This window comes from Balaenoptera musculus, chromosome 11 (assembly GCF_009873245.2).
Source record: "Balaenoptera musculus isolate JJ_BM4_2016_0621 chromosome 11, mBalMus1.pri.v3, whole genome shotgun sequence".
In the NCBI taxonomy this organism is placed as follows: Eukaryota; Metazoa; Chordata; class Mammalia; order Artiodactyla; family Balaenopteridae; genus Balaenoptera; species Balaenoptera musculus.
The window spans coordinates 21,364,118-21,436,206 of NC_045795.1; the positions used below are offsets into that span (position 1 = coordinate 21,364,118).

General features: G+C 39.3%; 2 protein-coding genes, 1 long non-coding RNA gene and 4 other non-coding genes across 12 annotated transcripts; 5 read left to right on the top strand and 2 right to left on the bottom strand.

Moving 5' to 3' along the window:
• Positions 1 to 174: 174 nt before the first annotated feature.
• Positions 175 to 4,311, bottom strand: LOC118904012. Its single transcript, XR_005021916.1, has 3 exons — positions 3,885 to 4,311; positions 2,883 to 2,955; positions 175 to 925 (listed from the first exon to the last, which is right to left on the bottom strand). It is a non-coding gene; the product is annotated as an uncharacterized LOC118904012 (long non-coding RNA).
• Positions 4,312 to 17,324: 13,013 nt separating this feature from the next.
• ZNF391 (zinc finger protein 391) lies at positions 17,325 to 25,552 on the top strand. 2 transcript variants are annotated; one of them, XM_036869567.1, is made up of 3 exons: positions 17,325 to 17,425; positions 23,499 to 23,610; positions 24,398 to 25,552. In XM_036869567.1, exon 3 carries the CDS (start codon positions 24,476 to 24,478, stop codon positions 25,550 to 25,552), a length of 1,077 nt encoding a protein of 358 aa, XP_036725462.1. In that variant the 5' UTR covers positions 17,325 to 17,425; positions 23,499 to 23,610; positions 24,398 to 24,475. The 2 variants fall into 2 exon arrangements, with proteins under 2 accessions (XP_036725462.1, XP_036725463.1); XM_036869568.1 differs by lacking the exon at positions 17,325 to 17,425 and adding an exon at positions 17,538 to 17,561 and having other exon boundaries at positions 23,502 to 23,610.
• A 7,731-nt stretch (positions 25,553 to 33,283) lies between these two features.
• On the bottom strand, positions 33,284 to 51,813 carry ZNF184 (zinc finger protein 184). 5 transcript variants are annotated; one of them, XM_036869511.1, is made up of 7 exons: positions 51,706 to 51,813; positions 51,384 to 51,448; positions 50,945 to 51,088; positions 43,778 to 43,845; positions 40,230 to 40,356; positions 39,775 to 39,870; positions 33,284 to 36,253 (listed from the first exon to the last, which is right to left on the bottom strand). In XM_036869511.1, exons 3-7 carry the CDS (start codon positions 50,949 to 50,951, stop codon positions 34,293 to 34,295), a joined length of 2,259 nt encoding a protein of 752 aa, XP_036725406.1. In that variant the 5' UTR covers positions 50,952 to 51,088; positions 51,384 to 51,448; positions 51,706 to 51,813; the 3' UTR covers positions 33,284 to 34,292. The 5 variants fall into 5 exon arrangements, with proteins under 5 accessions (XP_036725406.1, XP_036725405.1, XP_036725407.1 ...); XM_036869510.1 differs by having other exon boundaries at positions 51,384 to 51,794; XM_036869512.1 differs by having other exon boundaries at positions 50,945 to 51,083; positions 51,384 to 51,783.
• Positions 51,814 to 56,102: 4,289 nt separating this feature from the next.
• Positions 56,103 to 56,184, top strand: TRNAS-AGA. Its single transcript has one exon. It is a non-coding gene; the product is annotated as a tRNA-Ser (tRNA).
• A 10,472-nt stretch (positions 56,185 to 66,656) lies between these two features.
• Positions 66,657 to 66,738, top strand: TRNAS-AGA. The gene has a single exon. It is a non-coding gene; the product is annotated as a tRNA-Ser (tRNA).
• A 3,843-nt stretch (positions 66,739 to 70,581) lies between these two features.
• TRNAS-AGA lies at positions 70,582 to 70,663 on the top strand. The gene has a single exon. It is a non-coding gene; the product is annotated as a tRNA-Ser (tRNA).
• Positions 70,664 to 71,379: 716 nt separating this feature from the next.
• Positions 71,380 to 71,451, top strand: TRNAD-GUC. The gene has a single exon. It is a non-coding gene; the product is annotated as a tRNA-Asp (tRNA).
• Positions 71,452 to 72,089: the final 638 nt, after the last annotated feature.

Genomic DNA, 72,089 nt, shown 5'->3' on the forward strand with positions numbered 1-72,089 from the left:
GGGATCTTTCGTTGCAGTGCGTGGGCTTCTCCTTAGTTGTGGTGTACGGGTTTTCTCTTCTCTAGTTGTGGCACGCAGGCTCCAGGGCACAAGGGCTCTGTAGTTGTGGCACGCGGGTTCCAGAGCGCATGGGCTCAGTAGTTTGCGGCATGTGGAACCTAGTTGAGGCGCGTGAGCTCAGTAGTTGTGGCACACAGGCTTAGTTGCCCCGGGGCATGTGGGATCTTAGTTCCCTGACCAGGGATGGAACCTGCATCCCCTGCATTGTAAGGCAGATTCTTCGCCACTGGCCCACCAGAGGAGTCACTCTGTGATGTTTAATAAGAGAACTCCTGCTGAAAGTTTTCACACAGTCATTGCATTTGAAGGGTTTCTCTCCACTGTGGATTTTCTCATGCTGAATAAAGGTTACATTCTCACTGAAGATTTTCCAACTATTACATTCAGAAGATTTCTCTCCAAAATGAGAAGATAAGGGTGACTCTTTGGATGATTACTAAGAAAAGAATAGTAACTGAAAGTTTTCCCACATTCCTTACATTTGTATTGTTTCCCTACACTGCACATTTTATGTTTCATTAGTTCCGTATTCTGTTTGAAAATATCTTCAGTCATATCACACTTATATGGTCTCTTTCCTATAGGAATTTTTGTTGTATAATAAGATATATTCTTGCAAATTTTCTTTTTGCCTGGCCCCTCTCTTTGTTGAGTATTTTCTTGCTGGCAACTGACATTTGATCCCATACTCTGCTGGTCTCCCTCTTGGCTCTCCAACCTATTCTTTACATTCTCCATCTTTTCTCAAGTTTAGGTTTCAGGGACCATCTTTGGTAGGTCTTTTCATTATTGCTCCCAAAGTGGTCTTATTCAGAAACATCCTGGTTTTCAATAGACTTTTTGGTCTCCAGATTATTTTCTCAGCCTGAAAGAAAATTTTTTAAATGCACGTGTCTTGTGCTGAGTGACAGGAAACTGGTGAAGATGAAGTGATATCATGAAAATATGTCCACAGATATATATGGCTCTTACACTCTGAAATATGTCTTTGCATTTAACATCACAGAGGGATGAGGAAGGAAAAAACATACATAGGACAAGAATGGTATGAAAGGGGGCCACATCAATCTATATACATAATTCAAAATGTGAGAGAAGGAAGGGAGGTGATCTGGTGGGAAGCATCATCAGAAGTTAGACAGATGGACCAGAAAAAAGGAAAATGGTCATGCCATTTGCAGGGAAATGACTGGGGTTGGGGGTAGGGGGGTGGGGGAGAGAATACTGGAAAGCTGGAGGCAAAGCAATTACTCAGAGATGTTTGGGCACTTATTTCACTTTTTACAGTCGAGTGAGAATATCACCTCCTGCTGGTGTTTTCAATACCAGAATCAGGACAGCCCAATCTGAGTAAACTTTCTTTAAATGAAAGTAGCAAGCTTCCTGAAGAGTGACAAATGCCCCTAGTATAAAATTATGTGGTACACCATGTGCAAAACAATGTCACCTTCAGGTACCTGGCTTTTGTTGGGGGATTCTGGGGAATGTGGTGAGGCACAGTGAGATATGCTGCATCTGTTCCTGCTCTGTAGGACCACCTAAGTTTCAAGCTTGAAGACAGTTGGCTAATTAGTTTAGAAATTTTCAGGGTTTCTTTTTATTTGGTAAGGAGGCTCTCTTTCCCCCAATCCCTAGCCCATTTGAAACATGCATATGTATAATAACTGTGGGAAGGCATCTGAGCTTAAAATCTAGGTCTTCGTGCCTAAATTATGTGAGTCTCCTGACTAATTTCATGGCTGGCAGTCTCTCCTCATCACAGCCATCTACATTCTCCCAATCTGTTCTCTACAATCTCAAGGTGACACTGTTTTGCACACAGTGGGGTTTTATAACCATGGACCACACAAGAGTCTAGGTAGGTGGTGAGGGCAATCATGGCATTCCAAAGTGTCAGGGACCCAGGCTCTTCTATCTTGTTTGTCCGTCATGTATAAACTTGACCTCATACTCCAAGATTATAAGGAGAACAGAAGGGATAAAGAAGGGCAAAGATCAGCCATTTCTTCAGAAAGTTTCCCAGAAGCTGCCACCTGACACTTCTGCATATATTCCATTGAGTAGAATTCTAAGATAGCTCCAAGATTCCCACTCCTGTGGTATTAACTCTGTATAATCTCCTCCCTTTGGGTGTGCGTAGCTCCTGTGACTATGGTGGGGTAGTCATTCCCTTGATTAGGTTACATTATATGACTCTATGGTAGCAGACTGGACAGATTCTCCTTCTGGCTGTGAAGAAGCAAGCTGCCTCACTGTGATAGGGCCATGTGGCTAGGACCAAAGGACAGCCTCTAGTTGCTGAGAACAATGCCCAGCCAACAGCCAACAAGAAAATGGGTCCTACACATAAGGAACTGAATTCTGCTAACAAACTAAATGAGCTTAGAAGAGGATCTCAAGCCTCAGATGAGACTGTGGTTCCAGCTGGCATCTTGATTTCAGCCTGTATTAAACCCTGAACAGAGAACCCAGTTGAGCCTTGCTCTGACTTCTGACCTACAAAAATGTGAGATAATAAATGGGTGTTGTTTTCAGCTGCCAAATGTGTGGTAATTTGTTATGCAGCAACAGGAACCTAACACAAAATGTTTAATGGATGGATAAATAAACCAATGACTTAAAGAGGTGATTACTAGAGAATGGTACTGTTGAGAGGGAGCTTTTTCTACAGAACCTACCATTTACCACAGTAAGTCAAATAACTTTAGATCTGATTTCAGAAGTACATATATGGGAACATAAATTTTAAGGTGAGAGGATAAAATGTGTTAATGCTCTGAACACTGGAATGGCATTTCTGATGGGAATAAACTCATATTTACCTGGTGTCCTGCAGTTAGATGCATGGTAGCCAGCCTCTCTCCTTTGGGCTCCATTTTGAGGGAAGGAAGAATCCTGGGAAGACAGAGATGTCAAAAGAACATGGAGTCCTGAAGACAAACTACTGACCAGCAAGTCCCTCAGAACAACAGATGTGGCCCCTACCTTCTCTCCAAAGAAAGCTATCAAAGGAAGCAAAAGGACAGATATAACTCCTAATTCCTAAGTTTCAGAGAAAGGAATTCCTATCTCTGTTATTAGAGTGGGTTGCAGGTAACAGTTATCTGGATGCTATCAGGGGCAGGAACAGAGAGGGAAGCATGAGGACATAGGATGCCTGGGCAGGGAACACTAGGAGGTGACAATCAGATACAAAAAGGAAGATGAAAATATTAAGGAGAAACTTTACCTCAGTCAGGTGTTCATGTAGTATAAAGTGTTATATCCTTTTTGGAAAGTAATTTGGCCCCACATACCACAGAATCATGCATTTTGTTGCAGTAATAGTACTCTTAACAACTAGTTATAAGAGAATCATTTTTTACAAAACAGAATCTTTTAAAAACAAAAACAAATCGCAGGTTAAAAGATGATCCCTGCAGAAAGCACTAAAATATCAAAAATTCCAAACAATCTAAATATGCCATAAAAAGAAATAAAATTTACAAAGTATTAAAATGGCTTCTTGAGGGAACAGCCCACCTCTATCAAAATAATTATGAAAACTACACAGCCAACATATAAAATGCTTGTGATAGAATGAAAATGTCTGAAACAATTATTGTGACTATTCTACAATTATAATTGAGTAAAAAGTATGCATTTATCTAGGCAGGGAGTGGAAAGAAACATGGAAAATACACTTGATATGTTATAAGATTCTGGCTGATTTTTGCCCTTTTCACTCTTGTTGGAAAGTTTGTGCAGTAATAGAAAATAAAATTACTTAGGATTGACTCTGTGCCTAAAGAAGGGTAAGGAAAACTTATGTTTCCTACTTTTACCTTGTAGACTGCCTTCTTCTAAGCTTATTCCATTAGTACATTTTTTCTATAAGCCATACTTATTTCTTCCTCATTTGGGTTAAATCCTCCAGAGACACAATCTTCATTATTTTCAGAGTTCTGAGACAAATTTTAAACTCCTTGTTCAGGAGGATCTGAAACTGCTTCAGCACAAGTAATTTCACCATTTCTTTGATCTTGCCAGTGCCAATGCTCTAAAGACCTCTTGGTCAAGTTTGTCTGTTGATTGATCCTGCACAACTAGCTTTTCCTCCACACAGGGGTTCAGAAGATGTCTGAAAGCAGCTGGAAGCTAAAGCTTCTCTTCAGACTGCAAATTCTCTTCAAAGATGTAATTTCTTTGGAGGCTCACCTCCATCTCAGGCATTTGAGCTGTACTTTCAACCTCTGAAGTTCCAAGCTGAGGCCTCTATCCAGAAAACCTGTGGGCAGAAACACAACTGCAAACATTTACTGAACAGTACTCTGTAGAGGACACCAGGATTCCAAATTTTTAAAAGATGTTAAACTGTTAGGGGGAAGGTTGACGGGAACATTTATTATATATAAATCAGATTGACAAGCAAAACAGTGAGACATCAAGCCATCATATGCCTCCTGGTGTGATGCAAAATGAAGGACAAAGCCACAGGTATCAGTATTCTTGTCAGAAAATTGAATCTAAATCTAAATATAGTCTTTAGATATAACCACCAGCTTGCAGAGATTACAGAAGATAGAACTGTTTAAAAAAGAATTGTTAATTGATACCACTAATATGTAATTATCCAAATCCAAAACGTGGGAAATTCTACATGATGAATGACCCTGTTTCTTCAACAACAACAACAACAACAACAAACAAACAGAATGGCAAGGGGAAAAAAAGAAAGGAGATTGTGAGAAAATGGCAGAGTAAAGAAATCCAAAAGTCTGTCCCTCCACAAAAGCAACAATCGCAATTCTGGAAAAAACTGTCAGAATCAACTGTTTCAAAATTCTAGAAATTAACCAAAACTTGCAGCAGCCATCGGAATGCTTAATAATCAAGGAAAATCATCTGAATCTTAGTAAGAACAGTGAGCTTTATGGCATTTTAACTGGTCCCATTCTACACTCCCTAGTTTGGCAGTAGCCTTGAAGATAATAGCCCCCATTTTCAGCACGGGTACTAGTACCAGAGGGAATAGAATAGACCTCATCCACAAAGAATTGTGATTTTTTTGTTTTTGCCTGTCAGGTGGCTTCGTGGAGAAATGACTCAAAGAAAATATAAGAAGACTGAACACTTACTAATTCATTGTATGAGGCCAATATTACCCTAATACTAAAGACAGAAAAAGACATCACAAAAAAAATCAAAACTACCTAACAATATCCCTTATGAATCCAGATGTCAAAATCTTCAACAAAATACTAGTAACTTGAATTCAGTAGCATATTTAAAATATTCTATACCACAGCCAAGTGAAATTTATCCCAGGAATGCAGGATGATTCAACATAAAAAATCAGTGTAATATACCTTATTAACAGAATGAAGGGGGAAAACCACTAGTTCATCTTAATAGATGTAGAAAAAGCATTTGACAAAAATCCAACACCCTTTCATGAATAAATATATATATATATAACACACACAACAAACTAGGAAAAGAAGGGAACTTCCTCAGCCTAATTAAGGGCATCTATGAAAAAAACCACAACTAACAACATGCTTAACAGTGAAAGACTCAAAGCTTTCCCCCTAAGATCAGGAACAAGACAAGAATGTCCATTCTTGCCACTTCTATTCAACACTGTACTGGAAGCTCTAGCCAAGGCAATTCAGAAAGAAAGGGAAAAAAAAAATGCATCCAGATTGGAAAGGAGCAAGCAAAATTATCTCTATTCACAGATGACACAATCTTATATCTAAAACCCTAAAGAATCCACACACACAACACACACACACACACACACACACACACACACACACACACACACACTATTCCAACAAACGAGTTCAACAAAATTGCAGGATAAGATAAAACTGAAAGATCAATTTGCAAAAGTCAGTTGTATTTCTATATACTAACAATGAATAATCCAAAAATAATATTGAGAAAACAATTCTATTTATAATAGTATGAAAAAGAAAAAATACTTAGGAATAAATTTAACCAGAGAAGTGCACAAATTTTACAATGAAAGCTATAAAACACTGTTGAAAGAAATTAAAGAAGATCAAAGTAGGGCTTCCCTGGTGGTGCAGTGGTTAAGAATCCGCCTGCCAATGCAGGAGACACGGGTTCGAGCCCTAGTCAGGGAAGATCCCACATGCCATGGAGCAACTAAGCCCGTGTGCCGCAACTACTCAGCCTGCACTGTAAAGCCCACGAGCCACAACTACTGAGCCCGTGTGCCACAACTACTGAAGCCTGTGTGCACTGAAGCCTGTGTGCCTAGAGCCTGTGGTCTGCAACAAGAGAAGCCACTGCAAGGAGAAGACCGTGCACCGCAACGAAGAGTAGCCCCTGCTTGCCGCAACTAGAGAAAAGCCCCTGCACAGCAACAAAGACCCAATGCGGCCAAAAATAAATAAAGAAAAGAAAAGAAAAAAAAAGATCAAAGTAAATGGGAAAATATCTGGTGCTTATGCATTGGAACACTTAATATTGTTTTAAAGGCAATAGTCCCTGAGTGATTTACAGACTCAGTGATACAAAATCTTAGCTGCGTTCTTTGCAGATATGGACAAGCTGATCCTAAAATTCACATGGAATTGCAAGGGACACCAAATAGGGAAAGCAATCTTGAAAAGAACAAAATAAGACTCACATTTCCCTATTTCAAAACTTACTACACAGCTACATTAATCAAAATAGTGTGGTATGAGCACAAGTCAGTGGAACAGAAGTGAGAGTCAATAAACCTGTGTGACTATGGTCAATTGATTTTCGACAAGGGCGTCAAGACCATTCAATGGGGAGTCACTTTGGGGAATCACTTTTTCAACAAATCCACATCCAAAAGAATGAATTTGGACCCCTATGCCCACATATTCAAAAATTAACTCAAAATTGATCAAAGATCTAAATGTAAGAACTAAAACTCTTGAAAGGAAATGTAACTATAAATCTTTGGGACACTGGATCAGGCAATTATCTTAAATATGGCACCAAAAGCACAAGTAACAAAAGAAAAAAAATAGATAAGTTGGACTTCATCAAAATTAAAAACTTTTGTGGATCAAAGGACACTATGAAAAGTGTGAAAACAACCCACATAATGGGTGAAAATATCTGCAAATAATATATCTGACAAGGGTCTAGTATATAGAATATACAAAGAACTCTTATAACCCAGCAACAAAAACACAACCCAATTTTTAAAACAGGCAATGGATCTGAATAGTCATATTGCCAAGGAAGACATGCAGATAGCCAATAAGCATATAAAATAACGCTCAATACCATTAGTCACTAGGCAAATGTGAATAAAAACCACAAAATACCATTTCACACCCACTAGGACAACTATACTCAAAACAATTTGATTTTCAACAAATATTGATAAGGATGTTGAGAAATGGAACTCTTATACATTGCTGGTGGAAATGTAAAATGGTGCAGGTGCTGTGGAAAAGTTTGACACTTCCTTGAAAATTTAAATATAGAGGTACCATATGATCCAGCAGTTCTACTCCTAGGCATAAACCCAAGAAAACTGAAAAACAAAAAAGCAAGCAAACAAACAAACAAAAACACATTCACACAAAGTCTTATACATGAATTTCCATAGCAGCATTATTCATAATAGGAAAAAGTGGGAAAAATTCAAATGCCCATCAACAGATTAATGGATAAACAAAATGTGGTATATACACACAATGGAATATTATTCAGCCTTAAAAAGAAGTGAAGTGCTAATAAATGTTACATGTGTGAACCTTGAAAGTGAAAGAAGGCAAACACAAACAGCCACATATTGTATGACTCTATTTATGTGAAATGTTCAGAATAGGCAAATTCATAGACAAAAGAGAACAGTGTTTGTCAGGGGCTAGGGAAAGGGTGGAATGAGGAGTGACTGCTCAGTGTGTACAAAGCTTCTTTTGGGGTGATGAAAATGTTCTGGAATTAGATAGCTGTGATGGTTGCACAACATTGTGAATATACTAAAAACTACTGAATTATACACTTAAATGGTTAAATTTTATGTTATGTGAATTTTACCCCAATAAAACAAGAGAGGCATAACCCACACAAAAACTTGCATGCAAATGTTTATAACTGCTTTATGCATAATCTTCAAAAATTCAAAGCAATCAAGATGTCCTTCAACAGGTAAATGAATAAACAAATGGTGTACATCCAACTACTGTGGATCCAATACTATCCAACAATAAAAAGGAATGAGTGATTAATTCACACAATATGGATGAATCTTAAATCCTTTTTGCTAAGTGAAAAAAGCAAACCGAAAAGGCTACATACTACATGATTCCATTCATGACGTTCTATTAGAAAGGCAAAACTAGAGGGATGGAAAACAGATCAGTGGTTGCCAGTAGTTTGGGGAGAGGAAGGTATTTGACTAGGGGAAGCACAGAAGATTTTTTAGGGAGATGGAACTAACCTGTATCATATTGTAGTTTGGATATACAAAACTATGCAGTTTTTAAAACCAACAACTTTACAACTTTACAACATAAAGAATGAACTTTAATAAGTTAGAATTTTAAAAAACCCAACCAGGAGATTGGGGGATCTTAGAATAGATTGTAAGATGTGAAAAAAAGATTCTAATTGTGTTACAAATGTATGACATGACCTCACTAAGGAGGATGGAGAATAAAGGGAATGATTTAAGTATATTTGGAAATGATCGGAAACTGTAAGACTCAGACAAAAGGAACTAACTTCACACAGCACTCTAGTTGGTATATCTGTTTCTCTTGGGAATATGAGACACAAATTCTGAAACAGCTGTACATGTACACTGGAGTTGAACAGATAAGTAAATGGATGGTAGACTGTGAGTGCCAGGTTTCTCATATTGGGCAGGGAAGTTACAAATAAGCTAGAGGGAAGGTTAAAATGATACACGTGGTATTGGATTAGAGTCAGAGACATCAGCATGTATTCACCTTTAGCTTAATATAGATATGGATGGATACAGAAATAAATATAGATATGTATGGATATATTGGTTAGTATACATATATAGTATAGTTTAACACTGGCAGCTGAGAGAGCCCAGAAGCAGTGACACCTCAGTGACAATGAGCACACCCTATATTGTTGACTCCAGGACTGGGACAGAGAAAATACAATATGAACCTGGAGCATCTTGCATTGACAGAAAGTAAGAAAATGCTTAAAAAAAAAAAAAGGGGAAATGGGTAGGGGGAATGTCAAAGGGACATAGGACCCAACCTAACAGCACCCAATGGCCAAAGCTGAAATAATTTGAGCAATAAAATAGTGTGTTATTGTATTACAACACAAAATATAAAATAAATATCAATGGATCCATATTGATATAAATAATTGAATAAATAACTAGTGGATAAAAAACTAATCTCCCTTACAGAGAATTCCAAATAATTTCTATAGCTACTCTCCCCTGCAGGATGGGGAGGTAAATTTCCCCTCCTCCCACTCCTTCTATGGGCTATGCTTAGTGACTTGCTTCAAAGAATAGAATATGGAAGGAGAGGTAACTTTACAGTGGGGAAACCTGGTAAGTAATACCTCAGTCAGGTGATCAAGAATAATATCATCAGTGATAAGTCATGTTAATAGCATGTATCCTTGATATGAGATGTATCCTTGAGGTGATGAGATTGGGACTTCTCTTCTGTGGTCTTTCGTACCCAAACCTATAACCCCAGTCTAATCATGAGAAAAAAAAAAAAAAATTAGAAAAATCCCAATTGAGGGGCATTCCACAAAATACCTGACCAGGTCAAGGTCATCAAAAACAAGGAAAGCCTGAGGAAAATGCATAGATCAAAGGACACTAAGGAAACATGACATGTAAATGTAACATGGTATCCTGGAAAGAATCTTGGAACAGAAAAAGAACATGAGGGGAAAACAGTGAAATCCTAATAAAGTGTAGTGTTTAGTTAATAGTAATGTACCAGTGTTGGTTTCTTAATTGCGATAAACATACCATAGTAGTATAAGATGTTAACAATAGGGGAAACTAGGTCAGGGGTATTCAGGAACTCTCTATACTATCTTTACAAATTTTCTGTAGATTTAAATTTAAATAGATCTAAAAATATTTAAAATTAAAAGTTTATCTTTTAGGGCTTCCCTGGTGGCGCAGTGGTTGAGAATCTGCCTGCCAATGTAGGGGACACGGGTTCAAGCCCTAGTCTGGGAAGATCCCACATGTCGCGGAGCAACTAGGCCCGTGAGCCACAACGACTGAGCCTGCGCGGCTGGAGCCTGTGCTCCGCAACAAGAGAGGCCGCGATAGTGAGAGGCCCGCGCACAGCGATGAAGAGTGGCCCCCGCTTGCCACAACTAGAGAAAGCCCTCGCACAGAAACGAACACATATAACACAACCAAAAAAAAAAAAAAAGTGTATCTTTTAAAAAGAGAAAGACTTAAGCACAATGTGTGCACCTCATTTGGGACTAATTCAAACAAACAAACTGAAAAAAAGTGGAGGGGCCTCCCTGAAGAAGTAGTTGATCCAAGTCTCAGGTGGGGAATACATAGTGAGCAGAAAGGCAGTTATGCCAGGAAACAAGGAAGGTCTCTGAAAATACAGCAAAAAGACACAGAAGCTGACTTAAAGGTCTTCCCATTAGCAAAATTTTGGATAATTCGAGAATCAAAAGAATGATGACAGTAATGCATATAACATGTTGAATTTTTAAAAGAATGCTTGAGGACATAAAAATATTGATAAAAGGGGAGAAATGTACCTTAACATTATGTAGATACCGCCTTAACCTAAGTGATCAAACTTAACCAATAGTGGGACAAAGTGACATAATGTACCTTCTGATGTGATGCCATGGGAGATACATATGTGGTACTCATGCCAACAATGCTTAATCATAATCTAATCATAAGAAAATAACTAGCCAAATCTTAATTGTGAACATTCTACAAAGCAACTGACCTTCACTCTTTAAAAATGTCGATGTTAAAAAACACAAAACGGTGGATGTAGTATTCAATACCACAGTTTATTTATCCATTGTACCTTTTTTTTGGATATTTGAGTTATTTTCAGTTTTTGGCTACTATAAATTATTCAGCTATGAACATTCGTGTACATGATTTAGGACACTTGTGTATGTATCACTGTTGAGAATTTACCTGGGAAGGGAATTATGGGCTCATAACATATATATCTTCAGTTTAGTTAACACCAAACTTATTTCCAAAGTCATCATACCAACTTAAATTAAGGGGTTAATTGCACAAAGTTCTATACTTTTGTGTGTTGGATCTTTCCATAATTTTTTAAAAATATAAGGTTAATAAGGAGGATAATTTCCTTCTCCTAAGACATACTACCAAAGGGGGCAAAAAGAGAAAGAAGGGAGGGGGGAGGAAGAAGGAAAATAATCCTAAAAATTATATATGATCATCTCTAACATTCTTCTAAGTTTTTTTTCCCTTTCCTGGCTTAGTGGCTGAGTGACTGACACAGAAGAGTTGAAAAAGAAATAAAGTATGATACATTCTTACCGGCACAAGCCAACAGTATCTATCTTCAATCCCTAAGGATAGAGTTACTTTTCTTTCCTTGAATCTCAGTTTCAGAGTCCCTCACTTCTACCACAATCCTTGAAATGGCTGTGTTTTACTCATTCTGAGAATACCAGCATCTTTCCCTTTATTCTCATCTATAACCCTCAAGCATTTCAGTTTAATCATCTACTAGTGAAGTACTTTCTTTCCATTCAGAAATACATTTTACTTTGCAACTACTACAAACTTGCCTCTATGTGTGTCTGAGCCAAAATTTCACAAAACAATAATTATTCTTACTATACATGTTTGCTGTTACTCTTATTGTGTGTATAAGCTACTCTGGTATACACATTTGCTATTCTATTTCTTTCTTTCTTTTTTAAAACGCTGTTTGCAAGCCACTGAATCGATTTCATAACTCACAATGGTCCCAAAGTTTGAAAAACACTAGTCACTACAGCTTCTCTGATCCTCAGATACTGTGCCACCATCTAAATGCTAATCTTTCCCGGCAGGCATTCAGAGCATTCTTTAGCACCAGAGGACTTTGTCCATCTGAAAATCTCGAGTCAAAGGTTATCTCCTGACAAAGGGAGTTCTCTGTGTCTCACGTGTCTCCTCTGTCCTCCTATATGGCATATAGTTCGTTGTAAGTCAGTGTCTACGTTTGACCACACAGTAATACGTTTTATAACCCGTTACACACACTTGAATACACAAAAGCTTCACGAAACAAATACTTGCCCTTTCTATATGTGTTGCTCTCTGATAATTTCTATTCCATTTGGGGGGAAAAAATGCTTTCACTCTGGAGAAGCACTTTATTTCCATGGCTCTGGGACCTGGAGATTAAAAGAAACAATGAGAAGTGTCCAACACAAAAAATGAATCTCTGTGGAGAGGACCTTCACTCTGCAGCTCGAGAAAGGATATTGCAGCCTTCATCCCCAAGTCCTACTTACTCCGGGAGGTAACAAGAATGGCCAAATGATTTTTATAAAGCCCATTTTAAGGATGTAAGGTAGGTGCATGACGTTGTTATTAAAGAAAAAGCATGAGTCCCCAAAACCACTCTGGCAGAAACAGTCATCCTGAGTGTGTCCCAACCGATCTCTTGAACAGGGAGCAACACAGATCCCACAATGGGGAAACCTACGAGGAAAAAGAGAACGGAAAAGGTAGACAAGTGCTAAAGAAAGGCCTTGATGTGCACACTTGCCTGGAACAAACCCCAGCATTGGCGATAGGACTCGAGACTTCACCTGGAGGCCAGGCGGTTGCCAGGATGTCCATCCAGACACTCCCACGACTCTTGTCCCGAGCGTTGTGGTGCCGCACGCAGCCTCACAACTGACAGTGGGGCATCTCCATAGAAAGCTTTTCCGAAAGGGCAAAGCGTACTGTCAGCCAATACTCCGGAACACACTATTCAGACTCCCACTAGACACTCACCCTCCCAAATAACGCGGGTTTGGGCGACGGAGCCAAAGGGCTGGCGGTGGGAAATGACGCAACAGAGGCGCCGGGAATCCTGTGCAACCAGCCACTCCCGCCGTCTCCATGACAACAGTCAGATTGGTCCCAGCGCTCAAGGCAGCGGTTTTTGATCTGGACCTAGGAAACAAGGGTCAAGCTTGGCACTCTAAGTCCTCCTGTCTTCCTGCTAGCAATCCAGTTTTGTTTATCCTCCCATGTCTTCGTCTTCTTGGCAGAGAATAACGCCTGCGTAAAACCAGAGTCTCAGGTTCCATTTATGTTGTTTAGGAATATAACCTGGGTACACTTACCAAGGCATATTTAACATCCAGAGCAGATAATTTTTTTTTAACACTTCTCTCCTCTGTACAAGAAAAATTATTTTCAGTAATAATCCTGAAATGGAATGAATAATAGTAATGGTCAGTGAAATAGTTTTTATTTCACTTCACATATAATTATGCAAGTTTTTAAAAAGTTTTTAATATAGGCCAAAAAGTTTTAAAATAATGGATTGGTATTTTTAATTACATGAATGTATTTCTGGGAAAAGATGAAAAAAACTCACCTACATATAGTGTTTTGCAGTAATGAATAATAACTTCATAGTTTCTGTTTTTGAGTCTTCTGCAAATTTCTCAATGACTGACAAAATTTAACCTGTTTGTATAGTCACCTTCAATAGACAGTATAGCCAGATTTGTCAATTTATCATCCCTTGTAGCTGATTGAAGAACGCTTTATTTATTTATTTTAACATCTTTATTGGAGTATAATTGCTTTACAGTGGTATGTTAGTTTCTGCTTTGTAAGAAAGTGAAGCAGCTATACATATACATATATCCCCATATCTCCTCCCTCTTGCATCTCCCTCCCACCTTCCCTATCCCACCCCTCTAGGTGATCACAAAGCACTGAGCTGATCTCCCTGTGCTATGCGGCTGCTTCCCACTAGCTATCTATTTTACATTTGGTAGTATATATAAGTCCATGCCACTCTCTCACTTCGTCCCAGCTTACCCTTCCCCCTCCCCGTGTCCTCAAGTCCATTATCTACGTCTGTGTCTTTATTCCTGTCCTGCCCCTAGGTTCTTCATACCCTTTTTTTTTTTTTTAGATTCCATATATATGTGTTAGCATACGGTATTTGTTTTTCTCTTTCTGACTTACTTCACTGTGTATGACAGACTCTAGGTCCATCCACCTCACTACAAATAACTCAATTTTGTTTCTTTTTATGGCTGAGTAATATTCCATTGTATATATGTGCCACATCTTCTTTATCCATTCATCTGTTGATGGACACTTAGGTTGCTTCCATGTCCTGGCTATTGTAAATAGTGCTGCAATGAACATTGTGGTACATGACTCTTTTTGAATTATGGCTTTCTCAGGGTTTATGCCCAGTAGTGGGATTGCTGGGTCGTATGGTAGGAAGAACGCTTTATTTTATTAAATTCATTTTAAGAAGTTTCTTTCACATGAAGCAACAGATATACAAATTGGGAAAATCTTAAAGGTAAGTTTGGTAGAAGTTCATAAAAGTCCCATTTCAAAATTCACAGCAATTGTTTACAAATGGATTTTAAGTTTCTCTGCAGTACAAAAATTGTAAATACACGAAGTCCAAGAAGTCACATAGAAAGGTGGATGTTAAGTATGCTCAGCATTTCTTCTGTTTTTAAGATTAAATTTTTTTTCTTGTCCCTCTTCTTCCAACCAATTTCTCTCCTTATATCTCTTAAACTCCTTATATTCAGGAGACCCTTTCCCCCTTAAAGAACACAAGATTTAATTCTAGCCTTGTATCTGTCTGTGTCATTTCACTCTTCATTCCATGATTTGTAAAAGGAAATGACAGTTATGTCACGGAAGAGGGATGAGTAGGAATGTCCAGGAATCAGTCCCTCCATAGAAACAACTATTGAGCTCGCAGGACTGTGTGAAGCAACTCTTTTGGAAATCTGGGGTCTAGTCAAACATTTGCAGAGTCCAGAGGAGAGATTGAAGAAGAGATTGATAAATTTTGGTGAATCTCACTGTTTCATGCAGTGGCTACCATCCCCCATCTCCTAGCACTATGGCAGGCAGCCAGTGGGAACTATTGGCCTTGCTCCTGGTGTAGCTTGCTGGTGCTGTGGTGGGCAATAAAGACCTTGCACTCTAAAAATTGGGGTTTAATGTTTTGATTGCTGATCACTGCTTTTGATTGCTGAGGAGCCAGTACAGAGGCCAGCCATAGTTTTAACTCCAAAGAGCTGAAATGGCTTCCCAACCCCTAGGGGATTTGAAAAAACAGTGCTTCACCCCATAAGCTTTGGTGTGTTGTGCTTTTGTTTTCATTCTTCTCAAGTTATTTTCTAATTTCCTTTGTGATTTCTTTTATGATCCATTGGTTGTTTAAGACTATGTTATTTAATTTCCACATAGTTATGAATTTTCTAATTTTCCTTTGTTATTTTTTTATTATTATTTATTTATTTATTTATTTATTTTTGGCTGTGTTGGGTCTTCGTTTCTGTGCGAGGGCTTTCTCTAGTTGCGGCGAGTGGGGGCCACTCTTCATCGCGGTGCGCGGGCCTCTCACTGTCGCGGCCTCTTTTGTCGTGGAGTACAGGCTCCAGACGCGCAGGCTCAGTCGTTGTGGCTCACGGGCCTAGTTGCTCCGTGGCATGTGGGATCTTCCCAGACCAGGGCTCGAACCCGTGTCCCCTGCATTGGCAGGCAGATTCTCAACCACTGCGCCACCAGGGAAGCCCCTCCTTTTGTTATTGATTTCTAGTTTCATTCCATTTTGATCAGAAAATATTCTTTGTATGATATTAATCTTTTAAAAATTATTAATGCTTTTATTGTGGTCTAACATATGCTCTATCCTGGAGAATGTTCCATGTTCACTTGAGAAGAATGTGTGTTCTGCTGTTGTTGGGTGAAATGTTCTATATATATATTTTGTTAGGTCTAACTGGTTTATATTGTTGCTCAAATCCTCTATTTTTTTTAAACTAATCTGTCTGGTTGCTCTATTCATTAAAGAATTCCATCTGCAATAGCATCAAAAATAATAAAATACCTAAGAAGAAATTTAGCCAAGGAGGCAAAAGATTTGTACTTCAAAAAGTACAAAACATTGCTGAAAGAAATTAAAGAAGACCTAAGTAAATGGAAAGACATACCATGTTCATGAATTGGAAGACACTATTAAGATGGCAATACTACTCAAAGCAGATTTGATGTATTCCCTGTCAAAATCCCAACAATGTTTTTTACAGAAATAGAAAAACCCATCCTAAAATTCATATGGAATCTCAAGGGACCCTCAAAACCAAAACAAATTTTGAAAAGGAACAAGTTGGAAGATTCATACTTCCTAATTTCAAAACTTACCACAAAGCTACACAGTGGTAATCTCAACAGTGTGGTGCCGGAATAGGGATATACGTCTAGACCAATGGAATAGAAAAGAAAGTCCAGAAAAAACAAATTCCACATATATATCAACTGATTTTCAACCAGTGCTAAGACCACATAATTGGGAAGTAACAGTCTTTTCCAACAAATGGTACTGGGAAAACTGGATATACACATACAAAATAATGAAGTTGTATGCTTACTTTACACCAAATACAAAAAATAATTCAAAATGTATCAAAGATCTAAATTTAAGAGTAAAACTATAAAACTCTGAGTATAAAACATAGGTAAAAATCTTCATGACCAGAATAGGATCCTGATTTTATTTACCTTTACTTCTCTTGATGGAATTTGGGAAGTGTCCTGCATTTAATTGCATCTAAGCATCTAGACTGTGCAAAAAAGCCTGTTTCTCCAGAGATGGTCTGAGGACCACCTGCATTAGAATTATCTGGGATGCCCCCTGAAAATGCAGTGTTTCTGGGACTTTCCTCTGACCAACGAGTGCGAAGCCTGGGAATCTGTATTTTAACCAGCTCTCCAGGTATGCTGTTTAAAACTAAATCACTGGTTTGGACTATACTGCATAGAATGTATTAAGATCTTCAGGACCTTTCTAGGGTCTCCAGCATCAACTTTCTCAGGCCTCTAGCATCAACTTCTCAATCTCGGCGTCACACACACCAGGGAAAGTGCTTTGCAAAAATCTCCAGGAAAATGAGTCTGAACACAACCTGGCGGTCCCGGAGTCTGCAGCGCAGGCGCACAGCCACGGCCTCTGGTATGCTGCCCATTCTCCCCATCGTCTCTGTTCTCTAACAGATCATCCGCTCCAGGAGAATTAGGTCGGGGCCGTTGATCAGGCAATGACTGGCCCCACATACTGACAAGGACACGACCAGGGGTCTGAGTGGAAGAGTGTCTGTGACCTCGGGAACCTTGGTGAGCGCGGGAGCAGTGGGTCGACGCAAGGGTTTCCCATTAATCCTTCCGGCTTCCTCAAGCCCCGCGCACTAAGGTTCTGTCTACGCGTGGGTCCGGCCCAGGGTGTGTCCCGGCGCTCGCCCCGAGGCGGCCGGTGAGTGGGGCACGCCGGGCTCCGGGGCCCGGGGCCTGGACGGGTGGGCCTGGAGGCTCTAGGAAGTGGTCGTGCCGAAACACTCAACTCTCTCGGGGGTAGACCGGCGAGAGGTCCAAGGGTGGTCTGGCCGCAGATCCGGCCGAGAGGTGCCTCCGCGGCTGGGACGCGGCACGGTGTCTCTGAGCGGCGCCCAGCGCTCACCTTGCGGGTGGGCACAACCTAGTCCCTCAGCTGCGCTGACAGCAGGTGGTGTTCTCCGGTGAACCCCTGGGAGATGGAAAAGCTCAGAGTTTCATTCCGCTCCGCTCTAGCTGGGCGAGGAAGGGCTTCTGTACTCGGGGTGTTTCCCAGATGCTTACCGTGTGCCAGGCACTGTTCTAAGAGTTTTTACCAGCGTTAACTCATTTAATCCTCGCGTTAACCCCATGAGATGTACGATTATTATCCTCATGTTACAGATTTTAAAATTGAGGCACACAGAGATGAAGTACCTTACTTAAAGTTACAGAGCTTGAGAGTAGTAGTATTTATTTTATGGTTCTGATGATGACGGTTGTACTTCAGTATAGTAGGTGTTGTTAGGGGTATTGACAAATGCTGTATATCAAATTCTGTGAATTTGTTGTGACTTTGAACCAATCTTCAAGGACACTGTTGTCTGAAGACCATCTTTTGGTAGGCCTGGAGACTTGACTGTCTCTGTTTTAGAGTTGAACAGAGGCTGCCTAGGCCCTCCTGCTGACTCCTGTGCATTCGCAAAGGCTCCAGGAAGTAGTCAGCCCGATACCAGAAAGCAAAGCACCAGAAGAAGAGCTATTCCAGAACCCTCAGAACCTGCTTCCTTCGGAATGAGATAATTTCTTAATATTCAAGGGAGTATATACAAGGGAAAATTATTCCAAGATCAGCAATTGATTATAAGGGAAAGTGGCATGGTCAAAAGAATTTCAGATGGTTAAGGTAACAGGAGGGGGTCAGGGCTGTGAGGGCTGGAAACTTAGTCATATAAAGAGGAGAATGGGGTTTGCTGGTGCTGCAGCACTTTGTGACCACTGTACTTTCGAGAATAATGATTTAGTAAGGATACGATATCTATAGACCAGAAAGGTGATCCAGGTAAAACTAAAGTATGAGGAAGAAAGGAGAAAAAGAGAAAAAGAGAGGCAACATTCCACATCATGGTGGAGGAACCCCTTGTATGAAACCTAGATAAGGGTATGGTCCTAACCTTGTGGAGACAGAGACCTCCTAGCCTCTCTGAAATATATCTGGGGGCTCCGCCTGAGACCTTTGTCATATCCACCGGCTCTGCCTTCCCCATTTCATGTGCATCCTCCAAAGCCAGGAAAAAGAATGCATCTGTCCACTCTCTAGAACAGCAGCACAAATCCTCTGAGAGCATCTTTCCCTAAATGTATACTATCACAATTTAAAAACTAATTCATTTGAGGTAAGCACAGCAGCAATATCTCCTTATGTCATAGATGATATTCTTTATAGTAAGCTTTGCCATTTATAATGTGTAGCATTCACAGAAGCTTTGTGAGAAAAGACAAGGGAGTACTAGTAATGCCATTTTATAGTGTGGGACCAGCTTTTCAAAAAGGTGAGTGGCTTGCCCAGAGATGCACAGCCCTGTGGTGGAGCAATATCATCTGCCTTCTGTTTTGACTCTCAGGAAGAAGCGACTACTGCCTACTCCCTTTGAACTCATATCCCATGTGAGGAAATCGATAAGCAGACTGGATTATATGCCTCGGAACGCCTAGAGAGTTTAGAGAGAGTTTGGACTCAGCCCAGACCAATTCCCTTTACCTTTTCTCATTAAAGAACTAGGGACTTAAGCCCAGACATAAATGTCTACTGTCATTTTCTTTGCGTCTGGGAGGAGGTGGGGTTACTTTAGGACATTTGTTTTACCTCTTAATACCTAGGGTTGCATTCACCTGGCCCAATGTGGACATTACTAGACCAGTGACTCTGGACACCTTAGGGTAAGACCTGTTATCCCCAGATTTGCCCTTTACCAGAAAGAAAATGAAGAGGAGGTGGAAGAGGGAAAGGCAACTTTCTATCTCACTATAGGATCGTATACCATGTATGTTAAGGATTCTTCCTTCTTTTCTGGAAGTTTGTGCCATCTCGCCAAGTGGAGACACATGTATTTCTCTTTTCAGAGAATGTCCCTTCTTAGGTGAGTGTGGCAAATTTTGCCCAGTATGGGATTAGTCCCTGGTTGCCTGCTGACTGCTTTTGATGTCTTCCTCAGCACTCCCTTGCTCTATTTCAGCATTAGGCGATTGACCTCTTTCTCAAACAGTTTCCTCTGAAACATGGACCTTAGGCTCTCACATGTCTCTGGGGATTTGAAAAAGAGTCTGTTCATTCTAGTCTTATCCCCTTAGTCTAGGCAGATGGGTCTGTGCCTCAGAGTTTGGAATCTAAAATTAAATTCCAGGAATCAGACAGCTCTGGACTAATCAAGTCCAACATCTTCCTTTTACAGATGAGGATACATAAAACCAGACTAGTTATTTTTCCTTGGTTTTTATTTAGCTACCAACAGAGCTATGATCAAAATCCAGATTACTTGGTAAATGTAATACCAAGTAATTATTTATACCACGGGGCCTCTATCTGGTGTTTCACTGATTTATGCCAAGGATGTCACTTGCTTTGTGGTGGCACTTTAGTGGAAGCCAGGAAATTTAATCCTTAGTTTACACAGATAGGGCTTTTAGTGTGGTTGGGACTTATTGCAGCCTCTCAGGATAGTCATCTCTCAGAGGTAGTCACTCTTGTGTCAAGGTCATGCTGGTGTCCTTGGATCAGTGGAGTTTAGTTCCTTGGCCCTTTAGAGGCCATATGAATGGAAAGCATGACTCAAGTGTTCTTTCCCTGCCTGTTGAGAAGCAGTAAGTATGATGTAGTGTAGTGAGTTTGAGTCCAGGATTTATCACTTGGCCTTGGGCCAAATTACTTATCGTTTCTGTACCTCAAATTCTTCATTTGTATTTTGGAAATAATAATAGTAACCCTCTCATTGTTGTGAGACAAAAATGAGTCTGTATTCATAAAATGCTTAGAATAGGCAGACCCAAGAGAAAAGACCAAAAAAGGGCCTTTCCAGAGGCTGCACCTCCAAGTCAGGTTCCTTTCACAGTTGGGTTCTTCTTTTTTTTTTTTTTAATGTAGAAACTTTCCCCAATGTGGTTTCTGTGTGTCTGTCATAGGTGTCACATATACAAACACATAATGCATAATACAGTTATACATGTCATGAGCTTATTTGAAATGCAAAAACAACTACGTCTTGGGACTCTTGTACTGCACTCTATATACACATTAAATTATAATTATCTTATATCAAATTGGCATATTTTACCAATCATCAAGGTATTAATAAGCATGAGAGTAAACCCTCAACTTCAAATTGGCTCTCTCCTTTGAACTCTGTCCTAGTTCTCTCTCTGTTCAGGAGATCCTGCCTACTTTTAGATGTCCTGTTTTAATGGTTCTAGTGAGTCAGTTTATAAAGCTCTTCACATTTCAGATCTTCCTGGTTTCCCTTTGTCTCCAAAAACCTGAACAAAATCTCTTCTCAACAATATCTCTTCTCCAAGATGGAATGTAATATGTAATAATGTAATAATATTCCACTATGTACAAAATTCCCACTGTTCCTACGTCACCTTTATGGCAGTGTGGGTGTTCTCAGATCTTCAAGGACTTCTGCTGGGGACAAGGACTTTTGCTTTAAGGCTTTAGAGGCTTTGCAATTTACCGCCTGAGAGAGTCACTATTTATCTATTGTGTAACTGTTAATACTTTAGTTCCATTGCACTAGAGAAGTAATTCTCTACCTTTCAAACCTACCATCCCCTTTACTATCTTGAAATAAAATTTATAGATAATATTAACTACCTATAGATAAAATTTCCAGAATATCACTATGTTACCTTAACTGTAATATAAAGGAGAAAGAAAAGGAAAGTAATTTATAATAGAATAATAGTTTTTCAGCATGTAAATGATTGGATGAAATAGACACTTGTACCTATTCATAGAATCATGTGAATACAACAGCTACAAATGCAGACTGATACGTGAATGTTGTATTTGTGAATCTAATGTCATGAGTGGCTTGATTTTCCTAAAATGGCGAACAATTCCAAATATCATTCAAAGAAAAAGAAGTATATTTCCTTGATTTTCCAATACATAGCAAAGTTGTGCAAAATACTTTGTATTTATTTGTAAAGTAGTTCCAGTCTCAGGTAACCATTAACAACTCTTTTGAAAGTCTGGCAGGATAAGGGACATTCTTTGTTTTACAGGAATCCCTGACCCCCACTAAATTCTAATAGCCCCATTCAATCAATATGACAACCAAAACCAAAACCAAAACAAAAAAAACCACACACACAAACCCTCACAAATTCCCAAAACTCTCCTTAGGAGGTGATATTGCTGCCTTGAGGATTACTGTAATAGAGGAGAGAAGTAACAGTGAACTGCCAATAGAATAATGATGGAGTAGCTTAAGGATCTGGGCTGCAAGAATGTAGGCCAGCCAACCTAAGCAGTAAGACAAATGCCTACTAAGGAATGTTAGCGCCAAAAAGTGTGCAACTGGATTTTATTGCAAGGTTCTAAATAAATTAGAAAATCTGACTTCTCAGCCAACCCAGTGGTAGAGTTTTGTGTTCCATGCTTTCAGTTGAAAGGCATGTTCTTCGCAAAGCTGGACACAGACAGCATCGTCATGTTGCTCTTGAGGTTCTCCATGGATGGCTTCTTCGTGAACATCCTCCAAGATTCATTTCCACATATGGGAGGTTCCCAGTCTCTGAGAAAGGCAAGACTTTTGAAACCAGATCAACTCTTAACCTAGTGGATCTTAAATTGTGCTGTGAGCAGAAACATTAGGGGAACTATTATACAATTTGTTGCCTACTGTCATGCCCAAGGGCTCTGAATGAATTTACAAGAGAATGGGTTAAAGAAAAAACTTCAGTGGGGAAACAGAGTCCAGAGAAGGGCTGGAAGAGTAGGCACAGATTCCCATATCCTCCCCATTTTACCAACAGAGCCAGGATGCTCTGCTAGACACTCAGTGTAGGTCAGTATTCTAGGAGAGGGCCTTGCTGCTCTTCCTTATTGTAAGGCAAGTGTTAGGACAACCTTGTGAGTGGGGAGATGAACAGACTGCTTGGTACAGTCTGAATGTGGGGTGCCAGCTTTTTACAGGAATCATCTGGGAAAGCTAGCTGCCTAATACCTGGAAACCTTGAGATCCTTGGGAAGTGTTGGCCCTTCTAGCAGAAGGAAGAAGTCACCTGTCCTAAGGGAAGCTGAGTTTATGTTTTAGACCCTCTGGCTGTGAGAAGAATGTTTGGTAGAAAGGCTGGTCCCAGTGAACACATTTTTCAGGCAACCTAGAGAGTGTTTCTAAGGTTCATTTTGGACAATTCAACTTGTCGAGTCATATAAACTTAATAAATACAAATGCCTGGGCCTCATTGTACTTAACTAGGTCTGAGGTAACACCCAGTATCTAGAGTAACAAGTTCCATAAGTGATTCTGATGGGTATGTGTATAACCTTTCTTTTGGAACCAGTTTTAGCCCAGAACTTTCAGATACCCATTTTCTCCAGCCCCTCCTGCCACAGCCTCTAAAAATGCACACTATGGTTTTTGTTTGTTTGTTTGTGGGGGTTTTTTTGGCTGCACTGTGAGGCTTGTGGCATCTTAGTTCCCCAACCAGGGATTGAACCTAGGCCCTCGGCAGTGAAAGCACGGAGTCCTAACCACTGGACCGCCAGGGAATTCCCACACACTATCTTTTCTATAGATCAAAGCATTAATGTTGAGCTCTCAATAGCCCTGTGTCTCCAGCACCAATAGCCTTGTGTTAAATCATTTCCAATCAGCAGGAATCCCAGCATGTGAATTGGACATGATCACCCAGTTGGAGAAAGAACAACTGTAGACACTGGATCTTCAGGGAGCTGAAGAGGGGAGTGACCAAAAATATCTGTCTAGGTGAGTAGTATCATGAAAAGGCCACCAATCTGAAATTTCGGAGACATGAGTTCTAGTCTAAGCTCTTGCAATTTGCTGGGTGACTTAAGTTACTCACTCTGTTTTCTATCTGTCAAATAAGCAAGTTGGCCTTGATGAACTCTAAGTTAAGATCTGTCATGATGAGCTCTGTTAATCCTCTGAATTCTGTGGTTGTAGACTTGTTTAGAAGAATACCTAAACTAGCTGGAAGAAGGGTTGGGGGATCAAAGGGAGATCAAATGGGGATAGCAGGGTAATAGTTATCATTTCTGAAATTCTGTTTTCTCTCTTTGCCAAGAGAATGGTTACATCCAAGCTTGATACAGTCTTCCTCACTTTTTGTATTTTGGCAGGGGGGTGGTGGTTATGTTTTCTACATTTGAGAGTCTTTACTTTTCTCATCCCTTTCCTTTCTCTCATTTACCATAACTAATTGGCTACAATAGTTAATAGCTCATTTTACTTTCTAATCCCCTATTCTCTGCTCATCAATTGGTATATCTGCTCATGTCCATTTTGGGGGCTCAGCATATTACCCACGCCCCTACCTGTATTTCTTGATGTCTCTGTGCACCCACTGTGAAAACTCTGTTATCACTTCTGGCCTTGTTCACTTCTCTTTCATTGTCCCTTTTAAGTTTCTGCCCATATAAAGTTGCCAGTGTGCATGAATTGCAAATTAGTTGTCTTTTTTTTTTCTGCTGGTTTATTTTCCTTGCTCTCCACACTAGACACAGGTGACATTTGCACTTTAAATGTCTTTCAGATAGGGAGATTTGAACTGAACCAAAGCATCAACACCAATCAGGCTATTTCTGAAGAACTAGAGTTTTCAGGGTCAGCAATGGAAAGTCTCCGAAGGAATACTGCCCAACATCCTATGAATGAAGAAGTCTGTAAAAGTGAGGGCCAGTTGTCAAGGCAGACAAAATGTCCTACACAGAAGAAATCTTCTTTTGAGAAAACAGCAATCAGAAAAGTGTCAATGACCCTCAAGGAAATTTTCACTAGGGAGAGAGGCCCTGAATCCAGTGAATTTAGTCTAAGCTCAAAACTTAATACACGGCAGAAAATTCCAAAGGGAGCTATGTCCCCCATATCTAGGAAAAACTCCAAAGATAATTCAGGCTTAATTAAACACCAAAAACTCTTTCTGCAAAGGAAACCTTGTAAATGCAATGAATGTGGTAAAGCCTTTAGTTACCAATCAGACCTTATTGTTCACAGTAGAATTCATGGTGGAGAAAAGCCTTTTGCATGCAATGAATGTGGGAAAACTTTTAGCCGAAGTACACACCTTATTGAACATCAAAGAACTCACACCGGAGAGAAACCTTATGAATGCAGTGAATGTGGAAAAGCTTTTAGCCGGAGTACACACCTTAATCTACATCAGAGGATCCATACTGGAGAAAAACCATATGAATGTAGTGAATGTGGAAAAGCCTTTAGCCGAAGCACTAACCTTAGTCAGCATCAGCGAACTCATAGTCAAGAAAAACCTTACAAATGTAATGAATGTGGGAAAGCCTTCAGTGACCGTTCAACCATAATTCAGCATCAACGAATACACACTGGAGAGAATCCCTATGAATGCAGTCAATGTGGAAAAGCTTTCAGTTGGATCTCATCTCTTACTGAACATCAGAGAACACACACTGGGGAGAACCCCTATGAGTGCAGTAACTGTGGGAAAGTATTCAGTCGGAGCTCATCCCTTGTTGAACATCAGAGAATACACACTGGAGAAAAGCCCCACGAGTGTAGAGAGTGTGGAAAGGGCTTCAGTCGGAGCTCCTCCCTTATTATTCACCAGAGAACTCATACGGGAGAGAAGCCTTACAAGTGTAATAACTGTGGGAAAACCTTCAGTCAGAGTTCATCTCTCATCAGACATCAGCAACTTCACACTAAAGAGTAATATCTGTGCTTTCCTTAATGTTAGCACAAGAGCACACAGCATAACCTCCCACAGCTGAAAAGAAACATATATACTTGTTTGAATTTTCCTTCCTACTAGCTAGCTCTAAGCCAGTTTCAAGCTAGCCTTCCTTCCTTTTTGTAAACTAAATGCTCAAATGAGTGATCGATCCAACAAGGGGATGACTTTTAAAACCTAACGTATTCACCCTAATATTCTGGAGGGCTCCAACTTAGAATATACAGCTACCTAACACCTTGCAGTTCCTCACCTTATCTATTCCATGGAGCTTGGGTCCCTGAACAACCAGTGAACCCTCTCTTTCCCAACCACATCAGCTCCTTCACTTAAAAGAGGAAATCCCATGTGTGTGCATTTTCATGCTTGCTGGCTCCAGTAGCAGAAGAGAAGGAGCTGGCTTCAGATTAGGACAAAAAATTCCCACCAGTTTGGGGATAAAAAATTCAGTCTCAAATTAATATGGACAAATTTTTCTCTTCATTCCTCCCTTACCTTTTTTGCTATAGCATAGTTTCCTCAAAGTATAGCCCATAGCTCTAATGTGCCTAACTAATCCCAGTGTTATCTTATCTTATCCTTATCAAGAAGGTCCTAAAAATCTTAGCTCCTCCATTATCTTTTTAAAAATTGCTGCCCTATTTTAAAAACTTTTCTTTTGTTTACAGACTTCATGAAACATATACCATCTGATTCTGACTCTCACCAGCCTTGTTAAGCTGATCTGTCAAAGACAAACTCCATGCCTCTTTCTCAGTCCTCTTCCTACTTGACATTTGCAGAATTGGCACTTTTGGCCACTCTTATGCCTTAAAACGTGAGCTTCTGGGATCCATTGTTCTGTGCTGATCCACACTTTTCCTACCTTACAGCACTTCTTTGATTAACAATGATCAGCTCTGTGACTTTGGGCAAGAGTTGGACCAGAATAATTTCATTTTATTGGCTTATAGTACTTCATGTTATTCAATTAGATTGTAAGCTTCTTGAAAACAGAAATCTTGCTTTAGATCCCTATAAAACATCACACAGTGCTGAGTAGTCACTAAATGCCCCATAATTATTGCTTACTGATTCCTCTTTATCTATCCTGGGTAATCAGTCTGCTAGGATTTATTTGAAATGTCTTGATAGTTGATTTCTTTCTCTCTATTCCTACTGCTGCTGCCAAGTCCTCAGTAGTTTGGGTCTAGATTACCAGAGTAAACACATTGTTGCTGCTCTTGTCTCCCTGTCTTTATATAGCTGCCTGACTAAACTATCACTTGGTTCAGAAAGAATCCACAGTTTCCCGTTGTCCCAAGGAAAAAGTTCAAAGTGCTTTAACTTGAAGACCTTGCACAGTTGGATCTATTTACTTATTTTCCATTACTCCCCAGTACAACTGGGCAGCCCTGTCCTTTGTCTCTACGACACCCTTTCTCTTCACACTTGGCTCCTCTTCAAACTATTCCGTGGCACCCTTTTACATACCCTGCTTTCCTCCCTGTATCTCCAGAAATCTATCCATACTTTATAAAAGGCCCTGGTCAGGTCCTGCCTCCTCTGTGATAATTTCAGTCCCCCCCCCCACCCCGCTTCTTAGAAGTCCTTTACAGTGATGGTTTGCCTTATTCTCCTGTATTACATACTTTCTTTTTCTGTTCTCTGGTTCTGTCAGGTGCTTTTTTCCATGAACTTTTTTGAAGTTAGAAATTGTCTTAAGTCTCTTAGAAGCCCCATCTAATGCTTAGGACAATACAGGCCTGGATTGTAGTTTTACTCTAAATCAGGAGGGTTTAATTTAATAATGCAGTCACTTTACTCTTTTGAATGGAGAGATTACCTCATAAATATTTTGGTCCTTTTTGTCCTACCTTGAATTATATACATTAAGCCTTGGGACTGACTCTCCTTCAGAGCTCCTGGGATGCTGGCCTCTTGGCTTTCCACTTCATGAGACTGTTTTAAGGAGTAGGTGGGTTTATTCATATAAAGTGATGAAAACAGTGCCTAACATATAGTAAGTGTTCAATAAATGCTAATTGTTATGATTCTATTCCTTCATATCTGCCTGTAGTCTTTTATTTCATCCCTAAAGGGTCTGTAACTCCACAGAATGGAAAACTAGGATCACAATCAAATAAGTAAGAAGATATTTCTTCTAACTGCCATCACAGACAATTGTCATCTATTTTATTATAACTCTATTGTGTGTCAAAAATGACTCAAGGCAGCTTACACGATATGATAAAATACAAAACTGAAAAAAATACAAATCAGTATTAAAGAAGAAAATGCCTAGAAGATCAAGATTATGACAAATTATGGTATGCCAGATAGTTATTCAGGTATGAAAGTGAGATAGTCATTTGCTTACATTGTATTTGGAAGGGGAGAAAATGTCCATTCTTCAAGGAAAGCCTAATAGAGTTAAGATGAATTTCTCCACTGGCCTTCATGTAATTATACAATGTGCTTGATAACAAAAAATTAATATTAAATTATGTGTTCTCTACAACACCTAGCATATAGTATGTTTTCCAGTGAATAAATATTTAGTTCACAGGAGAAGTCTCAGAAAGGCAAATATAAAGATTCTTCTTGGGGTGGAGTGGGGTTAGAAGGAGCAGAGGGTAGAGATAATCAAGTAATTACTGGGTGCCAGAAGAAAAGCTCTTTTTACACATTTGAGTCTCTTAATTTACCACATTATGGGATGAAGAAACTGAAATTTACAGATGTTAAATAGCTTACCCAAGGATCAGGATTTGACCCCACTACTGGATCTCTTAAGCTGGGCCCTGGCAAGATCTGGAAAAGAAAGGACTGTGTAAGTAAAGGCATAGAGGTGGGAAAATGCTCTGTTTGTTCCAATAGACGAACTGGACTGTCTATGGCAGGGAGTTCAGTGAAATAAAAATGAAAAAGTTTATTTGGAATTGGATAACTAGACAGTGGCTGCCCTGAGTACTAGCTTGTGTGTGGATTTAATCATTTAGGCAATGAGGGAATTACAGGAGGTTTTTGATCATGGTAATAAAAATTTGGTTTCGGGGAGAAGATTAATTTGGTAGAGGAGACAAGGTGGTTTGGAAATGAGAGAGACAGCACGCAGAAACTAGGTGAGGAGCTGAAGTATTAGAATAGTGGTATTGTGGAACAGAGCAGTGGTCAGATGAAGAGACAGTATAAAGGAAGGATCCTATGAAACTGGTGACTAGATACGGGCAAGGTAGAAGAGAGACCAGCACTTCCTTAGTTGCTGTTGTTAACTTTCCTGTAAGCTACCTAGTGTATGGAGGGAGGAATTTCTGATACACACTCAGCAGTTAGCCATGAATACAAAACATTAAAAAGCTGAACGCCTGATATGATTAACTTGCATCTTTAAAGTCGATTTGGAACCAAAAACTTTTGGGATTTCTGGTGGGGAAATCGGGTCAGAAGATAAGACTGATCTGGTGTGGGGAGCTTTATTCTAAGGAGAAACAGAGGGTTTTCCAATGCAGCCAAAAGCACTGTGACTAGGCTCACACTGAACAATGTCTTCAAAATAATCTCCGTCTTTGCACGGAGCCCACATCCAGGCGCTCGGCGTGGGCCCTCTTCTGCGAGCCCTGCAGGGGCTCCCGCGGAGGCCAGCTGCCTTCCCAGTCCTCGCTCGTCCGGACGCCTAGGCCATTCCTCGGGAACCCGGGTCGGGAAGGAGGCGCGTGAGTGCGAAGACCACCGCGGGGGTAAGAGCCTCAGAGCTCTGCGCTTTGGCTGTGCTCCCGGACTTTCATGGTGACCGTTGTGTGCTCCAGTTCCCCCCATCAAGGCTGCGATGGCCACTCCTAGAACCACCGGATGGGGGCCAGCGACCACCCCAGACGCCATCTTCTCGCTTCCCCAGGGGCGCTCTGAAGCAAGATCGGCCAAAGAGCTGATACTACATCTGAGAACTACAATTCCCAGAAACCTCGGAGACTCGGAGTCGTCACAGCGCCCAGACTCCATTTCCAAGAAGTCTTAGGACCAGCTCCCATCCTTACTGAAAACCTGATGTGACGTCATCGACTTTCTGCTGAAGATTCTAAAGGCTGTCGGGGTGGGCGGTGCCACGCCACGTTTCTGGATGGTATCCTAGCTTGAATCTCTGTCACTTCTTTTTCTAAAAAATTGATAAATCAGAGTGAAGCTTCCACTCTTTTCCGTTAGATTTTATTCATTTAACATGTGTTTTCCGTGCCTACTCTGTATTAATCCGCTTTTCTGATTTGTGGACTGTGAGATTGAAGATGAGTCACTTTCTTCGCTAAATATTAATTCAGCTCCTTTAAAGAGGCCACGATCCTTCCTCAACATTCTCCCTGCCACCCAACCCCTCACCCTGACACACACACACACGCACACACCCTGAAAAGCATAAAGGGATGAAAAGCAAAAAATAAACACTGGTCCCATCACTCATATAATCCCTGGACATATTAGTAAATGTTCTTTCAGACTTTTTTTTTTCTTCTTATATCTGTGTATCTGCATATGCTAGATATGGAGATGGATTGTGTGTACACGTTTATACATAACAAAAAAGTTATAGTTTATACGTAACAAAGGATTTACTATATACATACATCTTGAACTTTCCCCATGTTAATATTTTCCAAAATAATTTTTAATGGTACCATCAAAGAACTAATCCTGTCCCTGTATTAGCATTTCTTTTCAGGCTTCCTAAACACCAGTGTTTTTATTTAGAACCCCTAGCAAATGCTTCAGTCTGCTGTTGTCAAAACAACTTTAAAAATTACTGTTAATTTTATTAGTTGTGATAATGATATTATGGTTATGTTTAAAAGGAAGAATAAGTCCTTATTGGTTAAAAGATAAATACTGACCAGACAAATGATGTCTGGGTCTAACTTTAAAATATTACAGGAATAAATAAAAGTGGGGAGTCAGGGAGGGATTGCTAAACAAGACTGGCAAATGTTGATTATTGTTTAATCTGGGTGAAGAATACACTGAAGTTCACTTTTCTATTTTGTGTCTATTTGAAATTTTCTGTAATAAATTTTTTTTTTTTAATGTATACTAGCATTCCTCTTGGAGCAGTGTGGCCAGCTAATTCCTTCCAACCTCATGTTCAAGTCATCCTTTGACCACTGCCCAAATGAAGAATTTTCACTTCCATTGTCATTTCTGTAATGCTGACTGATTCCTTTTCCTGGGACCCATCTTCTGATTAGTTTTTTCACAGTACCTCTGAAACTAAAGTAAGTCTCAACTCTTTACAGAACACTCCTTTTACCTTCATGCTCTCCTGCATCTCAGTCTCCTCCTGATCTCTCCTATGTACATGACTTTGGCATCTGGCTTATAGTTTTCTGCTGTATTTCACGTCTCATTTCATTCTGAGTGACATCAATGTGCCTGACAGAGTAACTGCTCAGTAAACATTTGTTGAATCAATTAATGTCCACGTGGATGAATCATCCAGCAAACATTCTGCCTTTTATCTGGAACTCTGGGGTCTTGGCAGGCAGGAATCCCTGCGCTTGTGGGTAATACAGCATCTGCTGCCCGTGCTTTTCCTCTCCCACCGGTGAATCTTATCCTTCCCTTTTTAATTCTTGTTCCAGAAGTCCTCCTCCGCCTCTGCCTTTAAAAGGTGCCTGCCATCTGCTCCCCACGCACAACCTTCTGTCCTTCACACTTTCCACGCCCACCACTTAGCTTCTATCCATCCCAACATTGTCAGAGACACCATTTCTTTCTGCCTCCTTTAGGACTTTGCCCTCACACTCTTTCCACTTTTCAATCTCTCCTTTTCTAGTGACTCATTTCATTATCAATTTAAACAAGTCTAGTAGGTCTCTCCTATTTAAAAACATCCTCATTAAATTCACATGCTGCTTTAGCCACCAAGCTAATTCTCCCCTAGAGCTTCCAGAAGGAGTGTGACCCAGCCAACACCTTGAGATTGGCCTAGTGAAACTGATTTCAGACTTCTGGACTCCAGAACTGTGAAAATAAGTCTGTTTTTTTATTTTTTAAGTTATACAATTTTTATTTATTTATTTATTTATTTATTTATTTATTTATTTATGGTTGTGTTGGGTCTTCGTTTCTGTGCGGGGGCTTCCTCTAGTTGCGGCACGTGGGGGCCACTCTTCATCGCGATGCGCAGGCCTCTCACTATCGCGGCCTCTCTTGTTGCGGAGCACAGGCTCCAGACGCGCAGGCTCAGTAATTGTGGCTCACGGGCCTAGCTGCTCCGCGGCAGGTGGGATCTTGGGCAATACTGGGCCATAAGCCTCCCAGAACTGTGGTTCCAGATTTCTCCTGGCCCCAAAGTAATCTGCTCAGAACTACATTGCTCAGAGGCCTCAGTAATGATATTTTTTGGACCTGGACCTTGAGGCTTCATGCTTTCTCACTAGTCCAAGATCAAGATGAATGCCCTTGTGCAAGGGTGAGTTCATCCATGGCCCAGGCACCCACCTGAGCCCATCTGAGGCAGAGGTGTGTCCAAGACAGGGTCTAGAATACAGGTTCCATCACACTGTGAGGTCATTCATATCAGTCCCCCTTTCCCTCCCCTCTCCACACCATCTTCTTGAGATGTAAACAAATCAAGAGAGAGGTAAACTTCTTTGACTTTTCTCTTGTCATATTGTTAGGGGAACCACTGACCGAAACTGCCCACGCTGGCCAGGCCCTATAGTAACCACTTGCATGAGTGATCTTAAAACAGGAGGTCCTGGTAAGGAACTCGGAACTAACAAGCAACCTCCAGATAGTGATCACACATTCTCGGTGCCCTGCATTTGATCTGATGGTACCTATGAATAGATCAAATTAATGGACAAAGTAGGATCTTCCATGGTTAATGACAAATTCCCAAATAAATTCTGTTCCCTCATATAGGAATCACAGTGGCAAAAGGACAAGAGTCTTTTTGTCCATTCCAGGCAGACTCTGGTGTTCACTATTTTGGGATCTCCTTTGAAACAGGAGGACCCTTCACCTGGATATAGAAACTTCATTTCCTTATACTGTGGGAGTGGCTCAGATTCCAACCAAAGCATATCCTATAACCTGAGATCCATTCCTCTCTGCTAATGTCCACCTCTCTGCTATGGGATAAATAAATTCCTACATAATGGAAGCCTTGAGAAATTAGGAAATACCAAGATGACATTTCTTCATAGATGTTTCAAAACTATGACAGAAAAAAGTCCTGAGATTTAAATGGCTACTTTATCTCCTGAACTCCGTTCTTCACTGTCTGGCATCTTCTTTAAGGAGGTGACAAAATTCTGATGCAGGTCACTGGCATTTATATAAGCAAAAATGACTGCATTTTTTGTTTTCACTTGAAGAAAGCCGCAACACCCACTCCCCCAAACCTCCTTTGTGGGAAGAGTCTTGAACTCCTTTTATATAAATAATGGTCAACTTCTGTGCTACCTCCTGTTCTCAGAGCTCCTATTCTCAAGGCCAGGCTAGGAAATTGTCAGTTACTCTTAAAAGAGTGGACCTGATAATTAGACTGTATCTAGAAAAAATATAAGGGCCCATCTCTTTATGGCTAGACCCCTATTTATTTCTGGCTCAAATGTTATCTTGACCAGGGTTGCCACAAATGGCCATGCAGGCTGTGGGCTGCCCATCTTCAGAAGTGTCACTCACACTGTCATCTGCTTGTGATATCAGGTGGCCAAGGAAAAGCAAGTAAAATGACCATTATTTTATACAGCCGTTTAATTTCTGTACTTTGGTAAGGAAACAAATTTGACCTTACCTCTCAAAGTTCATGAGAAACCAATTTACAAAACAAGGTAACAGTCAAAATTACATTATGTGTACATCCCCTTCAGTACATTATGTGTACTGAACAGCTAATCTGTGAGCTTCTAGGAGGAGTCACAAGAAGCTACTAAGGAAGTGAGTACTGAAATCTAATCCAGTTGTTCTTTCCAGGGTACACATTAGGAGTTTAAAAAAAGACACTGAAGCCAGGATCCCACTCCCTAGGCCAATCAGTCACTGGGGGTGGGGTCTTGGCAACAGAATTTTATAAAGTTCCTGAAGTGATTCCACTATGTAACTGGGGTTAAATAACACAGGTTTAAGCTGTAGTAGAGGATCTATGTAGTTGTGATAAACCTCTAGAATGTTAAAACATACTAGGAGAGAAAATAATAGGAAGGTTTAATACTTGTACTGAATTAAGCCATTATATATTACTGAATTATTAATTTGAGGGTACTTTACAATTCTTTTTATTAGGAACTGGTTACTTAAAGAACTTAAATGTGTTAGAACAGGAGCATGATAGATCTCCAGTCTAGTTACCGAAACATAAATGCTTTCTATTGGCAAAACATGCATAAATGCATACATTCTAGATGCAACATAGCAAAATGCTGATGTACAATAATCCTATTCAAGAATATATTGTGAATATACAAAACCCGAATATAAAACTCCAAACGACCTTTGAAATGACCTACTCCAAATCCCTCATTTCACAGAGGAAACTGAAGCTTAAAATGGCTGAATTTGCCAATGTCACTAAGTTGCTTAACAACATAATTGGCTTACTTCAGCCCAATGTACTTTCCATTCCACAGCATGACAGTGACAAGTAAAAATATTTTTGGCAGTTTCTCAATCCACCCTGATTCTTCTGTACTTAAAAGGACAAACTAGAGTAAATGCATCCCCTATGTTTACGATGTTCCTAGAAGAGTCATATGCCAGGGTGCAGTCTCTGATGTTTGTTGAGAGCAGAACGATATCTGAAAGCCTTTCCACAATCATTACATCCAAAGGGCTTCTCTCCTGAATGAATTCTCTGATGCTGAATGAGGTAAGTGCTCTGGCTGAAAGTCTTCCTGCATTCATTACAGTTGTAAGGTTTCTCTCCAGTATGAGTATTCTGATGTTCAGTCAGATGAGTGCTCCGGCTAAAGGATTTGTCACATTCATTGCATTTATAGGGTTTCTCTCCAGTGTGAATTCGTTGATGCTGAGCCAGATGGGAGCTCTGGCTAAAGGCCTTTTCACACTTATTACACTGGTAGGGTTTTTCTTCTGTGTGAGTTTTTTGATGTTGAGCCAGAGATGAACAATGTCGAAAGGCTTTGCCACACTTGGCACACTCATAAGGCTTTGCTCCTGTGTGAATTCTCTTATGTTGCGTAAGGTGTATGTTCTGGTTGAAGGCTCGCCCACATTCATTACACTTGTAAGGTCTTTCTCCAGTATGTATTTTCCTATGCTGAATAAGGGATGAGCCATAACTGAAGGTTTTCCCACATTCGTGACACTGATAGGGTTTCTCACCAGTATGAATTCTTTCATGTTTAGCAAGAGATGAACTCCGAATAAAGGCTTTCCCACATTCCTTACATTCATAAGCTTTCTCTTGGGTATGAGTCTTCTGATGTTGATTAAGGTTTGAGAGATAACTGAAAGCCTTTCCACACTCATTGCATTCAAAGGGCTTTTCTCTGGTGTGAATTCTCCGATGCTGAGTAAGGGATGAGCAATAACTGAAGGCCTTTCCACATTCATTGCATTTGTAAGGTTTTTCTCCAGTATGAATTTTTAGATGTTGAGCAAGGGATGACCAGTAACTAAAGGATTTCCCACATTCAGCACAATCATAAGGTTTCTCCCCAGTATGTGTTTTCTGATGTTGAGTGAGGTTTGAGTGCTGACTGAAGGCTTTTCCACATTCATTGCATTCATATGGTTTTTCACCAGTATGAATCATATGATGACGTATAAATGTTGAGGGTCCATTGAAAGCCTTCCCACATTCATTACATTTATAGGTTTTCTCTCCAGTATGAATTTTTTGATGTTGAGTAAGGTGTGTGCTCCTGGTAAAGGTTTTATCACATTCGTCACATTTAAAAGGTTTTTCTCCTGTGTGAATTTTCTGATGTTCCATAAAGTGGCCTCTCTGGCTAAAGGCTTTTCCACACTCATTACAAGTATATGGTTTCTCACCAGTGTGAATTCTCTGATGCTGAACAAGATGGGTCCTCTGACTAAAGGCTTTCCCACATTCATCACACTTATAGGGTTTTTCTCCAGTGTGAATTCTTTGATGTTGAGTAAGAGAAGGACCCTCAATGAAGCCTTTTCCACACTGATCACATTTATATGGTTTATCTCCAGTATGAATTCTTTGATGGTTTATAAGGTTTTCACTCCGGCTGAAGGCTTTTTCACATTCATTACATTTGTAGGGTTTCTCTCCAGTATGTGTTCTCTGATGGCGAATAAGAGCTGAACAATAACTAAAAGCTTTCCCACATTCATTGCACTTACAAGATTTCTCTTTTTTAACCGGCTTTAAATTCTGTTTGACATTTGTTTTAGTAGAGGTCTCTTCTGGAGACACTTCTTTTTGTGTTAAAAGGTCTGAACTCACATTGATGCTTTTTTCAAAGTCATTATTTACATGGTCTTTCTTCAAAGTAGGTATTGTCTTGTCAGTTATTTTTGTTTCCCTCGGCAGGGCCTGTTCATTTGTCTGTTGCCTCTCTGAACTGCCTTCGGATTCCCAAGTTTCTAAGACGTTGGAACTCCAAGGATCATCCCTTTTGTGCTTTTCTACTATTGCCTCTGGAGATGGCTCTTCTTCAGAAATGTCCAGCTCTGAGACTGATACGCTATTTTCTGGTCTTGTCTCCCAGTCTGAAAGAAAAAGAAAATGTCAGTATTCTCTGAATTGAGGGAAAAAAAACAAACACACAACAAAAGTGTTATTGTGGGAATGACCTAATGAAACCAAAAATAAAGCCCTCAGCAAATTCTGAGGATTTTCAAACACAGCCCTATTATTTGGGGAGAAATTTGGAAAGAGCTAAGGAGAATGAGAAATAAAATATGAGAGTAGCAAGAGAATGTCTAATTCAATTTCATAGATAATCTCTAAGAACCAGTAAGGGAACTCCATTTAAGTTGATAGTAAATTTAGAAAGTGACCACAGAGATAGATAAGAGGAGACAGAGATGGACTGAATCTAAAGGAGGCAGTCTGAACTGGGATTCCTTGCCAGTGAACAGCAACAAGAAGTCTAAGAACCATGATTTCAAGACAGGATAAACACAAGACATGACTATGGCTCCATGGTTTTTAGCCTAGAAAACTGACAAAATAGTCATATCACTGCTAAAATTAGAAAGTTGTAAATAGTGGAGGAAATAATTTAGGTGGAGGAAGATAACGAGTTCAACACTAGGCATTTTGAGAATTAGGAAGAGAAATGGAGGACTAGACTATAATGGTGTTTGTGGGGGTGGAAGATGCCAAAAGTAGCAGGATAACTAAAATGTTCAAATATAGGATAGAAAATATCAGCTCAAAAGAAGAAGGAAAAGAATAGCTAAAGCCATAAGAATGTACGTGAAAAAAAAGCAGCGATGGGGGAAGATCCTTGAGGGTGTTTAGGGTAATGGGATGAATAAAATATGCTAATGAAAGACAGCAGTTTTTCAGCAAGCAAACAAAAGAATATAAGAAACACAGAACCAAAGATGTTAAAAAAAAAAAAAAAAAAAGAAACAAAGAACCAGAAAAGTACATAATCAGGACATAGAGTTACACTACTCTACTGTCTACTATGGTATAGTTTGTCTTGTGCCAAGACAAGAAAGATGACAGGGTAGTCAATGCTGGCAGATTCAGTAAAGAAAAAAAGGCTGTGTTTAAAACAGCATTTCTTGGACTTCCCTGGTGGCGCAGTGGTTAAGAATCCGCCTGCCAATGCAGGGGACACGGGTTCTAGCCCTGGTCTGGGAAGATCCCACATGCTGTGAAGCAACTAAGCCCATGCGCCACAACTGCTGAGCCCACGTGCCACAACTATTGAGCCTGTGCTCTAGAACCCACGAGCCACAACTACTGAGCCCGTGTGCCACAACTACTGAGGCCCGCGTGCCTAGAACCTGTGCTCCACAACAAGAGAAGCCACCACAATGAGAAGCCTGTGCACCACAACGAAGAGTAGCCCCCGCTCACCGCAACTAGAGAAAGCCCGTGTGCAGCAGTGGAGACCCAATGCAGCCAACTTAATAAATAAATTAGTTAATTAAAAATAAAATAAAATAAAACAGCATTTCTTTGGTTCCACTGGTAACGGGAAGGTACAGCAGACCCCCAGAGAACCCTGAATCTCCTGTGCTGCCAGCCCAGTCACTGTCACCACCATTATCACTGCAAACATGAGAAGCAAGGCAGGGACCTAGAGCTGCCTACCATCCCCTCCATACCTGGTACCATAGGAAATGGTACAGCATGCATCAGCATGCAGAAGTGCAGGCAGCTTCACAACAGCAGTGCTTCTCCAGCAGGGACAAGATGATTAATGTAACACAAGTTTTGGGGAACAGCCAATCAGTATAAGAAATGGATATGTTTTCATCAACAAAAATGACACTAAGGATATACTTGTACAGCAGATAGCCATAAAAAATAGCTCCTGGGAAGTACTTCACAGGGAAAAGGATATGGAGACCATGGAGTCAGATGCTGTTAAAGGCAAAAAGAGTGTGGGAGTGACTGATCTCTAGCTCAAGTTGGAGTTCCAGTTGAAAGCAATAAACATGCAACAGACTGTGACCAATATCATCCACACTGTCATATTGTCTACGCACTAACCAAAAGAGTTACCAGAATATCAGAGGTGGGGTAATGAATGAAGGATTGGAGAAAATTCCAGAGGGCCAGACTGAACAGCACCATTCCTACTGCAGAAAGCAATTCTCACTTTACTATATGCAAAGTCGAAGGGCACTGACCACAATATTTCGACACCCCTGTGCATGGAGAGATAATAGAAGGTGCTGACATCCAGGTTGCAAAAGAACAACGTAGACCGGTAAGACAGAATATATATCAGAATACAATCACGATTCTGCAGGGGCCAAGTCACCAAGACAGCCTAGAGAAGAGGATAGGAAAATGATGCAGACAAGGCCCAGGGCCAGTGGCCACCTCAGTGTAACTTTCCAAAAGTTGACAAACTGTAAGCACAAGTTAACAAAGTTCTTATTTTAAAAAAATTAGTTTTCTAAATTGTGTTCCATGAAACCATTTTTTTTTTTTTTTGGCCGCACCGCACAGCATGTGGGATCTTAGTTCCCCGACCAGGGATCGAATCCACGCCCCTTGCATTGGAAGGGAGGAGTTTTAACCACTGGACTCAAGGGAAGTCCCATGAAACCATCTTTTAAAAGAAAGATTTTAAAGGTGCAGTATAAAAAAAAAACGGAATCACAGTTAGGAGGACAGGGGAGAGAAATGTTACATTCTATGCACCCTGTTGGAAATTTATAATTCCCAACTACAAATTAAAAAAAAAAAAAATTCTGAGTGGTCCTCCAGTAAGAAACCTGCTAAATTTTAGCTAATCCAGTACTTGCCAAATTTGAACATGGCATGCATTGTCTCTCCCCATAAAAAGGACCCCCTACTCCTACCTCATTAAATCTGGAGATATATTCCTTACCTAGAGTGACTAAGTTTGTACATTTTTTCAGGGTCAGATCTTTGAAGAATTCTCTCTGTGCAGTTTGGGAATTGATGGTTTACAAGAAAGTTATTCAAAATTTCAAGGGCAGTCCAATAAAGTGATACGATCAGAAGCTACACAATGAGATTAAGACAGGAACAGGTGATGAAGAAATGACGGCTACAGGTATGGAACTCACTTTTGCACAGTTTGGTTGGGAAAGCAAGAAGGCAGACTGGATGGTGGCCAGAAAGATTAACAGTGTTGAGTAAAAGTATTTGGAATTTAGATTACCTATTTCTGTTTGAAGGTACTGGGGGTGGAGGCTGTAGATCCAAAAAGAAAAGGGTGAAAACGGTAATAATTTCACCCTTCACTGTAAGGGTGAAAAGTGGGGTAATAATTATGAGACCAGGGCCCCAAAGGAGGCTGGGAAAGGAGGAATCCAGATTCCATGTCAAGAAGTTGCCTTTAGAAAAAAGCAAGAAGGATAATAACTCCTTTGAAAGGAGTACAAAAATAGAATACATGTTGAGACATTTAGTGTTTTGACAAAGCATAAGAGAGTCCAGATGCCTTCCCATTCTCCACAGGAGACACTTTAAAGAGAAGCAAGTACATCTACATTTCAGACGTAAAATCCTCTCATCAGGCTGGTGGTTAGTGTCAATAACACTCATCTGCCGGGTATCCATTACTTACCTCCAAGGGCACCTACTGGAATGCTGGGCTCCACAGTCCATGGCTCTGTCCCTTGCTCTAACTGGGAAATCACATCAGGTTTGGAAACTTGGAGTCCTGCTCATAGGGGTAAAAAAAAGTTACCTGTCTGCACTGAGAGAAAAGTGCTGTATCAGAGTTCAGTCTCATCACTTTGTCTTTAGAGGAAAGGATACGTGGACAAATCAGATGGAGTAAAGCATATAAAGCACATATAGCTTCCATGTTATACATTCCCAGATGTGGTATAACTTGGGAACTGATCTGGGTTCAGAAAAATTATTAGTTTGTCCTTCTACTTGCTAGAGAGGAGAAACCTTTTCAGAGCCTTTCAAAGTTTAGGAATCTTTGGTTCCTTAATGGCAGAACTCACCTAAGCACAAGAGCACCCTCCTCCTCCACACCCCCAGATATTAATGCAGAGGAGTCATCTTTACCTATAGAGACCAGATGTGTATAATTTTCCAATGTCACATCCCTGAATAAATCTCTCTGTACAGGATCCAGCTGTTTCCATTCTTCCTGGGTAAAGTCCACTATCACATCCTTGAAGGTCACTGATTCCTGAAATACCAAACATATTTCTGCTTAGCCATAAAGGATTTACCTCGGAAAGGGGTAAAGTTAGCAATACTGACAGAAGTAAGGCAAGCTCTGGGCTATCTGAAAAAATGATTTTGATATTTCCTCCTTTGTAAAATGATATAAAAACAAAACGTGACTCATAGGATTATTGCAAGAATTAAATAAGCAATGTTCAATATTAAATGCTTAATTTAAGGTCTAGCATATAACAAGTGCTCAGTCAATGTTGGCCACTGTTATCTTCATAATCATCATCATCATGATCTCTGTGTTCCAAGATATATCAAGTATTAAGAGTATACCTACTAACATTAATAATATGCTTTACTACCTGTAAGTGCAAGAACAGCCAAAAATGTTTTTGAAAGAATTTGAGGAGGAGACTTACCCTACCACATTTCAAAATATACTAAGTAACATACCAAAATATACCGAAAGATAAAGATAAATTAAAACAGAGTGGTCTAGTATGGAATAAAACTCAATGAAAAACAGAGAACCCCAAAATATAGCCATGTTTATAAGAACTAAATGGGATTAAGCAACTTTCAAATTAGTTTTAAAAAGCTGGATTATTCACTAAATGGTGCCATAACAAATGACTGTCTATTTGAGAAAATAAATTAAGGTGAGTTCCCTACTTCACAGCATACACAAAAAATATCTGCTGGATTAGAGACTGAATTGTAAAGAAAAAGCAAAAATAAAATAGAATAAAAGACAGAAAAATGGTTTTATAAGCTTGATATGTGGAAGGCAAAAATTATAAGACAGAGACTGACAGATAAAACCACATAAAAATGTAAAACTTCTGTAGAAACCATAAATAAAATGCAATATTCTGAGTTGCTACAAATAATTAGCAGAAAAGATGAAAGATGAAAAACCTACAACAATAACCAAAAAAGGCCGACAACCCAAACAGGCAATTCACCCAAACCATTGTTAACAAACCATGAAAAGATGTTCCACTCCAAGAAAAACATAATAAAACAATGAGATACCAGATTAGCGAACACTGCTTAAAGTGCTCATGTGTATTACGGTGGGAACAGGGCCCTAATGCAATCTATCAGGGGGCACTCTGCCAGGATCTATCAAAACTTTAAAAGCATATGTCATTCAATCCAGATTTATAGCTTGTAGGAATTTATTCTTTAGAAACACTTCAGGGTGCAAAGACATATGTAAAAATTTCCTTGCAACATTGTGAGGGGAAAAAAAAGCAAACTTAAATGTCTATTAATAGGATAGTGGTTAAAGAATTCATGGTACATCCATACTAAAGCAGCTTATGCAGACATTTTAAAAATAAAGTGTCTCTATATGTACTGATTAGGAAATATATATCATATTAAAAATAGCATACATGGTATTATCGCATTTTTATTTTTATGAATAGGAAAGTTTTTATGTAAATGCACAGAGAAAAAGCTAAAAGAATACACTACCGAATATTATCAGTACGACTGTTTAGTCGGACTCTGAGGCAATGCAGGGGAACTTCCTACTTTTTCTTTATTTATTATGTATTTGAAACTGGGCAAGTGAGTTAATTTTGTTTCAAAATAGATAAATAAATTATTGGGACTTCTACTTCTAACCACGACAGAGCTACTGGACTAGCTCTCCCAGTGTAAACAACTGTAAAACTCAACAATATAACTGAAACAAGTGCTTTCGTATTTTGAACAGCAGTCAGAACAGAACTGTGATCCCTGAGAGAAGGGAGACAATCACATGAGCCCCACAGACCCTTCAGTTTCCTGCCTGGAGGCAGAAACTGAGCAAGACACAGTGGTCTCACTGAACTAAGGAAACAAAGGTGGCAGCTCAGGACTACAGAGGCAGGGAATTTGCAGGATAGATGCTAGAGAGAAGGGAGATACACAGAGGAGGAGCTCCAAAACTCTGGTGTAAATACTATCTCCACAGGCCATATCAAGTTACCAATGTGACATAACTGAACCCAGAGTTGAGAAGACATACGCACAATCAGTTCCCACAAACAGTTCCAGCGCACTTTAGGAGCAGCACAAGTTTAGCCTGTGAAGAAAGAGTTAAAGCAGCAAGTCCGGCTTGCCCAATCCTTGCTAATCTCCAGGGACACTTGGATCCATGTTTCTGAACCTTAAACAAGCTCTGAAAACTAATGTTTATATAGTCACTGATTGACGATGTTATTGTGTGCCTGGAGCACTGGGACAGGATGTACCAGACTGTCAGCATTGTTTAAAGTATACATGAAGATTTACGATGCACGTGTGGTGCCTAGTTTGAGGTCTGCACCATGGCTGGTCAACAGCAAGTACACGCTGATGTGATCAGCTCCCTTTAAGAACTCTGGACTGTGAGACTCAAGAAGACTTCCCTGGGTAGAGACATTTCTCTGTCTCTGTGGACAACAGCTCTAGAGAAAGTACATCTGTGTGATCATCACAGAAGGAGGACTTGGAAGCCTGCACCTGATTTCTTTGGATTCTTATAAATTTCTTTTTCCTTCTGATGTGTTTTGTATCCTTTGTTGTAATGATCTCTATCCCTGAGTTATGTTGCTGGGTTGGGTGGGTCATCCTAGCAAATCACTGAACTAAAGTATAGTCACAGACCCCATGAAACACAGTCCTAGAATAAGGCTACACTAGGTCAGCCTTAACAAAGCTTACAGTTCAAAACCAAACCTCAAAAGGATCAAGCTGTGGCCAAGATGGGATTAACAAGGACTGGATTTACCCTCCTGCATTAAAATAACCAACAAATTCCAGACAAAACACATGAAACAACAGTTTCCAAGGCACTGAATCTCAGATAACAAAGAACAGTGATCCCCAAGAATCAGGAAACAAATGAAGTGAGCCCTACAACTGCTCCAGCTTACTGCCTTGAGAGTGTCCAGGCAGGGATGCAGGGAAGGGGAACCCAGGAGCTACCCAGCAGACTCCTTGAACTGAAGAGGTAATGCTGAGAGTTTGGGGAAGTCAAGGTGACTAGAGTTCACACAGAGTACTGTAGGGAAGGGAGCTACAGAGGAAAGAAGCAAGAACTGCAGAAACTCTCCTAACCCCTCCAGACCACATACATTTTTGTTGAGTCTCTGTTTTCCATGGTACTCATTTCACCTTTTTAATATTTAGCAGTCATTTGGTCTATTCAGGTAAAGTATCAAGTTTTGTACTTCTTCTGCTCTCTCATCACTGGCACATGGCAAGACGTAAGCAAGAAGTTAAGTGGTGAATATATTAGTTAAGCTGGAGAGGCAGAGCTAAGAAAAAAGTGGTTGGCAGATGGGAGCCCAGAATGAATTGCCAACATTGGTTTTCAGCTAAATATAACCCACAGCAAAAGAATACACAATCCCACTCTAACGACTGAAATGACATTTCAGGAAATCCCAACTTACCTGAAAACTAGCTGATGGGAGTGAAGTACATCCCCCTTGGAGAAGGGCAGACTCTGGAGAAGACAGATCTAGGGGAGAAAAAAGAAACCACAATGAATCCTGTCCAAGTTAGCTGTTCCCAGCAATCCACAAAATCCACTTATTTTTCTATATGAAAACAGCAGGAACTATTTCTGCCATTTGAAAAGCCATTTCCTTCTCAAAATCCAAAAAAAGAAGCAACGTAACTGCTGACTAGGACCTTCGTACTCTCATGGGTAGGCTTAGGAATTAAAGTATTACTTTAAGATTCACAATTTTGCCCCTAGATACTTACAGTCACATGGATCATACAACTCAATCTACATTCCTCATTAAGTGAGGCAAAATATTTCTGCTGCCTTCTCTGCTACATATAAAATATGAATTAATAATCAGGTTACTTTCCAAAAGTCTTCCCATGCCCTTTGAAACGTTGCTATTAATATAAATTACATATCACAATGACATATACTTATCTATATTACCTACCTACCAGAGTGTCTAAACTTAAATACACATGGTCAATACTAACTACTGGCAAGAATACAGAGAGATTAGAACTTTTGTACATTGCTGTGGAGGTAAACATTTACCAATCATTTAGAAAAACTGTTTGGCAGTATATACCAAAGCTATATGTACACCTGCCCTATGACTCAGCAATCCCACTCCTGTGCATATATCCAGAGAAATGAGGGGTTATGTCTACCAAAAGACTTGTACAAGACTGTTCACAGCAGGTTTATTTATAATATGCCCAGATTAGAAACAATCCAAACGTCTTTCAGCAGAATGGATAAACTGTGATATATTCCTACAATAGAATATTATTCCACAGTGTTAAAAGAATGAGCTCTTGCTTTACCTAACAACACGGATGTATCTCATAAACAATATTGAGCAAAATAAGCCAAACACAAAAGAATGCATACTGGGACTTCCCTGGTGGCGCAGTGGTTAAGAATCCACCTGCCAATGCAGGGGAGACGGGTTCGAGCCCTGGTCCTGGAAGATCCCACATGCCGCGGAGCAACTAAGCCCGTGCACCACAACTACTGAGCCTGTGCTCTAGAGCCCGCGAGGCACAACTACTGAGCCCATGTGCCACAGCTACTGAAGCCCACGCACCTAGAGCCCATGCTCCACAACAAGAGAAGCCACCGCAATGAGAAGCCCGTGCACTGCAACGAAGAGTAGCCTCCGCTCGTTGCAACTAAAGAAAGCCCATGCGCAGCGATGAAGACCCAACGAGCCAAAAATAAATAAATAAATTAATTTTTAAAAAAAAGAATGCATACTGTATGAGTACATTTACAGGCATGCCTCGTTTTATTCTGCTTCACTTTATTTGCACTTCACAGATACTGTGTTTTTTTTTACAAATTGAAGGCTTGTGGCAACCCTATGTCGAGCAAGGCTATCAGCACCATTTTTCCAAAAGCATTTGCTCACTTCATGTCTCTGTGTCACATTTCGGTAATTCTCGCAATATTTCAAACTTTTTATTATTACTATATTTGTTATGGTGATCTATAATCAGTAATTTTTGATGCTACTACTATAAATTGCTGAAGGCTCAGATGATGTTTAGCGTTTTCTAGCAATAACATATAGTTTTAGATTAAGGTATATACATTTTTTTTTACACGTAGTGCTATTGCACAATTAATAGACTACAGTATAGTGTAAACATACCTTTTAAATGCGCTGGGAAACCAAGAAATTCATGAGATTCAGTTTATTTCAATATTTGATTTACTGCAGTGGTTGGAACTGAACCCACAATATCTCTGAGGTGTGCCTGTATATTAAGTACAAAAACTTAGAATAGTGGTTACCTCTGGAGGGTTACTGACTGGGCAGGCACACAAGAGAGACCTCTGGGGCATTAGAAACATTCCATATCTTAGTGTGGGTAGTGGTTACACTGGTATATAATATATAAAAATTAATCAACTGGTACGCTTAAGATCTGTGCACTTAATGTAGTAACTTATACATCAATAAACAAAACAGAAACCAACTTTGCTCTTGGAGGAATCTATTCAGAGTAATGCTTGACGGGAAAGTCCGATTCTCAGAAAGTAGAGGAAGCAATAAATGGAACTATTATTCCAGACTTAACTTGACCAGTAATGGAAAACTGTCTTGTAAAAGAAATCTTGAGAAATGAAGATGTTAGTTGGAGGAAAGTTGAGGAAATGTTGTACATAGGCAGATATGTACCCAAGACTTTAGGAAAACAGAATAAAGAGAAATGTCTTAGGTAAGATGATTTTGATTCCAAGTAACAGAAACCAACAAAACCAACAACAGTAACAGCTATAGAAACCAACTAAGTGCCTGGCAATAGTAAATGTTCAGTAAGTGTTACAAATATTACCATGACTATAAGGGACAGAGGCTCATGAAAGTTAATCCTAACTATACAATTGTGAAAAATTCCAAAAAGAAAAAAAAGGCAAAGCCTTAAAATGAAACCATTTGGGCTGATTTAATTTTGAGGAAGTTAGAATTAAAAAGAATATTTATGAAAGATATAAGGGGCAAAGAGCTGAGAAGGGGAGAAGTGATGTCATCAACATGGTGGAATAAGAATTTTCTACCATCTTCCCCACAAAGAACACTGACTTAGACAATCATCCATGGATGAGAGTGTCTTTGTGGAAGTCCAGGAGTCTAGCACAGAAGTTCCAGCACACCACTGGGACAACAACAACAAAAAATCCAAGATGGATGCATTGAAGAGGGTAAGAGGAACAGTTTCATTTTACCGGTGTCACCCCCAAGGAGGTACAGCTCAGTGCCAAGAAGGCCTTCTTGGCCTATGATTTCTCTCACGGGAAAAAGTGAAAGCATGTGAGTGCCCAGGTTCCCCAGCAGTATAGGACACCACCAAAGATACCCACTTCTTTCTCACCTCATCCAGAATACTGAGGTGTCCTAAGAGAATGAGGGGAAGAGAGCAGCTGGGAGAACAGCAGTCGGGGCACTTGGAGGGCATATCAAAGGAATATGGATCCTACTAACCACTTCACAGACTCCATCAGGAAGCCTGCCAAAGAGCCACTGGGGATGCTTCACTTGTAGATTCTCCCAACTGCAATGCTCCATGCACCTCTCCTATACACCCTCCCCACAACCTATGGCCAGCTCTCTGTGCACACCCTAATGGTGGCAAGAGGAGCTTTTATAGATAGCTATGAACACACACAGAAAGCCAGCCTGACTCTGCATGATTTGGAGAAAGCCAGCCTGACTCTGCATGATTTGGAGAAAGCAACCAAAGCAACCTGAGCATTCAGCACCACCAAGGAAAAGCAAAGGTGAAGCTGTTAGCACCCAGCCTGGCTTTGCAGGATTGAGAAGGCATACAATCTTAAGAATCCCCCTCAAGAGGGAACAAAAAGCATGGAGCAGATGTATGCATAGAAGATCTGAGAAAACCTCAGAATCCCTAACAGAACTGCTGATGGAGGGTATTTCTCTCCCAAAGCCAATCAGTAAAGACAAGAGGAGGTGATTTCATCAGTGGTGTTTCTATACACTAAAAAGGAAATATCTGCAAAAGAAATAAAGAAAATAATCCCATTTAGAACAGCATCAAAAACAATAAAAAACTTAGAAATAAATTTCACCAAGGAGATGAAAGATCTGTGGAATGAAAACTATAAGTCATTGATGAAAGAATTTGAAGAAGGCACAAATAAATGGAAAGACATCCTGTGTTCATGGATGAGAAGAATTTCTATTGTTAAACTGTCCATACTACTCAAAGTCATCTATAGATTAAATGTAATCCCTATCAAAATTCCAATGGCATTTTTCACAGAAATAGAAAAAAAATTCTAAAATTTGTATGGAATCGAAAAAGACCCCCAAAAGCCAAAGCAATCCTGACAAAGAAAAACAAAGCTGGAGGCATCACACTTCCTGGTTTCAAACTATATTATAAAGCTACAGCGATCAAAACAATACGGTACTGTCATAAAATAGACACAGATACCAATGGAACAGAATTGAGAGCCCAGAAATAAAGTCTCCTATATATGATCAGCTAATATTTGACAAGGGACCAAAAATACTTAATGGGGAAAGGACAGTCTCTTCAACAAATGGTGGTGGGAAAACTGGATAATCACATACAAAAGAAGGAAACAGAATCCCTATCTTACACCAATCATGAAAATTAACTTGAAATGGATTAAAGATTTAAACAAGACCTAAAACTGTAAAACTCCTAGAAAACAGGAGGAAAAAGCTACTTGACATCGGTCTTGGCAATGATCTTTTCAATATGACACCAAAAAACACAAGCAACAAAAGGAAAAAGCAACAAGTGGGACTACATCAAATGAAAAACCTTCTGCACAGCTAAAGAAAGCATCAACAGAATGAAAAGATAAGCTATGGAATGGGAGAAAATATTTGCAAATCATATATCTGATAAGAGGTTAATATCCAAAGTATATAAGGGACTCATACAACTCAACGGCATAAAAACAAATAATCCAGTTTAAAAATGGGCAGAGAACCTGAATAGATATTTTTCCAAGGAAGACATACAAATGGCCAGTGTATATGAAAAGGTCCTTGATATCACTAATCATCAGGGAAATGCAAATCAAAACCACAATGAGATATCACCTCAGACCTGTTAGAATGAATATTATCAAAAAGACAAGAGATAAGTGTTGGTGAGCATGTGGAGAAAAAGGAACCTTTGTCTACTGTTGGTGGGAATGTAAATTGGTATAGCCAATATGGAAATATAAATATATACCACATTTTCTTTATCCATTCATCCACTGATGGACACTTAGGTTACTTTCATGTCTTGGCTCTTGTAAATAATGCTGCAATGAACAGGGGGGTGCAGATATCTGAGATAGTGATTTCATTTCCTTTGGATACATACCCAGAAGTGGGATTGCTGAATCATATGGTAGTTCTAGTTTCAATTTCTTAAGGAATCTCCATATTGTTTTTTATAGTGGGTAAACCAATTTACATTCCCACAAACAGTGGGAATGTACACACACATACACATATATAATGCAATATTATTCAGCCATAAAACAGAAGGAAATCCTGTCATTTGGGATAACATGGATGGACTCTGAAGGCATTGTGCTAAGTGAAATAAGAAAGAGGAAGACAAATACTGCATGATCTCATATGTGGAATCTAAAAAGTCTGAACACAGAAACAAAGAGTAGAATGAGGGTTTTCAGGGGCTGGAGGGCGGGGGAAATGGGGGAGATTTTGGATAAAGGTTACAAACTTTAAGTTACAAATAAGTTCTGGAGATCTAATGTACAGCATGGTAATTATTGTTAACAATACGGTATTATACACTTGCAAGTTGCTAAGAGAATAAATCTTAAACATTCTCATCACATGCACACTGCACCAAATATGTGTGGTGACCAATGTGGTTAACTAACCTTACTGTGGTAATCATTTTGCAATATATAGGTGGGTCAAATCATAATACTGGACAACTTAAACTTATACAATGTCAGGGTCAATTATATCTCAATAAGCTGGAAAAAACTTTTCTCAGCAATATTTTGTAGCTTTCAGTGTAGAGATTTTGCATATTTTTGTTGGTATATATTCTTGTTTCATATTTTGGATGCTATTATAAATGGAATTATTATTTTTATTACAATTTCCAATTGTTCATTGGTGATAGAATGAAACACATTTGATTTTTTCATCAAACTTTTTGTTTTGAGATAATTGTAGATACACATGCAGTTGTGAGAAATAAAACAGAGATTCTTTGTACCTTTAGAAAAAAAGAGCTGAGGACAAATATAAGGTATAGCTCAAACCTAAATAAATAATATAAATAATGTTAAGATTTCTAATGATATTAAACAAATCCGAGAAAAAGAACTGTATGATAGCAGCTAGGTTAAACCAAACTTGACTGCATAGCCATACCTACAGAATGTAAAGACAATGACAATACAGAAAGAAGTCTACAGTGACATATCACAGGGCTCTGTCCTTACCCTGACCTGTTGAATGACATGTAGGAAGAAAGAGGAATATTCATTAAATATGCTAGTGACATAAAGTTGGGAAGGACAGTTAAAACACTGAATAACCAAGTTAATATCAATTATTAATTATTCTGACAAGCTGGAACACTTGGCCGAAAAATTTGAACAATCAAAATAAATGTGAAGTCCTGACATTAAGGATAAAAAACAAGTCTATTATACAAGGATGACATAAATCTAGTTCATGGCAGTTTATGTAAAAAAGATCTAGGACTAACAGCATAATATCGCTGATTTTTTAAAAAGCAAATACAATCTGATACTAAACAGCAGAAATATCCAAATCAAAAGAAATAGTATGTCACACTTTAAGGTACTTTTCAAAGTACATCTAAATGACTGTTTAGTTTTAGGCAATGCATTTTAAGAAGCATGCTGTCATGCAGTAGAGTTTTTAGAGAAGAGGTCTAGATATATCGCATGGAGACCCATCAAAGGAACTGAGGCTATTTTGCTTTGAGAAGAAAAAGAATTTGTGAGTAGGGGTTGTAACAGCTGAATTCACATATCTGAAGGGCAGCAATGTTAAAGAGAGAGCAGTCTCTTGCTTTTGGGGACTAAGAACTACGATCAACACAGAAGTTACAGGGAAAGGCACTTCTGCCTCATATAAGGAACTAAAAAAAGAAAACACCAACAAGGGAATAGTCTGCACCCAAAATGGAGCTTAATGCCATAATTGTTCAGGCATAGGCTTAACAGATGGTCATCCGCCAGGGATATTTCAGAACTGATTCTTGCATTGAAGAGATGATTACCAAGATTTTTTCTGACTGTAAAATTATCATTCTAATTTTTAATAAATAGAAATCATGTGAGGATCACATTCTGAATCATTACTCCTTTTCATTCCCCAATCCCAAAGCCAAGCAGAATTAGCTCTTCCTCCAAGTCTCTCTCTATAATGTAAATAAGAATCTCTCCCTATGATGTAATTGTTTCTTTTCTTTATCCTCATATATATAAGGTTCCCTCCTTCCACTTCTTCCAGCCCTGTCAAGTATTTAATCTTCATGTCATGACTGTTCTTTTGCCCCCATTATCCCACTCTCCCCCAAGTCGTCCCCACTACCTTCCATCTCAGGTGCTCATCCCGTTCCTCTTGGAATCTGGACACCAGGGTTTCCCAAGCAGCGTCCCTCCAGTGGGGTCCTCTCTCTGGAGCCCAGATGTCCGGCACGAGTCTGTGCCCTTACACACAGTGAAGCTGGCTGCCCTAAAAGACACAAGATGGGGTCAGCGGCAACCGTCACACAATCACACCTCAAGAGTTTTGCACAGTGGCCAAGAGGTCCTTGGAAAAGAGAAGTGCCCGGAGAGAGCAGTAAAGAGGCATGTGGCACTCCCGCTGAACAAAAACAGAATGGAGATCGAGTACGCAGGTTCGGCCCCAGATTCCAAAAAACCCCTGGCGCCTACCCTAGAATCTGGGCAGAGGCGCCCACCTGCTCGGACGGTTACCTCGGTGCACACTTGTGGGCTCACACCCCCGCGGGCTCAAGAAGACACACCTGTTGCGGAGCGGAAAAGCTGGAAGGTGGACAAACAGGGCGGGGCTCGGCTCGCGTCCTTCCTCCTAGGCCGGAACAAAAGAACAAAGCCCTCCCAGGGATCGGGGCGGAATAGTCCCACACTAAAGGAGGAGAGGGGAGCCCCCTTCGAGGACTCCCCAGCTCCCTCTCGCAGAGGCCGCTTCAAGCGGAGAGAGAGTGGGGTGACGTCACGCGGCCAGAGGGGCTGGCGGTTGCCATAGTGATATCTGGGCTTCCCTCCCGCTAGAGCGATTTTCGCGCTCTGATCCCGGGTCCAGAAGCTCTGGGACAATCACCAAACCTAGTGAAGGGAGCCGAAGCAGCTGGACTTTCCCCCTCGCCAAGCTCTTTTCACGCCTACAGCCGGCTTCAACGGCCACTTCCGGTGGTGGGAGACGAGAACACCGCCCCCCCCCCACCCGCTCGCTAGCGTTAAACCGCGCCCCGCGGACACATAGGACTACGATTCCCAGAGTGCTCCACGACACTAAACTCCATTTCCCAGAGTCCCCAGCCAACGTTTGAGATCCAGTGGAGCGGGGACGAGTGTTCTACCCACTAGTCGTTTGTTCGTACACGTCTCAGGTGGAAGTATGCGTTAGAGCAGTGACTCTCAAGCGTGTGTGACCGGACTGATTTTAAGAATACACATTTACACACATATATAATTTAAAAACGCAAACAAGCATTTCACAATGCATAACTTGCCTTTATTACCTGTCCTGCATTGTATTTAGTGTTCTATCCCTTTGTTTAAAAAATTCTGGTCGTGACCCATTATATTGACCCTCAACCATGACTCTTAAATGGAGCCCAACGCCAGTCTGTCGGTGTGTTCTTGGGAGAAAAGAATCCAACAGAAGTAGGTAGGTTTCTGTATTTTTAAATGTGTGGCCCAAGCACTTCACTGTGCTTCAGTGCATCTCCATATTTGTATAGTGGGGCTAAGGTCAAGTCACTCAGCCTGCTGACTGACAAAACACTAAACTTGGAAATCAGGAAGACATGGCCTAAGTGAAACAGGAATGAAAGCTGTGAGAGAACAGGCTGAAATAAAAACACTAGATGAAAAGGGATTAAAACACATGCAAGCATATTTAAAATGCAGGAACATAACTAAAATCGTACTGGAGAAGAACTGAATTGATGCTATGGAAAAGTGAATCAGTTGTGTATAGGATATTCTTTTAAAGCTGCGTGGTTCAAAAGAAAAAGGTGAATGAAATAGAAGAAAGTGATAGACAGATATAAAGGACAGAGGATGGAAAGCCAACATGTGGATGATTGCCCATCAGGAAGGAGAGACCACATAAAATCAGCTATCATTTAACACTTTCTATGTGCCAGGCAGTGTTCTAAGTGCTTTACACCTGACTTATTTAATTCTTAAAACAATCTGATGAAGTTGTTCATTATTATTCCTTCTTTACTACAAAGGAAACTAAGGCACAGATAAGTTGAGTAACCTGCCCGAGGTGACATAACCAATAAATGTGGAAGCTAAGACTTGAATGTAGTAATTTGGTCCCAAGCTCCCACTTTTAATCTTTAACACTAGAATCCCTAGTAAAGAGATGAACAATTTCCTAAGTTTAAGAAAGAATGCATCTCTCATTCATTGCTAGTGGGAGTGCAAGATGGTACAGCTACTTTAGAGGACAGTTTGGCAGTTTCTTTCGAAACTAAGCACACTCCTACAATATGATCCAGCAATTGTACTCCTTGGTCTTTACCTAAATGAGTTGAAAGCTTATGCGCACACGAAAACCTAATTGCCGAAACTTGGAAGCAACCAAGATGTTCTTCAATAGGTGAATGGCTAAACTGCGGTACATCCATACAATGTAATATTATTCAGCAATGAAAAGAAATGAACAATCAAGCTACCAAAAAACACCACAAAGGAACATTAAATGCAAATTGCTGAGTGAAAGAAGCTAATGTGAAAAGGCTACATACTGTACGATTCGAACTATATAACATTCTGGAGAAGTCAAAACTATGGAGACAGCAAAGATCAGTGGTTGCTAGGGGTTTGGGGAAGGGAAGGAGGGATGAATGGTTGTAGCACAGGGGATTTTTAGGGCAGTGAAATTATTTTGTATGATATTGTAATGGTGGCTCCATGTCATTATACATTTGTCAAACCCCATAGAATGTCAAACACACAGAGTGAACACTTAATATAAACTATGGTCTTTAGTCAATAATAATTTATCAATATATGCTCATCAGTTGTAACAAATGCACCATACTAATGCAAGAATGTTAATAGGGAAAACTGGGGGGAGGGGCAGTGGCGAGAGTATATGGGGTTTTTCTGTAAACCTAAAACTTTTTTTAAAGTGTATTAATTTAAAAAATATATAAAGGTTAAAGGTGCTTCTGGTAAGGTCTCAGCAGGAAATGAGGGATGTGTAGTTAGAAACTGGAAGAAAACTGATTCTTGTTGTAAAGTGGCAGAACTTGGCTGAATTGTGTTCTACAGTTGGGTGAAAAACAACTTGTAAGCAATGAACTTGAATATTTAGCTGAGGAGATTTCCAAGCAAGGAGTGGAAAGTGCATCCTGGTTTCTGTGTGCTATTTATAGCAAAATATGTGAGGAGAGAGACAAATTGAGAAAAGAACTGTTAAGCAAAAGGAACCATTTTTTTGATGGTTTGGAAAATTTTCAGCTACACCTTATACAAACGAGGCTTTCGATACAAGTTGAAATACATATGTATTGAAAAAACATATATATATGTAACATTTCTGTCCTCAGTGACTTCTGTTTGTAGTTTTAGCAACTGGGTGTACACATTAAAAAAAGTAAGCAACCATAGCAAGCAGCATATAGATGCTCCCTGAGTGTATATGCAAAATATTGAGTACCTACTATGTGCCGAACACTAATAAGAAACACTCTCTGCATATAAGGTATAATCTAGTGAATAAAAACCTAAGTTTCTTGAGTTTTTACTTGGCTCCTAGCTCTAGATACTTTACTTGAATCAACTCATTTAATTAACTCAGGTTACCAAATAGGGAACAGAAAAGGATGGAAATTCACAGAAAACGCATAGGTTAATAATTTAAGATACAACCCTACCTTAATAATGTATCTTTTTGCACAATGGCCATAATTTTGGTAATAACCAGATTTTTTTACTCAAAAAATACATAATGAATATCTTAGTATGTCATCAATAAATATTCATGCATTACATGCCTTTTAATGGCAGCAAAAGTATTGCATCATATTGAGGAATACTTTTTTAAAAGAAAAATATTTACCACAGCTTAACAGATACACACGAAAAAACATATGAAAGCGAACCACTCAATGCATTTACACGAAGCAAACACACCCATGTACCCAGCACCCAATTTGAGAACCAAAATCATTATCAGAATCCCAGAAACTCCTTCCAAGGGTAGTGGGACCTCCCAGTCACTACCTACCAAGGGTAATCATTACCCTGATTTCTACTGTACAAGGAACATTAATTTCACCTGTTTTTGAACTTTCAAAAGTTGGAATGCACTATAATATGTGTTTTTTGTCTGGCTTTTTCCATTCAATATTAGTTAGTGAGATTTAATCCATGTGGTTGTGTGTACTTGTAATTCATTCACTCTCGTGGTGTGGTATTACATTGGGAAAACCTCTCAATATGTCTTTTCTACTGTAGATGGACATTTGGGTTGTTTCCAGTTTCGGCCTAAAATAATAACTAGACTACTTTGTGTTTCTTACAACTCAACCCTGGCTCTTCCTTTACTGAGATCCATTCTGATATGTTTAAAATTTTTTTCAGTGCAGTAAAAGTTGCAGCTGTGTCCAGTCTTCGTTCCCTGTTACCCTAAAACAAACACCTGTTGATAATTTTAGTTCAAATGCATCACTAATTGCTTTCTGGTTTGCATATATATATATATATATATTTTTTTTTTTTAATGTATTTATTTTTATTTTTGGCTGCCTTGGGTCTTTGTTGCTGCGCGCGGGCTTTTCTCTAGTTGTGGCGAGCGGGGGCCATTCTTCGTTGCCGTCCTTTTAGAAGGTAGCCAGGTTCCAGGGGCGACAGGAACTCACGAACCATCTATAAATTTTGTTCTTAACGTGACGGGAGCGTGGAAACACACTGTGAAATGCAAAGCACGGTGCAAACACAATGGGATTGATGTTCCCTTAGGATTGATGTGGGCTAGGCACTTGGGGACACCAGAGCAAGGGGATGCAAGGAGGCTTTTCTGCATCATTTCCCTCGCCCTTTACTCAGGACGCAAGTCATCGAACTAAGTTCCTCTCTGAAAGCCACTACCCACTAGCTCTTCAAGGAGCATCAGTGCCTGAAAGTTCCAAACAAAAGCTACACGTATCAGGCCTAAAACTACGATGACAGTCTGATTCCACTTCGTTGGGAGGTTAGTTTGGTTCCAGGTGAGGACATTACAGAGGCCTCAAGTTGTCTGGAAAACCTATTGCTGATGCGGTGAGGACACCCCCTTTTAGTGCTCTCGACTCCCGCAGTTGCCCAGCGAGGCTGACCTCCATGCCAAACTTGCACTTCACCTGAGGGTTTCTATCCAATTTGCAGAGTGCGTTTTCTTGTACTCCAGCTCATTTTTTTCCTTTCTTCCCTTTTGCCCTTACCTTACATCAGCCAGTGAATTTCTATTTAAAGATTTAACAGCAACTGTAATTGTTCGCGTAGTCGTGGCCGAGTGGTTAAGGCGATGGACTAGAAATCCATTGGGGTTTCCCCGCGCAGGTTCGACTCCTGCCGACTACGTTGGCTTTGGCGAGGAAAATACAAAGCTTACCGCTTAGACATACAGGTTTATAAGCAACTGTGTTTTCCTTTGCCTCTGTGCACTTTCAGCCGTGGAAACTTAAAGTATTTCTGGAGTCAACAGATGCCCCTGTTAGGGTTTAGCAACTACCTCCCGTGTTCAGTAGATTCAAATCATGGCTGGCTGTGAGTGTAGATAGGAACCGGTGCACTGGTTCCTTTTTGTCTTTTACCGTAAGGTTCTCACATAGCGCCATCGCTGGCCGCCCCACTGTGCTGCCTGTTCTGGGAAGTGAGGGACGGACTGGAGAGGACTCAAGGCTAGACTTGGACATATTCGGCTCGGACGCTGAATCGCGTAATGTATGCTTGATAGCAGGAAGCGTAGCCTGCACAGTGACGTAATAAAGACAACAGTGAGCAACTGTATGGAGAGTCCTCCAGAGTAGCATGCTGTGTTTTCTACATTAGTGCAGTAGTGTATATCTCTACCTGTCATGCTGGAGACCATGGTTCAAGTCCGCTACACGTTGGCCATTGTTCTCTTCTAGTTAACCACCAAGGACTGGGGTTCAGGAAGTAATATGAAGAGAGGATGGCCTCTCCACAATTACCAAGTGATCCAGCCGGTTTGGTGACAAGTGAAGATTACATCTTGATGTGATGTAAATATATACTATTATGTGTATATATGTACTTTAAAATACATGCATATATACACATTTAAGAGTATATATTTTAAAAGCATATATATGTGTGTGTGTACTTTTCTCTCATGTATATGACAGAGAGAAAAGGAAAAGAGAATGCAGTAATATGCTAAATATGCTAACATTTGGGGACTGGGGTAGCCAAGAATTCTCTGTATTCTTGTAAATTTTCTGTCAGTCTGAAATTATTTCAAAATTAAATTATTTTAAAATTAAAAGTTAAAAGACTAATAAAACTATAAATGAAAAATATATTCATTGACATTTAAAAGCACAGATATGCAATTTGAACCATAGATATAAAAGAGATAAGAGTAAATTAATGAATAAGAGTTTAGAATTGATGAAGGAATGGGATGCAAACTGCTACAGTGAGCAAGAAAATTCATAACACATGAGAAAAGCTAAATAGAGAGTGCGTGCCTAAAACAGTATTGTTCAATAATGACTACATTTTGGGATGTGAAAATAAGATGGTACTGCAATTCAAAACAGCAATAACATGTATGATGGGAAGGTGTGGCCATAATCCAAATTATTCTATGCTCCTTTATAATAATGAATAAGGTTAGAACTAGATGTACACTCAAAACATGATACATACTTTGGACCAATTGCTGAATGGATGAGTCTTAAAATCAGCATTTTTGTGGGCCATGTTCAAAGCCAAACAGCTTTTCTTCTTAATGAAGGAACATCCTTCCAAAATATAAGAATAAATTTGAGGGCTTCCCTGGTGGTGCAGTGGTTAAGAATCCGCCTGCCAATGCAGGGGACATGGGTTCAAGCCCTGGTCCGGGAAGATCCCACATGCCGCGGAGCACCTAAGCCCATGCGCCACAACTACTGAGCCTGTGCTCTAGAGCCCGCGAGCCACAACTACTGAGCCTGCGTGCCACAACTACTGAAGCCCGTGCGCCTAGAGCCCCTGCTCCGCAACAAGAGAAGCCACCGCAATGAGAAGCCCGTGCACCGCAACGAAGAGTAGCCCCCGCTCACTGCAACTAGAGAAAGCCCGCACACAGCAACAAAGACCCATCGCAGCCAAAAATGAATAAATACAATAAATAAATTTTAAAAAAAAAAGAATAAATTTGAAATTTTAGTTTAGAATTAATTTTTAACATTTTATCAAATTTTGGTAGTCGAATTTAAAAGTTAATATTATTATGCAGCACTGCCAGACACTAGATTATTTCTTCAGTAATTCTTTTGCACAGTTGAGTGATCAAAGTCCATTCCTTTTCAACTAACATTGAATCTCATTTGTCTCTAACTATTACTTCTTTTCATCATAGACAAAATATTCTTTTTTATTTTTTACAGAGGAAAAAAGGATTGATCATAAATAAGAACTATAAAGGCATTGATGAGCAATCAACACAGGCAGGGCTTGAAGGGCCACATCCTTGAGAGAAGGGAAACACATGATATGAGTTGCACAAGAGCTTGCCCTTGAGGGACATGTTCTATTTTGCAGCATTTTAGAATAGACTCCAAGTGGAAAGAAGCAGTTGCCCTGGACTGAGGAGACACTCGTCAGTGTTTGGCTACCAAAATCCATAGGACCTGAGGGTCAAAATTCAGATGATGAGGGAACCACAGAGAAGGAGCTCAAATTTCCATGTATAAATTCTCCTTACAGCATTGGCTAATTCCTAAATTGCACACACACAGGAAGATGTTCCAAAACTCTGTAGGAAAGAGCAGCTGGAAGGCTAATGATCTGTAGAGATTCAGCAGCTGCTTAGTTCTGGAGAAACAGAGATTAAAGTTCATACCTCTCCCAGTTGGAGGGAACCCGATAAACACTATCAGCTGTCATTTGAGACTTCAGAAGCATACCTCTTAAGCAGTAAGTGACAAACCCAGCTGTAAGGACCAAACAAGAAGAGCAAGGGCTATGTCTTCAGAGTAAAGAAAAACTAAATAGACCAACAATAACAAAGGCTCAATCTTTGTACATTGCAGAAAAACTACCAGAAAACTCTGAATGTTTGGAAAGAAAGCAATACATGTCTATATAATCCATGGATCAATGAAGAAAACACAATAGAAGTTTTAAAATACTTTGAGCTGAATGATAATGAAAATATGACACGTCATAATTTGTCTAATGTAGCTAAAGCTATTTTTAGAGGAAAATTTTTGTCTTTAGTTGCGTGTATTAGAACAAGGGAAAGGTTGGAAATCAGTGATCTAACTCAAGAAGCTATAAAACACTGGGAACTTAAATGCAAAAAGTAGAAGGAACTATTAAAATAAGTGCAGAAATCAATAAATGGAAAGCAGACATACATCAGAGAAAATCAACAAAGTAAAAGGTTGGTTCTTTGAAAAAATTGATGAAATAGATAAACCCCAAACAAGAATAACTAATAAAAAAAAGAGTAAGTTAAAACACAAAATACCACAACAGGAAGGAAATAGATGATATTCATATATATCCTAGATATATTTTAAAAACAAGAATGGTATCATAAACATCTTTATGTCAATATACATGAAGCAGTTAATAAAATGGATGCATTCTTTGAAAAATACAGTATACCACAAGGGACACAGAAAGCAATAGGAAATCTGAATTGTCTTATGCCTATTAAAAAATTAAATCCATAATTTAAAAAGTCATTCCTATAAACCTCCAGGCCTAGGTAGAATTTCTTGTGAATTCTTCTATACAAATAAGAGATAAATAATATCAATCTTACAGAAACCCTTTCAGAGAATAGAAACTATTCTATATCTTGATCATGGTGATTATTACACAAGTATATGCATAAGTAAAAATTCATCAAACTGTATAATTAAGATTTGTGGTCTCTTCAGTATGCAAATTACACCTAAATTTAGAAAATGAGATAAATTAAAGCAAAGTAAGGATGGTTTAACTCAAATAAAAGTAAGGAGAATTCCTCGCTTGCAGCTGTGCATTACAAGACATAATAAAAGGTATTCTTGGGTTAAAGAAAAATAAAGGATTTGAAAATTGGAATTAATAGGTGAATTAACATGGTAGCTGGTTTCATGGTCAGTATACGACATATCAAGTGTGTTAATATGTACCAACAACAAACAATTGGAAATTAAAAATTTAAAGTTTCCATTTCAATAGCATCAAAAACAACAACTGTTTAAGAGTAAATCTAATGAAAGTAAATTTAATAAAATAAAAATATAAGTAAAAATCAATCCAAAGAGAAGAAGTAAAATAATATAAATACTTTCAATCTAAAAGGGGTTAAGAAAGCAGAAATTAGAGAACAAGAACATATTGGCAAAATTAAAAGAAGAGCAAGATGGTAGACTTAAACTTAACTAAATAAATATTTATCTTGAATGTAAGTAGACTAAATATTTCAATTAAAAAATAAAGATTGTCATACTGGAAAAAATTTACCCGAACTGCATGTTCTTTATATGGCATACAGTTTAACATATTGGTTTAAAAAAAAAAAAGGCTTAAAGTAAAAGAATGTACAAGACATATCAGAACAAGTAACCAAAAAAGACAGACCAGAACCATTTTAGTGATAATAATGTGGTATTTGTAGACTCTCAAGAAAGTATCATTACTAGAAATAATGAGGCTATTTCATAACCTCCAGGGTCAATTTAGTAAAAAGATATAACAATTTTATAGGCACATAATAACAGCTTCAAAGTATAGAAAACAAAAGATTGGCAGAGCTAAATGGAGAAATACAAAAATCCATAATCATAGTTGAATATTTTAACACTTCTATAGAAATAACTACTGCAACAAACAGACAGAAATTTAGTCAGAAAATTTTAAGCAATAGGATTAATACTATACCCAACTGAAGAATATCTCTGTTTTTGAGGTATACATGAAACATTTAACAAAATCACCAAATGCTAAGCATAATGCAGGTGTCAACAAATTTCGGAAGATTGAGATCACACAGAATATGTTCTCTGAGCACAGTACAACTAAATAAAAATCAATATCAATAGCATAGATAAATAGAAAATTCCTAAATGTTGCAATATTAAGTAATACAGTGCTAAATAAACCCATGGGTCAAATAAGTTTTTTAAAACTATAAAATCTTTTTAACTGAATGATAATGAAAATAAGACATATCACAACTTGTGACATGAAGCCAAACCAGTGCTTAAAGTCGAATTTTTAGCTCCAGATTCACATACTAAAAAGAGGGAAAATTGAAATTTAATGATCTAAGCTTTCATCTCAAGAACCTAGCTTAAAAATATAGCTAGGTTTTAGAGTTTAAAAAATTAAACTCTAAAAGTTAGAAGGAAAGAAATAATAAGAGCTGAAAAAGAAAGGAAAAATAGACAAAATCAACAAAGCAAAAATTCGCTTGTTAGTAAAATTGCTACCCCAAATTGATTTTTTTTAAAGAAACAAAGAAAAACTAACAAGGATAAAAAGAGGACAACATTAAAGATCTTACTGATATCAAATTAGAGTCAGAGGATAAAATGAATAGTTTTGGGGAATAACTTTGACAATGAAGATAAATTACAGGTTCTATATAAACACAACTTACCAAAGCAGACACAAGAAGAAATGAAAAGTTTAAATAGTCTGAAGTTCATTAAAGAACTTAAAAATCATAATTACCTTCTATATTAGTTTACTATTGTTGCCATGACAGAATACCACAGATCAAGTGGCTTAAACAACAGAAATCAATTTTCTCACAGTTCTGGAGGCTGGAAGTCCAAGATCAAGGTGTCCACAGGTTTGGTTTCTCCTGAGGCCTCTTCCTTTGGCTTGCAGATAGTGACCTTCTCTGTGTATCCTCACCTGGTCTTTCCTCTGTGCTTGCTTATCCCTGGCATCTCTTTGTGTGCCCAAATTTCCTCTTCTTATAAGGATACTAGTCAGGTTAAATTAGTGCCTATTTTAACAGCCTCATTTTAAATTAACTTAATTCTCAACTCTTTTTATGAGGCCGGCAAAATCTTCATACTAAAATCTGACAAGGATGTTACTAGAGAGGAAAGTGAAGGTCAAACTTTATGTTAAACATTCTAGATGCAAAACCACTAAACAAAATAATAGCCATCAGATCCAGTAATATAGAGAGAGAAGAGTCAAAGTGAAAATGTAATGCTTGTTTTAGTAATATGAAATTTGTTTTATATATAAAAAATCAATCACTTTAAATTTATTACAAAATGTAAGAGAAAAAACAAAAGATCATATTAGTAGATGCAGGAAAAACATTTGAAAAATTTCAATGCCAATCATTAAAAATTTCCAGCAGTCTAGGAATAGAAAGGAGATTTCTTAATCCCATGATGCATATATACAAAATCCTACATCTATCATCCTAATTATGGTAAATATTTGACACTTCCTCCCAGTTACTGGAACCAGGACAAGCAGGACCACTATCACCACTCCTATTCAACATTGTATTGGGGGTCTTAGGCCATGAAATAAAATAAGACAAAGAATTAAAAGATATTAAGATTGGAAATGAAGAAATAGGACTGTCATCATTTGCAGATGATATCATTAAGTGCTTGGAAAATACCCCCAGATATACAAATTATTAGAATTAATAAGTAAAAATAGCAAATTTACTGGATACAAAACCGCATATTCAAATATATGTTGTATTCATATATACTGGCAAAAATAGACAACTTTTTTGTCATTTACAATAGCAAGAAAACTACCAATATCCTAATAATAAATACAATAATAAATGTAATAAAAATGTGCAAGAGTGCTATATTAAAAACTCCAAATCACTGTGCAGAGAATTTTTAGTAATATCTAAATAAATGAAAAGATACATCATATTCATTGATTGAAAGGCTCAGATTCAATGTATTTGAAATAAAATGCTCAAAGAGTACTTCTGATAGAATTGACAAACTGTCTCTAAAATATATGTGCAGGTGGAAAGGACCTAGAATAGTAAAGGAAATCTTGCAAAGGAAGAACAAATCTGGAGGACTTTTACTACCACATAACAAGACTTATTCTAAAGCTATGGTGATTAATAAAATATACTATTGATGTAAAGATAAAGAAAGAGATCATTGGAACAAAATAGATATGCTGATACAAAACCACATACATATAACAAAGTGTCACTGCAACTCAAAGGGGAAAATGATAGATTTTTCAAAAGATGGTGCTGGGTCAACTGGACATACAAAGGAAAACAATGTGGACATTGGCCTCTTCTGTAAACTATTCCCTAAACTAATTCAAGATGAATTAAAGCCCTAAATGTGCAAGGTAAAATAATAAAATTTACAGAGGAAAACAGGAGACTATCTTCATAAACTTTGGGTTGCCAAGGATTTCCTGTATAATAAGCACAAAAAGCAATAACCATAAAAGATAGGTAAATTAGACTTTTTTAAACTTAAGAATTTCAGTACATCCAAAGACACCATTAACAATGTGAAAAGGCACAGAGCGGGAGATGTTTTTAATAAGTATATTTGACAAAAGATTTATGTCTAGACTGTATACAGAACTCCTTAAAATCAGTAAGAAAAAAGACAATAGGCAATAAATCAGATGGTGGGAATCTGGGTAGTATCTCTTGTGATGATGGCTGATAAGCTGGTCACTGTGGGGGTCCTCTTTCAAGGACAGTGTCAATCAGCTCCCTCTCAGCGCAATACTGACACATTATTTTTAATCCTCTGGGAAGAGCCTCCATTTTTGACAGAACATTTCCGCCTCAGTGTCTGTACAGGGTATAGTAGATGGCCAGTAATCATCTATTTCCATCTCTCCCAAGTGAACCTTCCTGTACTACAGAGGCTAGAAGGTTAAAACTACATTTTCCTAGCTCCCTTGCAGCTAGGTGTGATTTAAGCTTTTTCTGGGAGTTTTCTAAGGTGGAAATAAGGCACCTTCTAAATCAGTTGTTTTGTGCTAACAAGCATTGTCATGGACAAATTGAGATTTTCTGCAGAGGAACACAGGTGAGGGGCGTCAGTTGTTTTGCTAATTCACATCTAGGACCATGGCACACTCCAGAACATGGAATTCTCAAGGTGTGGTCCCCAAACCAACACCAGCAGCAGCATTTGGCACCTTGCCTAGAAATGTAAATTGCTTTCTGACTGTTCTGTGTTTATTTGTCTATTTGTTACCCATTAACCACAGGTCCAAATTAACCACCAGAGTTGTTTACATTTCCTGCTACCACCTCATTTATCTAGCTCTCACACGTCAAGCCAATATTTCTCCTGCCCTACATAAGCCCAGGGCCAGGTACCAGATAACTAGGGACAGACCCTATGCCCCCAAACTCCCCGGATTATTAAAATGATCTAATCCTAAACTGTTTACTCTGATTTGCCTTTCCTTTCCTATGGAAATCCCAATAAACTCTGTAACTTGTGCCTTCCTCTTGCTCTTTTCTGCCTCCTGACCAACACTGGTACTTCCCCCTGTGGCCCTGAGTAGTTTCTAGAGGAACTGTTTCTAGGGAAACTGTGAGTAACATCAAACCTCTCTTTAGTGGCATTGGCCTCTCCCTGTCTTCTCTCACTCACCTTTGTAAATTAAGACCTGGCTGACTTGCTTTCTGTCATGATAGATAACTTTCATACTAAATTTTGAGAGCAACTTTCCTAGAGAGAACACTGCTATTGCAGAAGCCTACAGATATCTACACTACAGTTCAGGCAATAGACCCCTGAAATCAACGATTCCAGCGGCAGCATTTTGATTTCCTATTTTCTTCATTGTAGACAATGGCAACCTCTCTGGGAGACTATTACTGCAGGGTTGTTTTGGGAATCATTTCTGCAGGGGTGAATTAGAGCTGGCACCTCCCTTCATCCCTCTGTGCCAAAAATTTTGTAAGCTTCTGTGTTCTTATTAATCCCCCTTTTGCTTAAAATAGCTTGAGAGTTTTTGTTTCTTAAATAAATGTTTGACATATAATATAACACAATATTAATGTGGAAAAGTACATAAACCATAATTTACGGCTCAAGAAATTTCCACAAAGTGAACACACCTATGAAGACAGCACCCAGAATGAGAAACAGAACCATTCCCAGCATCTCCAACAGCCCCTCTCAGGGCTTTTCTCTGCTTTCAGCAATCACCTTTCTGATTTCTAACACCAAAGATTTGTTTTGCCTGTTTTGAACTATATATAAATAAAATCATGAGCTATGTATGCCTTTATGTCTGGCATCACTCCAATACTATGTTGTGAGATTCTCCCAATTTGTGTGCAGTTGAAATCATTTATTCTCATTGCTCTACTATTCCTTTGTATAAAAAGCAATTATCTATCTTTTCTATTGCTGATGGACTTTGGATTGTTTCCAGTTTGGGACTAAAATGGGTAGAACGATTTTGTTTCATGAAGCTGAACTCAGATTCACTTCTTTTATCTGAATCGATTCTACCAGGCTATCTTTTTCTTTTTTCAGTCCATACATACTAATGGAGAGAAAAATAAACAAGGTTGAAACTTACAAGGATCTCTGTTTGTTTTATGGTAAGTCAAAAAATGATTAAATTCAGTTCATCTTGATTGCAGTCAATTTTTTGGGGGGGGGGCTCAGATTTTTTTAAAGCATGAAACGTTCTGTCATTTCTTCAGTATTTAACTCCCTTCAAACTAGAGTCCCAAAGGAATTTACCTACAATGTTATAGGCTTGTTAAAAATGTGTAGACCAAATAAAAGGGCTGTGATATGACTAAATATGGCAACATCTGTATCACAACTTATATTTTACTTTAAATTTGCAATTAGTTATGTTACAACTTGCCATGATTTTTGAAGGATGTTTATGTGATTTTCATTTTGATAGGAAAGACAGTTCAAATAATAGGCTGCTTAGCTAAATATGGAATCTGGCTTCTCTACCCAAAACTCGGCTTAATACTCAGAGCAGACTCCCTTCCTTCCATTAAACCATGAGGTTTCTTAGAGTTGATTTTATTTCGGTGAAAAACAATCTCTCCTCATCCCCTGAGCTGCTTCACTCTTCTTCTCACCACTCTGCTCCCTCCGCCTCTTCTGTCTGGACCGCTTGACAGATCGCTCTGTCTTCGGTTTCTCCTCCTCCCCTTCTTTGTCTTCCCCCTTGTCCTCGTCCGTTTTCTTCTAAAAATTAGATTAAGACCTCCTAAGCAGGCTAGACAAAAATTAGTTTCAGGACTTGGCAAAACATTGTGACTGAGAAACTAAGGTCGAAATATAAGGAGAAAAACAAAAACACAACCTGTTGCGTTGGTTAACTTTAGAAAGAAATGGCCCCTGCGCCGGCCAAAAATCAAACCAGATTATGAACCTAAAGCCTTAGCAATATCATGGCGAGGGAATACCAAGGCAGCTTTCCACGTCATTTTTCGCGCGGTCCACCTGGGACACAAATCAGCGGAAGCAATTTTCTGCCTGGAACCCACTTGGCACAGCGGCCTTCATCCCAGAGCAGGCCCTTCGGAAGCCCGAACATCTCGGACGAGAAAACGGTTAGGTCCTGACTCTCCCTCGATACGGGCTAGGTTTGGTGCCAGCGCATGGGGATTGCAGACGCTCCCCAGAAGCTGCGCCCCGGAGTGTTATTTGAAGTTTGCTGGTAACGCTAATGCTCACGCGGTGAGGGCTCTATCTCATTCCGGTGTTCTTGATTCCAGGGGGTGTCCGAGAGGTTGGCCTCTCTTCCTAATTCTTGTTTCACCTCAGCGTTTCCACTCAGCTCACCAAGGACACGTGTTTGTACCTGCCACGTGATTCCTGTCACTCTACCTTCGTTCTGCAGAGGTAGTCGTGGCCGAGTGGTTAAGGCGATGGACTAGAAATTCATTGGGGTATCCCCGCGCAGGTTCGAATCCTGCCGACTACGGTAAGCTTTTTTTCTCCCTGAATTTATACTTAACCTCTTCAACTGATCAGTTTGACAATCTGAAGTTACCCAGAAAGGCACTCGCTAACCGTTTCTCACCACAATAGCGCAGGCTTCTAGATTAAACTTGTCCCGCTCCGGCCCGGACATCACTCAAAACACACGCAGCTCCTGTCCTGCGATGATTAAAACAACAACCCCAAGCCTTTCTTTGAGCGAAACGCTCAAACCCCCACCTCAGATTTTCTTGTCCACGGAATTACGCCCTATTTGAGAGAACACACACACAAATTATATCTCGCTTAGAAAAGTACACTTCATGAAATCCTGACTCACTGCTCCGTTTGCAGGGAGTCGAATCTGAGATATTCCATTTATGATTCTAGTAAGAATCGTCACACCAGCAAGCAAACCAAGATTATCTCGCTAGATGACCCAGCCCAGGAGCCTGTGATACAGGTGAAACAAGAGGTACTCTTCACTAGGTGCTTTTTTTTTAGTATAGTGGTGTGTGCGCTGGTCTGTTACCTGCAATACAGGGGCTCGGTTCCCAGACAGGATATTTAAGTCATCTTTCTGAATTTTGTGGCTCTGACAACCTATTCTTGTTCTTCCACTCAAATGTTCAGTTTCTTCTTCTTTTAACTTATTCTTTTCAAGACAACTAAATGTAATGAAAAAGAAGCGAGCAGACTAAATCATGTGATGAGTAACACAAAAGGAAACTTGTAACTTGACAGGGGAGAAATTTGTCAGATACCTCCTTAATCAGTTGATCATAGTTAGTATTTCAAGTATTAGGACATTCAACATCATGTGCCTCTCTATATGATGAAATGCACAGGACACAACCTCACTAGTGTGGTATTCGTGCTGAAAACGCATAATCTGAATTTAACTGTCAGGAAACAACAGACAAATTCAAAGTGAGGGGGCATTCTACAAAATATCTGACCTGATTTTTCAAAATGTCAATGAAATGAAAAACAAAGCAAGATTGAGGAACTCAATCCAGATTAAAGGACTAAAGAGACATGTCAGCTGAATGTAATGTACTTTTCTTGAAATAAAAGATTCACACTATTGGCAAAACATTAACAAGGTGTGTAGATTAAATGAGTTGCAACCCTGATTTTATAATTATTCCATGATTAGGAAAGAGAAGGTCCATGTTTTAAGAAAATACATAATGAAGTATTTAAGGTAAAGGGACATCTTGTCTAAAATTCACTCAATAGTTAAGAAAAAATTTATACATATGTAAATCTGTCTATATCTATCAAGAAAAATAAAGCACATATGATATGATAAATTGTTAACATTTGGGGAATCTAGGTAAAGGATTTATGAAAATTCTCTGTACTACCCTTGCAATTTTTTCATAAATTTGAAATTATATCAAAATAAAAAGTTAGAAAAGGAAAAGAAACAGATAGAACAATAATAAAAATACACTCATGGAAATTAAACCCCAAATACAGTTTGAACATTAGGTGTAACATAGGTGATGAGGAAACTATTAAATATAATATTAGACCTGATGGAAGAATAGTATGCAAAATTCTATAGCAAGCAAGGCAATAAACATTATTTTTAATGATGACTGATATTTAAGATATAGGTACAAGATGGAAGTATTACACAGTAGTATTATGCATGGTTGGAGGGTATGAATATAATAAAATAATTTTAGGGTCTAATGGTTTTGTATCAGGTGAAAATGAAAAGTGCATTTACATCAGCTTTTCTGTGACATCACCATCAAAGTTCATAATTAAGAAACACCTGTCTAGACTATAAAAATAAACCTGAAAATTTAATCAACATTTTAATTTAAATATTAATTACCATTATGTTATTTAAATGCTAGTGTTTATTACAAACTATTAGGTATAAAATAAGCTACAAAGCTATATCATACAACATGGGGAGTATAGCCAATATTTTATTATAAGTGGGGTATAACCTTTAAAAATTGTGAATCACTCTATTGTATGCCTGTAACTTATATAATATTGTACAGCAACTATACTTCAATTTTAAAAATTAAATTTAATGTAATAAACAAAACAAAACAAAATGTTAGTGGTTAAAATATTAAAACGTGATACTGTGTAACAGAGTTATTCACTAAATTATTTCTTCAGTCACTCTACTTCACATTTGAAGTAATATGTAGATGCCCAATTTCAGCTAAGCTTAACTATTATTTGTCTGTGTTTCTTCTTTTCATTATAGACCATATACAAAATGTATGTGTGTGTAACAAGTGGAAATTAAAATTCAAATATTCCATTTGCAGCAAAAACATAAAAGTCTAGGAATAAATCTAACAGAAGATGTGCAAGAAATCTATATTAAAAACTACAAAATATTGCTGGTGGAAATTAAATGGAGGAAAATACTATGTTTATTTTTCTGGAAGACTCAATCTTGTCAAAATGACAGCTATTTCCAAATTGATCAACGGATTCCATGAAATCCCAATCAGCCTCCAAATATGTATTTTATGGAAGTTAACTCAGAGTTTCAAAAACACATTTGGAAATGTAGAGCAAATTAAAAAACAAGAAAATATTGAAGATAGCAAAATTGGAGGAATTACACAATATATATATCAAGACATATGTAATTACTTATAAATCTACAGTAACTAAAACGGTAAGCTATTGGTTATTATATATAAGTAAGTACAAAAACATTATCTTCATCTCTGTATCAACTTGGCCAGGTTGACCTACATTCCCCAGAATTCCTTTTTCTGTGTGTTTCTGGTTGGATGGTCCCCAAGAGATATTCTTGTAGGAAATTTGGAGGGAGAAAGTCAAGTCGAAGCCATTCTGTAGCTCACATTAACTCATCTGCTGACTTGTCATGTGGCAACATTTGGGCCTGCAGCTGCCTAACCTTCCCCTGGATCCTCCTTCACCCTCCTCCTTTCCTGGACCAAATGTGTGTGTTTACCTCCAAATGAAGGGCTCTGGCTGCTGCTCGACAGCTGCACCATCAAGGTCAGGGGCAACCAGAGCTGACACAGGTATCAATCCATTGCATGGGGCTCCAGTTCATGCTTGTGGGTTCCAGCTTGTTCTAATCTTCCCCACCTTATACTCATCTTCCCTTCTTGACAACCTTCTCTGTGGATTTCGAGCTTCACCATTATAGAGACTATTTTACCAATCCCTACAAACCTCATACATATATGAAATGTATATATCCATCCCAGTGGTTCTGCTTGTCTTATTGAACCCTGACTGAAATTTTTACTTTCATATTTTTGCTATTACAAACAATGCTGCAATGGACATTGTAATCATGTAAATCACCAGCTGTTTCTGCCCTGTTTCCGAGTAGGTCAAAGTGATGATTTCACACAAGCTATCTAATCTCCCACTCTCTCTTCAGCGTGCTTATGGGTGTCCAGGACTATTGGAAGACGAGCTGTTCAAAGGCAAGTGTTCAGTGGGGGTTGGAAGTTAGGATCTGACCCCACCTCGGAGTAAGCAAAGTTTGGTTCTAGTTGCAGACCCTCCAGAGCCCAAGCTCAGACCACAGCCTAGTCTCCAGGGCCGGCAGGCATTCGCTCAGAGTTTACTGAATTGACTTGTTTGCTTGAAACACCGATGATCATGCGGTGAGGACTCTCACACCAGCGCTGTCGATCGCGTAGGCGGCATGAGAGGTTGGACTTAAATTAAAAAAAAAAAATCAAACCCTTATTTTACCTGAAGCCTTGTATTCAACTCTCAAAACCTACTCTCTTGTATGCTGAGCCATGGTCACCCTGGTTTCCGTTCTTTCTTGTCTATAATTTGAAGAAAAAAAAAACTGTGGCAAGGGTGTGTAGTCGTGGCCGAGTGGTTAAGGCGATGGACTAGAAATCCATTGGGGTCTCCCCGCGCAGGTTCGAATCCTGCCGACTACGACAGTCACTTCTTTTTCCGAGCGAAAGTAGTTGGGAATTGCTCCGCGGAGAGAAAATTGAAACGAAACCACAGCGTTGCGAGATCTTGACTAAACTTATTGTGTTCTTTGCCCAGGCCCAAACTCCATGGCTATGGGGAACGGAAGTTATTATTATTTCATTACTTTTTATTAAAATTAAAGGTGCCTTACTTAATAAGTAGAGCCCTAATCATTTTTCCGCCAGCGGAGCCTCCGCACAGTTCTCCGGAACACCTTGGGTTTCCCTGCCCTCCAAACCTGCTGGAAGCCTATATTTTCAAGACAACTCTTTGTAGTTTTTCTTCCGCAATGGAAAGGAGCCCTGTTTCCTAGCCCAGTCTTCGGTCAGTTAGCAGGGAGATTCCGGGGAATCAATGGTTCAACTGCTTTGCTCTCCTGGATTCGTGTTTGCAAATCTAGTACGACAAACCGTCAATGAAACCGACGCCATCACTGTCAAAAGAGCAGGCTGTCCTGCCTGGCCTGCAGTTTCAGCTCCGGGGCGGAGGTGGGTGGAGCGAGAGGGCTCAGAGAAGGGCTGGAGACACTTGGTTGGTCGCGGACGAGTCCGAGGGAGTTCAGGCTCAAATTTGCCAAAGGTAATCAATAGTAAAACACAAAATCTGTCGGCTAAAAGAACACGAACAATAGTAGTTGCATTTATTAGACATCTTTAAGTAGCGAAAGTCATCCTCCTCCTCGTTAGTATAGTGGTGAGTATCCCCGCCTGTCACGCGGGAGACCGGGGTTCGATTCCCCGACGGGGAGATGGTGTCGTTTTGTCTCGTCACCTATTTTAGAATTCCCAACAATCGTGTTGTCACTGCTTAGAATCGAATATTACATACCCTCTTTCTTTAACATGAAAGTTGCAGAACTCACTCTGGTTAGCGATCTTGAGCAGGGGACCTCAGATTCTGCGGCAGTTGCTGCGGCTTCTTCTGAATTCTGGAGTGTGTTCGGCGATGGCCACTACTGGGCTCTGGGACTGGGAACTGAACTACATGGGGACCCTCCTGCCAGTTCTTCTCAACTACAGCATTTCCGTCACTTCTAGTCCCGGCTGCTCTAATCAGAAAACATTTCAGCGCAAGTATCAAATGTATACTTTGATACTCAAAAGTATCAAAGTATCAAGTATTTGATACTTTAAGTAACTTAAAGTATCAAAGCTACTTTAAGGCCCAGAGGGAAATCTAGGTTTAAGTGACACAGGACTGAGAATGCTCATTGAGAGTTAATGAGATTATGGTTGTCTGGCACCTGCCTTCTATTTAAATGCAGAAAGAACTACTGAGGCCAAATGCCAAGATCAAAAATCCCATGTTCAAGACCTCCGTCCTCCTAGACATCAAACTCTGGAATGATGATACCGACCTGGCACAGCTGGGGGCCATGTGTGCTCC

What these genes read in the sequence shown, in the direction of transcription:
- ZNF391 (XM_036869567.1), top strand. Translation starts at nt 24,476, where the DNA reads ATGGAAAGTCTCCGAAGGAATACTGCCCAACATCCTATGAATGAAGAA.
- ZNF184 (XM_036869511.1), bottom strand. An exon ending in TCCCATCAGCTAGTTTTCAG is followed by an intron (nt 40,357 to 43,777) that starts GTAAGTTGGGAT and finishes TTGGTATTTCAG; the next exon opens with GAATCAGTGACCTTCAAGGA. An exon ending in TCCAGTAGGTGCCCTTGGAG is followed by an intron (nt 36,254 to 39,774) that starts GTAAGTAATGGA and finishes TTTTTCTTTCAG; the next exon opens with ACTGGGAGACAAGACCAGAA.